The 72,089-nt window shown below is 43.7% G+C and overlaps 1 protein-coding gene and 1 pseudogene across 1 annotated transcript; one reads left to right on the forward strand and one right to left on the reverse strand.

Annotated features, from left to right (window-relative positions):
* Positions 1–9,057: 9,057 nt before the first annotated feature.
* On the reverse strand, positions 9,058–9,859 carry LOC104631283 (olfactory receptor 5V1-like; annotated as a pseudogene).
* Positions 9,860–29,019: 19,160 nt separating this feature from the next.
* On the forward strand, positions 29,020–29,955 carry LOC104640267 (olfactory receptor 6B1). Its single transcript, XM_010308580.2, has one exon. The coding sequence runs from the start codon at positions 29,020–29,022 to the stop codon at positions 29,953–29,955; it is 936 nt and encodes a 311-aa protein (XP_010306882.2).
* The last annotated feature ends 42,134 nt before the right edge of the window (positions 29,956–72,089 follow it).

Genomic DNA, 72,089 nt, shown 5'->3' on the forward strand with positions numbered 1-72,089 from the left:
ATGTGCCTGTGACAGATCACCACTCATTTGGTCAGCCCTGAAGCGGGGGGGACAGTGAGACCCCCAGGACCCCCACAACCCACTAACTCATTTCTAGAATGTTTATGAACATTCCTGAGCACATACTGTGCCTGCTCAGTGATGACAGACCCCCGCCTATGGGGTGGGCACATCAAGTTATAAAAAGGGGAAACAAGTTTCCGGCGCGTGCCCACCACCTGAAGACTACAACTACGAGCAGAGAACATCGCTGGATCCAAGGGTGGTGATATCTTTTCTCTTTCTCTCCCTCTCTCTCTCTTTCTTTTCCTCTCTATCACTCTCTTTAACTTCATTTTCAGCACATTAGGGTAATATCATCACAAGTTTTGCTAAACCATTACCTTTCGTAGTTCTGCTAAGTTTTAAGTATTGTTATGACTTTTGCCAAGCCTCTATCTTTTGTAGTTCTGCTGAGTTTTAAGTAAATCTGTGATTTGTTTGAACCTCTAGAGTAATTGTCGTTACTCCTGATTACCACGCAGAGAATTAAAAAGTTAACCTCACCCTCACCGCCTGAGTGGGACGGGACAGATATTTCCCTAACAAAGTGATTATCTGGCACTCAGATGTTTTGTTGGAAAGACCATGGCTTTTTAAACAGTGTCTAAATAGCCCAGTCAAGTTTGAGACCACCTGAGAAACCTGAAAATACCTAAGTCCATGGGACCCAATGACATGCATCTCAGGGTCCTGAGGGAATTGATTGATGTAGTTGCCAAGTTACTCCCCATGATATTTGAAAAGTCATGGCAGTCAGATGAAGTACCCAGTGACAGTAAAAAGAGAAACATTAGACCAAGGGTAAAAAGGAGGGCTCTGGGAACTAGCAACCAGTCAGCATCACCCCCATGCCCATTAAGATCATGGAACAGATCCTCCAAGAAGATATGTGAAAATGTATGGAAGTCAGGGAGGTGATTAGAGACAGCCAACATGGCTTCACCAAGGGCAAATCATGTGTGACTATTGTAGTGACGTTGTACGACAGAATGACTGCATCAGTGTACAAGGGAAGAGCTGTGGATGTCATCTACCTGGACATCTGCATTTGATACAGTCCCCCACAACATTCTTGCTGCTAAATTGGAGAGATATGGGTTTGATGGATGGGCTATTAGATAATAGAATCATAGAATATCTCAAGTTGGATGGGACCCATAAAGATTGTTGAGTCCTTATAGATAGGAATTGGCTGGATGGCCATATCTGAACAGTAACAGTCAATGGTTCAATGTCCAAGTGAAAACTATTAATGAGTGGTGTCCCTGAAGGGGCTGTACCTGGACCAATGCTATTCAATATCTTTACCACTGACATAGAGAGTGTGATTGAGTGCACCCTCAGCAAGTTTGCAGAGGACACTGAGCTGAGTAGTGCAGTTGATTCACTAGAGGGAAGGGACGACATCCAGAAGGATGTCTTGACAGGCTTGAGGAGTGAGCTTGGGAAGTTCAACACAAATCTTGTGAAGTTTAACACATCAAGGTGCAGGATCCTGCACCTGTGTTGGGGCAATCCCCACTTTCAGTACAGACTGGGGGTTGAATAGGTTGAGAGCTGCCCCATGGAGAAAGACTTATGGATACTGGTGGATGAAAAATAGGACATGAACCCGCAATGTGTGCTTACAGCCCAGAAAGCCAATTGTATCCTGCTCTGCATCAAGGGAAATGTGGCCAGCAGGTCAATGGAGGTGGTTCGTCCCCTCTGCTCTTGTGAGACCCCACCTGGAGTACTGCATCTAGCTCTGCAGTCCCCAGTATATGAAAGACATGGATCTGAAAGACCAGGTCCAGACAAGGCGATAGAAATGATACAAGGGCTGGAAAACCTCTCCTATAAAGAAAGTTTTGGGGTTGTTCAGCCTGGAGAAGAGAAGGCTTCAGGGTGACCTTATTGAAGCCTTTCAATTCTCTAAGGGGGCTTATAAGAAAGATGGAGAAAGACTTTTTAGCAAGGGCTATAGTGAGACAACAAGGGACAACAGTTTTAAACTGAAAGAGGGTAGATCTGGATCGGATATAAAGAAGATTTTTTTTCATGATGAAGGTGGTGAGACACTGGAAGAAGTTGCCCGAGAAGTTGTGGATGCTTGTGAGAATTGAACATAAGAGGTTAAAAATGCTGGTGTCTGCTTATCTCTTATGTAAACATTGTGGATGGAGATCTGCAAGGTTGACATGAGAAGCAACTGAAGGAAGGAGTCTTATGTCACCAGGACGGTCCTATTTTCACTAAAGAATGTGGAATAAGCAGATGGATGGTTTCAACACAGAATCTTGAAGGCCATGGTGCCCGGAGTGAGACCTTTTGCTTCATTATCCATGAAATGGATAGGCACACAGGGGGTTTTCCTGACTTTCCAGAGGCAGGGAAATGCCAGGGAGGTGGAAGAGACTCGCCATGAGCTGGCTGCTTTCGTGGGAACTGCTGACGAGACCTGGGCATTGCCAAACCAACAGCAGGAGATTTAAACGAGCTGTAACCAGACCCCAGCAGTCAGTTGCCGAAGAGTGCAGCTCCAGTGCCAGCCCAACCCGCAGCGGAGTGGCAGATGTAGGCGCACAGGGGATTTTCCTGACTTTCCAGAGACAGGGAAATGCCAGGGACGCGGAAGAGACCCGCCACGAGCTGGCTGCTCTCATGGGAACCGCTGACAAGACCTGGGCGTTGCCAAAGCAACGGTGCCCACCCCCAACGCCTGTAAAAAGCAGCCTAGGGAGCGCGGTGAACAGAGCAGGCAAACAGAGCATGGCGCATCAGCCAGGGCATGACACATCAGTTTGCACGGCAGTTTGCACAGGCAGGGCATGCAGGTAGGGCCTAGTCAGTTTACCTGCTCAAGAGGGGAGTCCATTGGTGGTCATCACCCTCTCATAGAAGGAGTTCAGCCATGCCACCCACCCAGCAGAAAGCTCTAACCTTGGTGCTCACCAGAGTGGATGTGGTGACCCAGACAGAGCTGCTGCAGAAACATTCAGCCACCCAGGTCTCAGTCTGCAGGGAGTGCCAGAACCTGTCACTCGGCATGGATGGTGGTAGTGAGATTGGCTGCGTGAGATGTGACCAGGTGGATGATCTGCTCGACCTGGTGGCAGAACTACATGAAGAAGTGGAGAGGTTAAGGAGCATCAGAGAGTCTGAGAAAGAGAGAGACTGGTGGAGCCAAGCTCTGCTCTCTGTTTCTGAGACAGAAACAGGGACAACTAACAGACCAAAACCAAGGTGAAGGGGACCCTGTGTCCTCCCCTTGCCAGGCAGAAGGCAGTAGCCTCAAAGGGAGAAGTGAATGGAAACAAGTCCATGCTCAGTGTGGCAGGCGAACCACCTTCTCCTTGCCCACCTTGCCTTCCCATGTACCCCTGTACAACAGGTACGAGGCTCTGGCTGTGGAAGGCCATTCAGTGGAGGATATGGATGATAGTCAAGCTACACCAGAGGTAGCACCTAGGCCCAAAAGGCCCATGCCTTGTGTCGTGACCACCCCCACAAAGAAGAAAAGGTGGGTTATAGTTGTAGAGGACTCCCTTCTGAGGGGTACAGAGGGCCCGATATGCAGGGCAGACCCTCCTCTTAGAGACATCTGCTGCCTCCCTGGGGCCCGTGTCAAGGACATCACTAGGAAACTCCCCAGCCTGCTACAGCCCTCTGACTGTTACCCACTGCTACTCCTCCATGTGGGCAGTGATGAAGCAAAGACACGTAATGCAAAAGTGATCAAAAGGGACTTCAGACTCTTGGGACAGTCACTGAAGGATTCAGGAGCACAGGTAATATTCTCCTCCCTCCTTGCAGTTGAGGGCAGCAACAGCGGGAGGAACAGGTGGACACAGACCATAAATGCATGGCTCCGTGTCTGGTGCCAACGCCACAACTTTGGGTTCTTTGACAATGGGACGGCCTACACAACACCAGGCCTGATGAACTCTTATGGGATTCACCTCTCTCAAAGGGGGAAGAGGATCTCTCCCCAGGAACTAGCGGGGCTCATCGACAGAGCTTTAAACTAGGCTTGAAGGGGGAGGGGGATATAACATCAGGCTTGTCTGCAACTTGTTGTGGGATGATGTGCCCAGGTTGGAGGGACGGGGTGCTGGTGAGGGCCTTCGGCCTACTGCTCAGAGATGTGCTGGACGCACTGCAGCATGCTTGAAGCCTAGAGGAGATGAGCCAGGGGCTCCAGATGCTACAGGAACCAACAGGGAAACACTGGGAAGATACATCAAAAGAATTCCAGCCACCCCAGTCAATAAGTCAGCCTCATCGGGGGCACAACTGAAATGCTTCTACGTGAACGCACGGAGCATGGGAAATAAACAAGAGGAGCTGAAGATGTCTGTGTGCCTGCAAGGCTATGACCTTACTGGCATTACAGAGACGTGGTGGGATAGCTCCTATGACTGGAGTGTTGGGATGGAAGGGTACAGGCTCTTTAGGAAGGACAGGCAGGGCAGACAAGGAGGGGGTGTCACTCTCTATGTCAATGACCAGCTGGAGTGCATGGAACTCCACCTGGGGATGGATGAGGACCCAGCCAAGAGCCTATGGGTCAGGATTAAAGGGAGTGCTGGAGCAGGGGACATCATAGCGGTGGTCTGCTACAGGCCACCTGACCAGGGAGACCAAGCAGATGAAGCCCTCTATAGGCAGATAGGAGCAGCCTCACGCTCACAAGCCCTGGTCCTTATGGGGGACTTCAACCACCCTGACATCTGTTGGAGGGACAATGCAGCTGAGCGCAAGCAATCCAGGAAATTCCTGGAATGTGTTGATGATAACTTTCTCCTCCAAGTGATAGAGGAGCCCATGAGGAGAGGTGCCATGCTGGACCTTGTTCTCACCAATAAGGAGGGCCTGGTAGGGGATGTGAAGCTCAAGCGCAGCCTTGGCTGCAGTGACCACGGAATGGTGGAATTCAAGATGCTCAGGGCACACAGCAAGCTCACTACCCTGGACTTCAGGAGAGCAGACTTTGGCCTCTTCAGGGACTTGCTTGGTATAATACCATGGGACAAAACCCTAGAGGGAAGAGGTGCCCAAGAAAGCTGGCTAATATTCAAGGGTCACCTCCTCCAAGCTCAGGAACGATGCATCCCAACAAAGAGGAAGTCAGGCAAAAACACCAAGAAGCCCCAATGGATGAACAATGAGCTCCTGGGCAAACTCAAACACAAAAAGGAAGCCTACAGAGGGTAGAAGCAAAGGCAGGTAGCCTGGGAGGAATACAGAGAAATTGTCCAAGCAGCCAGGGATCAGATTATGAAAGCCAAAGCCCTGGTAGAGTTAAATCTGACCAGGGACATCAAGGACAACAAGAAAAGTTTCTATAGGTATGTCACTGATAAAAGGAAGACAAGGGAAAATGGGGGCCCCCTCTGGAATGAAACAGGAGACCTGATAACCCAGGATATGGAGAAGGCTGAGGTACTCAATGAATTTTTTGCCTCAGTCTTCCCCAGCAAGGCCTCTAGCCACACTGCCCAGGTCACAGAAAGCAAAGGCAGGGACTGGGAGAATGAAGAACTGCCCACTGTAGGAGAAAATTGGGTCTGAGAATACCTAAGGAACCTGAAGGTGCACAAGTCCATGGGACCTGATGAGGTGCATCCATGGGTCCTGAGGGATGAAGGTGACAGCCAACATGGCTTCACTAAGGGCAAATCATGTCTAACAAATTTGGTGGCCTTCTATGATGGGGTCACAGTGTTGGTGGACAAGGGAAGAGTGACAGCTGTCATCTACCTGAATTTGTGCAAAACATTCGACACTGTCCCGCACGACATCCTTGTCTCTAAATTGGAGAGACATGGATTTGACGAATGGACTTTTCAGTGGAGAAGGAATTGGCTGAATGGTCGCACTCAGAGTTGTGGTCAACAGCTCAATGTCCAAGTGGAGATCAGTGACAAGTGGTGTTCCTCAGGGGTTGGTATTGGAACCGGCACTGTTTAACATCTTTGTCAGTGACATGGCTGGGTGGAGAATGGATTCAGAGTCCTGAGGAGAAGGACTTGGGGGTATTGATTGATGAAAAGTTCAACATGAGCTGACAGTGTGCAACTTGCAGCCCGGAAAGCCAACTGTATCTTGGGCTGCATCAAAAACAGCGTGACCAGCAGGTCGACAGAGGGGATTCTGCCCTCTGGTCTGCTAAGACCCCACCTGGAGTACTGCATCCAGCTCTGGGGTCTCCAGTACAAGAAAGACATTGAGCTGTTGGAGAGATCCCAGAGGAGGCCACAAAGATGATAAGAGGGCTGGAGCACCTCTCCTATGAGGACAGGCTGAGGGAGTTGGGGTTGTTCAGCCTGGAGAAAAGAAGACTCTGTCGACACCTAATTGCGGCCTTCCATTACCTGAAGGAGGCCTACAGGAAAGCTGGTGAGGGACTGTTTATGAGGGAGTGTAGTGACAGGACAAGGGGTAATAGGGTTAAACTGAAAGAGAATAGATTTACATTAGATATTAGGAAGAACTTCTCTACCATGAGGGTGGTGACGCACTGGCACAGGTTGCCCAGAGAGGTTGTGGATGCCCCATCCCTGGAAGTGTTCAAGACCAGGTTGGATGAGGCTTTGGGCAACCTGGTCTAGTGTAGGGTGTCCATGCCCATGTCAGGGGGGAAGTTGGAACTAGATGATCTTTGAGGTCCCTTCCAACCCTAACCATTCTATGATTCTATGATTCTATGACAGACTGAGCGACCTGAGTCTGTTTAGCCTGGAGAAGAGAAGACTGAGAGGGGATCTGATCAATATGTATAAATATCTAAAGGGTGGATGTCAAGAGGATGAGCCTAGACTATTTTCAATGGTGCCCAATGACAGGACAAGGGGCAATGGGCACAAACTGGAACACAGGAAGTTCCATCTCAATATGAGGAAAAAATTCTTCACTTTGTGGGTGGCAGAGAACTGGGACAGACTGCCCAGAGAGGTTGTGGAGTCTCCTTCTCTGGAGATATCCAAAACCCACCAGGACACGATCCTGTGCAACCTGCTGTAGGTGATCCTGCTTTAGCAGTGGAGCTGGATCTCTAGAGGTCCCTTCCAACGCCTACCATTCTGTGATTCTGTGATTTTTGTGATTTCACTGGTTTAGTTGGTCTGCCTCCATGTAAGCTCTATCATGTTCCAAGTGTGGAAGATGGAAATTCATGCCGGTTAGGCTGTTCAATGATTCACATCTTCCCTGTTGTCCCCATTTTGACTTGTTCCTCTCTTCTTTTTAACTGTATCCTGCTTTCTTTCAAAGTGTTTCTCCATGTTGCCATGTTAAAGTTAATAGCTGGTGGGGAGAGCAGAAAAGTCACACTGTTTGACATCACCAGACAAAAAATGTTCTGAATTCCATTTCTGGACTTTTTTTTTTTTTTCCCCTTTTTTTCCCTCAAGATCCCAGTATCATGGAGGAAGGATCAGGGTGAACAGCCTCAAGGAATGAGGTGAAAGAATTATTTAAGCCATAATTCCCATGTCCTGTGAGGGTCAGACATTTTGTCCCATGTATGGTTCTTGTAATTTCTCTCTGAGAAAGTCATTATTAAGGGATGATTCTGTCAGACTGAATTGTTTGTTGTCTGTACATAGGACTCAAGACAACAAACCAACCACATTGAACTACACTTTATTGAAAGAGAAATCAATTATCAACATAAACAAACTACCAGCTATTGTGAATACTCTGCTATGTTTTCTCAGTATATGTATAGGGCAAAATGAAATCAGTTTTAATGCTGTTTAAATTTGTATGCCAATTTCCTACAACTTTTATACACTCTTGAGAAGATTTGTCTCACCTAATCCTAGCTATATGAAGCAAAGCCCAGTTGTTAACATTGGGTTCTCTGTTTACTCAAACAAGAAAAATAGGTACTCTTGAGGCATGGTTAATCAAAGCTATTACTTCTTTTTTTAAGACACTTGTTTCCCACTACTGACTGTAGCATTGCCCTCCGGAAATGAATTTAAAAAGGAACAAATACATTGCAATCTAACTTTTCCTACATGTCATATAGAAATTGTCCTCAGATATGGTGCTCACTTGCACAACTGCACTCACTCCAGTTGGTAGCACTATAAACACATGGGTTGCCTGACCTCTGCTCCCAGTCCAGTTGCTGGCATCCAGACCACCCCTCATTGCAGTTGCTGGCACCACAGGCATAAAGGCCTCTGGCATGTGTCCCTCTCCAGTGGCTGGCACTTGATTTCACTAATTGTTGTGTGTCCAGTTGCCGGCATGCAGACACATGGGCCTTCTGGCCTGTTGTCTAACTCCATTTGCTGGCACTCAGACCCAAATACACGTGTGTACACAGAGAATGGACTCTGCCACCCAGGAAAAGAGTTAGAAATGGAATTTAGGAAGAAGATCGAACAGACTCACTGATCAGGTACAGGCCATGACCACACTAGTGTGGTCCCTTTTTATCGCCTTAACACTCTATTTTCCCACGTACGTTCCTCCCCAAATCACCTAGGTCCACCACTTTCTCTGCCTTTGGTTCCTCCCATAGAGATCCCGGAATAAGTCCTGTGCATTCCCAGAAAGCTTTTCCCCTGCATTCCATAACATGTCACATATCCCTAGGCAGTAACTACCATGGGTCCAAAAGGTGCTACAGCCTTGCCTCCCCTTCACTTGTTGTGATGGGTTTCATACCTGGAATGGGTCTGTTAAGTCTTCTGTGACAGCCCTGGGAGGAGCCTGGATAGACTGTTTCCTCTTCTGAGCCTGTAGTTTGGTTTCCCCTGATTTCTGTTTGACCTCTGTACTCCTCTATCCCTGTGGAGATGCACCACTGATGGGCTGATAGCTCTCCCTGTGACGGGCCTGGGAGCTGCTAGGGCAGGATTATTTGACATCCCCTTCCTGTCATTGTGCTCTTTTGTGTATATGTGGATGTGTTTTTTATCGCATAACCTAGAAAATGCAACCAGTGAACCCCAATAGATCATTTGTTCATAAGTCCATGTTTTAAAGGACATGTATTTGAAATATACAGCTCAGAGGTTACATAAATTGCAGTTTCTTTAGAATTCTATCTAAGGCTGTTTTCACATCTTTATTTTTCAGGCTGTAGATTATTGGATTCAGCATGGGGGTTAAGATGCTGTACTGGGTGGACAGCACTTGGTCTAGAATGATTGATGAGACTGATTTGGGTTTTGTGTATTGGAACAGAGCAGTTATGTAGAGTAACCCTACTACAATGAAGTGGGAGCTGCAAGTGGAGAAAGCTTTGTGCCTCCCTTCTGCAGACTGTATCTTCAAGACAGTGGTGATGATATAGATGTAGGAGATGAGGGTGAGCAAAAAGGAGCTGGACCCAAAGAGCACAGCAGAAGAAAGAATAATGAGTTTACTGAGAAAGGTCCTACTGCAAGCAGCAAACAGGAGAGCAGGCAGCTCACAGCTGAAATGTTTGATTTCTGTGTGCCTACAAAATTGAATATTTAACACAGGAATTGTGTTTAGAACTGAATATGAGACCCATTGCCCATGCACTCCCCACCAGCTGGTAACAGAAATATTTGCTCATAGTTTCTTGATACTTCAGTGGATTACAGATGGCCACATATCGGTCATATGCCATTACTGAAAGCATGAAAACTTCACACCCAGCTGAAAGGAAGATGAAGAACATTTGAGTCATACAAGCATTGATGGCAATGGTTATGCTTCCTTTCACAAGGAAATTCACCAGCATCTTTGGAACAACAGCGGTGGCATAACAGATGTCAATAAGGGCTAAATGAAAGAGGAAGAAGTACATAGGAGATTGAAGGTGGAGATCAGTCCTTATGACCATCATGATTACCATATTTCCTAATAAAATGATTAGGTAAATAATCAAAACCACAGTGAATAGGAGGCTTTGAAGGAGTGGATCTCCTGTAAGTCCCAAGAGAACAAACTCACTTCCACTTGTTTGGTTTTCCATTTACTCTATGTGACCTAAAGGGGAGAGAAATGCATGATGTTAGCACTGGAATTAGAACACATAAAATCGCACTAATTGACTCCCAGATAGCATGTGAATGTGAGGTTAAGAAAGGAGATTTCAATCCATATTGGGAAGCAGGGGGTTTGGAAGACATATGCAGAAAGTGTTTGAAATAGGCCTTTTCCTCACTGAGCCCAACTGGCGCCTCCTGTTCCTATTCATTTTGTCCTCTTACTAGGACCTTTCAGATTCAACACAGGACTGAAGTCTTGAAAGATGAGCCTGAGTCTGAAGATATGCTTCTCTGATTTGTGGTTTGTCTTCTTCCTGACAACCCAGAATTACAAATTAGGCTGCCTATCACCAAATATGGGGAGACCATATGAAATCCAGTAAGTCTGTGCACCTGGTCCCGGGCTTTGCTTCCTCACTTACAACCTCAGTTCTAAACAAATGATGAACTAAATGTTCCTTCAGTTCTCAGAAATTCTACTATTTAGCATTTTTCTTATGCCACTGAGGACCCAAATTCCCACAGCATATGGCTTCAGTATAAGCCCTGTGAACACAGAGGTCTGTGAGATATGTATATTGATGTGTTTGGATCCTGCATGTCAAACTATGGCAAGTGGAAGTTTGGGACTGAAATGTTTGGGTTTGGGGGTAAGGTGGGAGGGTTGATACATGTTTTTTATTTTGTTTTGGTTTTATGATGATTCTGTTCAAATATCAGATAGTTGCATCCCCTATTACCTTTTTCAGTAAAATGAAGAAACTTACGTAGGGAAAAAGCAGTAAGAATCCCAAACATAATACTCTCCGAGCCTGTGTGATTATTGTTAGTCACTCAACCTGAGACGTGTCTAACACAGATGTGATGCATCTCAAATACATAGGTGTTCGTAGTTCTGAATGGAGAACTAAGTTATCTCAGTTATGGAATGATACAGAATATCATCACAAAGTGTCTCCATGCACTTAGTAAGTATAGTGTCTCAGGAGGCAGAACTGTAGTTTGTGTCATTTCCCTATTTTTACTACTTCCACATTCGGCATGGGTTTCCCATGCTGAAAAGCTAGCTAACAAATGCCATAGTTTAGACAGAATCGGATCCAGCAGGTCACATGTATGGGCACCCACAGCAAGTAGGAGTAAGTGTGGACTTGATCTTAAAGGAATCAGAGGACTACAAAAAGTGAAGGCTACCACAGGGTGAGACACGATATCATACAACAGAGCAAAGACTTTTTTTCATTTAAATCAGTATCTAGTTCTTGGGGTCTTCTGCTTCCAGCACAGTAGTCTGCAACTAGGAAAATCATGAAGTCTTGTTACCTGCATGTTCTTAGTTATAAACAGTTTTTACTGTTTTGACTTGTTTAAAAGTTAGTCATAGAAATCTAGATTTAAGGAAGAATGATCACCTTCAGAAGATGATTCATGTCAGTTAGCATTTAAGATACTGGAAAGTAATAAACATCTGGAAATGTTTTTCTATCTCAATTTACAGTACGGTTACATTTAAACTTAACTGAATCCACCCATCTTTTAATTTCTGGGTAAAGTTGTTTTGTTTATTTTTCTTTAAATTGTGTTCTTAAGGGCTTAATTTAGTTATTTTTTAAAAACTAGATTAAGTTGTTCCATTAAGTTTAAAGAAAATATGTAGGATGCCGTCCACAAAGAAAAGTAGTCTGGCAAAAAGATAACATCTTTGGTTTAACTCTTTTAAACCAAGAGCGAGCCATGGAAATACCCTGGTGTGAGCTATGGAAATATGCTGGTGTTCATTTTAAAAGTACTAGAGTTAAATGGAATAGGATTTGGCTACATATACAATGCCAAAGCCTGCTCACCTTTGCTTTTTTCTATATATGTACAGGCATGATTCTGCACTGTCTTGTCCTGTCCCCCAGAAATCCACACCAATTTACAGTTCATATACATTCACTGACTCAATTTGTTTAGAAGTTGTGTACTCAACAAGGAAAGAATAGTTTCTTCTTCTTCTTAAGATATCATTAAGTATTTGCTATTCACCCTTCTCCCTACAAATCTGTACTGGAAAGTGTTGGGTGAGTTTATTAGTACGAAACATAGCATAATGAGATAACAAATGTGCATGCATATATATACTCCAAAATTACCTATAAATAATAAAATAACAGTGGAATTCGTCTACGTCCAACATGCATGTCTAGAACAGGCTGTAACTGAAATGCAGATAGTCTGATTAAATATGTCAACAGATAGATTGAAGGATAAATAAGGAAATTAATGATAGATATTTGAGTTTGAAACATGGACTACCTCCTTTCTGACTTCTCTTAATTGATCTGTTAAGACAAAAAAAAAAAAAAAAAGAAAAAAAAAAAAAAGTAAATGTTTCCAAAGTTATAACACTAAAATATTTAAAATATTTAAGGCTCCCTCTAGCTCTCTCCTTCTGCAAGCTATATCATCGTTCTTTTCTATCCTTCCTCTCAGTTCGTCTTTAAGCCAAAAATTGTACACAAAAACGTGCAGTTTACCACCAGGAAAAAAGGCTTCTCTGTTGCTGGTGGTCTTCTGGGGAGGAGGTCAACACACACTTCTCTCCTTATTCCTTATCTCTTTTAATATCCCTAACAGCCTTAATTTGGGAGCCTAAATATACTCTTACTGTTTCTGTGCCATGTGAAAGAAACTAAGAATATTAGGGAATGGGAAATAGTAAGCATTTTACAAAAGATAGGATAATAGGTTGCTATTTTGTTTCTTCTGTTCCCAGAGAGTTGTGCCTTAACCAAGAGTGCCTTTCACACACTCAAACCTTGAAGAATGCTGCATCTCCTAACTTTCAGTGATGCCCAAGGAATTACTCCAGGGATGCTGAGAAGAGCGACTTTTTATTACCTCATACTGAGAGTATCTACTGATACTTCAGCTGAAATTAAATTTAGAGGTTTATTTAAAGTCATTAAAATTAGTACTGAATTATTTTATTTGCTAAAACTTTTGAGATGAGCATAAAACTGAGAATTCATTTATGACTGATCTCTCATCTAAGATGTGATTTTTATTTTCCTAATGTTAAGTCGCTACCATGTAAATAACAGCAGCTGAGCTAGTTGGTTAATGTCCTTACATTACCAAAGAAGACAAAAAGGCGTTTGTAGAAAGTGATTTTCTGCCCTATCTGGGAACCATACCATTGAATATTGTTTTTCTTCATACTGAGTATGAAAGCAATTGGAACAAATACCTGAGCTGTTGTTATCCAAACCCAGTGATCCAAATAGGAAGAAAGAATTGCTGTGAAATGAGGTGACATATAGCTTTCTTATTTCTGTTCATGCTCTTCTTGTCTTTTATTAGAAGGCTATCCCATTGAAGTCTCTGGAGTGATGTGTTTTCTGCCTTGTGAGACCAAGGAAGCTACTACTAATCATTCTTCCTGTTGCAGAGACTTTGTAACTGTAGTCTGACAGAGGAAATTTTAACTGAGTGAGCAAGTTGCTTACTTAGATGGCGTTATGTTCAGGAGAAATAGTATTAATTGTTGAGCACTTTTTTCCCCCAGGTTTAGCACAGGAATCCATCTCACTTGATTTTAGGCATCTAACAATGAGCTGAATAAGAGTAGATTTGTTATCTCTTCTCTCTTATTAGTCAGAAGAGAGAGCTAAGCACCCAAAAAGATTAAAGACTCTATCACTATATTTGTATCACTATAGGTTTGTCCCATGCCATGCCTTTGCCTATGAAATAATTTTGGCCACTTTCAAAGACAGGGAACTGTGTTAGATAGTCCTTTGTCCTGAGTAAATATTACAGCTTCCAGTCTTATGGCACATCAGGAAATGAATTTCTATGTAATGCCTTTATTTCCTCAAAGAGTTAGGTTCAATTCCATCACATTTTATTCATGTGATAAGCTGTTACTCTTGCACATCGTAACACCATTAAGAATGTTTGTCATATTGTAACTACTCTGTAACTACTCTGGTATATTGGAGAAGTGGTAGAAGTCATATCTATTTTACCCTTAGTATGTTTATAACATTTTTCTTACAAGAAAGTATGGAAAGATTGTGTAGATGAACCTACTAGTAAAGGTTGGAAACCCATACAATACGAGAATTTACCAAGACTAACTATGCAAAATTTAGTGGAGTGAAGCAGATACCTAAACATAGGTGGACAGCTGAATTTAAGATACCTAGGGTATCCTTTCTCATCTCAAACTGCATTTTAGAAGCATGGAATTCTGTTGGTCCTGTGTTAGCTCTATGCAGTTATTTTGGATGCCTTTGGACATCTGAACATTAGGGCCAGTGTCATTAGATACCTATGCTGAGGTATGTGAATTAGTCCCCTAAAATTAGTAACCCTTCCTAAATATTTAATCTCCAAATAGAAGTTTATAAAGAGCAAGCATATACAGCACATTTCCTGGGAGTACTAGCATTCAGGATTTTCATTAATTACATAAATGATGGAATAAATACAGCATATGTTTTCATATACCAACAACATTGTAGGGTAGAATAGCAGAAAGCACCTGGGGCAAAACTTACCATTCTAATTACTTATAACCACATGGGGTGAAAAAAAAGTTCTGTATATACCAACAAGCAGTTCAAATAAGCGAAGCCATAGATAAGGGCAATTCAATACAGAAATATGGAAAAGGGAACAATAACTTAAGGAAAAGTTCTGAAGAAAATCTGAAGCTTGCCAAAATCTGAAGCCTGTGGCAAATATCGTCATGGGTGAATAAATCAGAGCGTAGTCTGCAAATTGTTCTTTTCTACTCACAAGATAGTTAGAAAGAGAATCCAGCAAAAAGCAACGTAGCTATTGGAGGATTTGAAAACATAACCTAAAATAGAAGATTAATGGACCGGTCATGTTTACTTTAGGAATATGAAGAGCAAACCAACAGTTTCTTATGTATATAAAAGGCAGTTGCAGAGATGAAAGTAATCCTCTGCTTCATGTTCCACAGGAAAAGAAATACAAGATAATGGATTGATTTCAGCAATAGAATTTGAGGTTAGATATTAAGAAAAACTTACTGAATATTAAAGTTCATTAAACAGTTGAGTATACTGCATAATTAGGCTGATAAGTAAGTTTCAATAATTTTTTTTTTTTCTTTTTTTTTAAATGTTACTTAGTCACATATCTAGCAAGAATTACAGGAATAAACTTCTACTGTGCATTAGGGACTATAGACCAAACATCTCAAAGTTCTCTTCCAGACTTAATTTCTTTGATTATGTAACTCTATTACTGACAGAAAAGTAATTGTCATGAGATTCCTCATCTTATTTCAAAAGTTATTAACTAAATATAAATCCTAAGAGGAAGCCCAGAAAAGTACTATGAAACAAAACACAGATTCCTAATGGATTACATATGTTTTTTATAACAAGTTTAACACTGTCCCAAGGAGCTTTGAAAGCTGTGCTGCTCACCTGTAAAAGTAAGGTATAAGGCACATTTTCAGCTGGCATAATTGTATTACTTCTGCTAACTTCTGCTGCGGTAAATTTCTTACATTATCAGTAAGCACTTGAGGCAGTATTCAGATTCTCATTTGGTATCAGATGCTTTTTGTACATCTGAACTAGCTTTCAATGCTCCCATTACATTGGTAGCAGGCTGACAAACTTGGTGAGGCAAGCTTTAAACTAAAGGACTTGAGGGGTGGGGTCCAAAGTGGCAATGCTCATGCCATTGCAACCAAGTGGGAAATAAGCCAGGCCAACCATAACAGTGACAAATATTCCTTAGCTGCCTCCTAAGATGAGAAGCAGAAGATCAACCATCTCAAGTGTATATATACCAGTGCACACCACAGCCTCCTCCTAGAGATACCCATGCATTGCAGTCTACACAAGTGGTCTGTGTGGTGAGTGGGGAACTGCCTGAGAGGCTGCACTGAGGGTGATGGTAAATAGCTCTTTTTCTGGCAACCTGTCATCCCAGGAATCAATATTGGGTCCAAAGCTGTTTAATATCTTCATGAGTGATCTGGATGATGGGATCAAGTGTACCCTGATGAAGTTTGCTGAGGATACCAAAGTGAGTGGGGAAGTAGACACTTTGGAAGGGAGAGCCACCCTGCAGGAAGACCTGGATAGGCTGGAAGAGTGGGCTAACAAGAACCTTATGAAATTCAGCAAGGACAAGTGTAAGGTCTTGCACCTGGGAAAACATAATCCAGGAGTGCAGCACAGGCTGGGATCTACCTGGCTGGGGAGCAGGTCTGTGGAAAGGGACCTGGGACAACAAGCTCAATATGAGGCAACAGTGTGCTGCTGCAGCAAAGAAAGCCAACAGGATGCTGGGTTGCATCAAGGGCATCACTAGCAGACATAAAGAAGTAATTATCCCAATCTGTTCAGCACTTGTCAGGCCACACCTGGAATGCTGTGTTCAGTTTTGGTCCCCGCTATACAAAAAAGGTGTGGACAGATGTAGACAGGAAATTCTAGCAGGAAAAAACCCGACATGTAAGTACCCATGGCTGTAATGAAGGTAGGCTTTAATGGGAACATGAGAATTCCCAAAGTCTCTTTCTTCCAGTGTTTCTTTCCTGTCATCTTGACTCTCTGTAAGCACTGTTCAGCAGTAACTAAAACATACCTGTATTATCAACACTGTTTTCAGAATAAATCCAAAGCAAATTCTCATACTAGCTACTAGGAAGAAAATTAACTCTCTTCTGGCCAAAACCAACATATATGGTAGAATAGTTGCAGCAAAAAAGGGTGAGTGTTTAGACGTTATGCCTGCCTTTTCCACCAGGAGAACAGAACCCTGGAGATCGACCTCCTGATGGCTTTTTTCATGTCAGTATTCCTCAAGCTATAGATCATTTGGTTTAGCACTGGGACTATGACAGTGAAAAAGAGGGAGGCTAGCTTGTCCAGGGCAAATTTCTTGACAGGTTGAGCATAGATGAATATCCCTGGAATGAATATGAAACTTATCAACATTATCTGGGCTATTGTCCTGATTTCAGCTGAGACAGAGTTAATTTTCTTTCTAGTAGCTGGTATAGTGCTGTGGTTTGGATTTAGTATGAGAATAACGTTGATAGCACACTGATGGTTTCAGTTGTTGCTTGGTAGCTGTAGTGCTTACACTAACTCAAGGACTTTTCAGCTTCTCACGCTCTGCCAGGTGCACAAGAAGCTGGGAGAGCACAGCCAGGACAGCTAACCCAGACTGGCCAAAGGGATATTCTCTGACATATAACGTCATGCTCCATATATGACAGGGGAAGCTAGCCAGGAGGCAAAATCGCTTCTCAGAAATAGACATTTTGTTTTTTCACATGTGGTGAGCAATTGCATTTGTGCATTGCTTGGAATTTATTGTTGTTGTTGTTATTATTATCATTATTATCACTCCTAGTCCTCCTACTATTATTCCTGGCTTTCGGCTAGGATTGAGTTCATTTTCACAAGAAACTGGAACAGGACACAGCCAGGAGAGGTGACCCAAATTAGAAAAAGGGGTATTCTATAGCATATGATGTCATGCTTAGCACAAAAGAGGGCTAGTCAGGGAGGAGCGGCAGCTCTGGGACAGTCTGAACGTGTGGTTGTTGGGTCATCAGTCGTGTAGTGAACAAATCGCATTATGTATCACCCATTTTGTATATTCTAAGTAAGTACTACTGTTATTTTTCTCTTCCTTTGCTGTCCCAGTAAACTGTCCTTATCCCAACCCACGAGTTTTGCCTTTGTCTTCCCATTCTCCTCCCCATCCCACTGGGGAGGGGTGAGCGAGTGGCTGCATGGTGCTCAGCTGCTGGCTGGGGCTAAACCATGACATTATCACTATTATAATCATAATTATTATTAGAATTACTATTATTAATATTATTAGTGGTCGTGGTGGTATTGGTATTACTATTACTATTGTTATTATTCTCTTTGCTTGTTATCCTACAAAAAAACCCACCTTGCTTTTACTTGGAGAGGTTTCCAATAAACTTGGAATCGACTGCCCCAGGGGTAGAAACACAGCCTGTGTTGGATTTGTGTGGCAAGGTTTTGGTAGCGGGGGGTGCTACAGGGGTGGCTTCTGTGAGAAGCTGCTAGAAGCTTCCCCTGTGTCTGATAGAGCCAATGCCAGCCGGCTCCAAGACAGACCCGCCGCTGGCCAAGGCCAAGCCACTCAGCGCCTCTGTGATAACATATTTAAGAAAGAGAAAAACAGTTAGAGAGGGCTTTTGCAGCCGGAGAGAGGAGTGAGAAGATGTAAGAAACTCTGCCGACACCAAGGTCAGTGAAGAAGGAGGGGGAGGACGTGCTCCAGGCACCGGAGCAGAGATCCCCCTGCAGCCCGTGGTGAAGACCATGGTGAAGCAGGCTGTCCCCCTGCAGCCCATGGCGGAAGGATGAGGGGGTGTAGAGATTCCACCTGCAGCCCGTGGAGGACCCCACGCTGGAGCAGGTGGAGGCACCCGAAGGAGGCTGTGACCCCGTGGGAAGGCCACGCTGGAGCAAGCTCCTGGCAGGACCTGTGGACGCATGGAGAGAGGAGCCCATGCCAGAGCAGGTTTGCTGGCAGGACTTGTGACCCTGTGGGGGACCCCACGCTGGAGCAGTTTGCTCCTGAAGGTCTGCACCCCGTGGGAGAGACCCACGCTGGAGCAGTTTGTGAAGGACTGTAGCCCGTGGGAGAGACTCACGTTGGAGAAGGTCGTGAAGGACTGTCTCCTGTGAGAGGGATTCCATGTTGGAGCAGGGGAACGATGAGAGGAGTCCTCCCCCTGAGGATGAAGAAGCGGCAGAAACATCATGTGATGAACTGACCGTAACCCCCATTCCCCGTCCCCCTGTGTCGCTGAGGGGGGAGGAGGTTGAAGCCGGGAGTGAAGTTGAGCCCAGGAAGATGGGAGGGGTGAGGGGAGGTGCTTTAAGGTTTGATTTTATTTCTCATTCCTCTACTCTGTTTTGCTTAGTAATAAATTAGATGAATTCCCTCTCTAAGTTCAGTCTGTTTTGCTCGTGATGATAATTAGTGAGTGATCTCTCCCTGTACTTATCTTGACCCACAAGCTTTTCATTGTGCCTTTTCTCCCCGGTCTAATGAAGGAGGGGAGTGATAGAGTGGCTGTGGTGGGCACCTGGCCCGCAGCCAGGGTCAACCCACCACACAGTCCCACCATTTGCCATGGACTGTTCCAGACTGCACTGGAACAGGGTGAAGCTCCAGAGCACCTGCAATACATTGGTGACATCATTGCATGGGGCAACTCAGCAGAGGAAGTCTCTAAGAAAGGGAAGAGAATAGTCCAAATGAAAGCTGGTTTTGCCATAAAACAAAAAGTAAGGTCAATGGACCTGCACAGGAGATCCAGTTTTTATGAGTGAAATGGCAACATAGATGCCATCAGATCGTAATGGATGTGATCAACAAAAGAGCAGCTACGTCTCCACCGACCAACAAAAAGGAAACACAAGCTTTCTTAGATGTTGTGAGTTTCTGGAGAATGCACATTCCGAATTACAGTCTGATAGTAAGCCCTCTCTACCACGTAACCCGTAAGAAGAATGATTTCAAATGGGGCCCTGAGCAACGACAAGCTTTTGAACACATTAAACCAGACATTGTCCATGCAGTAGCCCGGGCAGGACCAGATGTAAAGAATGTGTTCTACTCTGCAGCTGGGGAGAACGGCCCTACTTGGAGTCTCTGGCAGAAAGCACCAGAGGAGACTTGAGGTCGACCCCTGGGGTTTTGGAGTTGGGGATACAGAGGATCCGAGACCCACTACACTCCAACTGAAAAAAAGAGATATTGGGAGCATATGAAGGGTTCGATCTGCTTCAGAAGTGATTGGTACTGAAGCACAGCTCCTTTTAGCACCTTGACTGCTGGCACTGGGCTGAATGTTCATAGGGATGATCCTCTCCACATGCAACTAATGCTATGTGGAGTAAGTGGGTTGCACTGATCACACAATGGGCTTGAATAGGAAACCCCAATTGCCCAAGAATTCTAGAATTGATCATGGACTGGCCAGAAGGCAAAGATTTTGGAATATAGCCACAGGAGGAGGTGATGCGTGCTAAAGAGGCCCCACCGTATAATAAATGCCAGAAAATGAGAAACCATATGCCCGCTTCACTGATGGGTCCTGTCGCATCGTGGGAAAGCATTGGAAGTGGAAGGCTGCTGTGTGGAGTCCTACACAAGGAGTCACAGAAGCTGCTGAAGGAGAAGGTGAATCGAGCCAGTTTGCAGAGGTGAAAGCCATCCAGCTGGCTCTAGACATTGCTGAACGAGAAAAGTGGCCAATGCTCTACTTCTATACCGATTCATGGATGGTGACAAACACCCTGTGGGGGTGGTTACAGCAATGGAAGCAGGGCAACTGGCAACGCAGAGGCAGACCCATCTGGGCTGCCCCATTATGGCAAGATATTGCGGCCTGGCTAGACAAGCTGATTGTGAAAGTATGTCACTTAGATGCCCATGTACCCAAGAGTCAGGTCACTGGGGAACATCAGAACAACCAGCAGGCGGATTTGGCTGATAAGTTTGAAGTGGCTCAGCTGGATACGGACTGGCAGCTCTATCACTCCCCTCAACTCCACAAAGGAGAGAAAATATAACAAAAGGCTCAATGGTTGAGATAAGGACTGGGAGAGATCGTTCACCAATTATCATCATAGGCAAAACGGACTCAACTCGGGAAAATTAATTTTAATTTATTACCAATCAAATCAGAGTAGAGTAATGATAAATAAACCCAAATCTTAAAAACACCTTCCCCCCACCCCTCCCTTCTTTCTGGACGTAACTTCACTCCCATTTCTCTACTTCCTCCCCCCCAGTGGCACAGGGGGATGGGGAATGGGGGTTGTGGTCAGTTCATCACACATTGTCTCTGCTGCTCCTTCCTCCTCAGGGGGAGGACTCCTCACACTCTTCCTCTGCTCCAGTGTTGGGTTCCTCCCATGGGAGAGAGTCCTTCATGAACTTCTCCAACGTGAGTCCTCCCCACGGGCTACAGTTCTTCATGAATTACTCCAGCATGGGTCCCTTCCACAGGGTGTAGTCTTTCAGGACCAGACTGCTCCAGCATGAGTCCCCCATGGGGTCACAAGTCCTGCCAGCAAACCTGCTCCGGTGTGGATTCCCTTCTTCATGGGTCCACAGGTCCTACCAGGAGCTTGCTCTAGCACAGTCTTCCCATCAGGTCACAGCTTCCTTTGGGTGCCTCCACCTGCTCCAGTGTGCGGTCCTCCATGGGCAGCAGTTGGATATCTGCTCCACCATGGACCTCCACAGGCTGCAGGTGGAATCTCTGTCACCCATGATCCTCCATGGGCTGCAGGGGGACAGCCTGCCTCACCATGGCTGTCTCCAGGGGCTGCAGGGGAATCTCTGCTCTGGTGCCTGGAGAACTTCCTCCGCCTCCTTCTTCACTGACCTTGGTGTCTGCAGAGTTATTCCTCTCATATTCTCATTCTTCTCTTTGGTTGCAAATTGCTGCTGGTTTCCCCCCCCCCTTCGTGAATATGTTTTCACAGAGGCACTACCACTGTTGCTGATTGGCTTGGCCTTGCCTAGAGGTGGGTCTTTCTTGGAACCAGCAGGCATTGGCTCTATTGGACATGATGAAAGCTTCTAGCAGCTTCTCACAGAAGCCACCGCTGTAGCCTCCCCTGCCCCAGTACCAAAACCTTGCCACGCAAACCCTGTACACTACTCTCTACCCCATCATCCAGATCATTAATGAAGATGGTAAAGAGGACTGGACTCAGTATAGATCCCTGGGGTAGCATGCTGGTAACTGACCTCCATGCTGCTGATCACCACTATCTAGAGCCAGCCATTTAGCCAGATTTCAGTCCACCTCACTGTCTGCTCATCCAGCAGACATATATCATCCAGATCCATATATCAATAGTTTCTCTGTGAGGATCTTATGGGAGACAATGTTGAAAGCCTTACTGAATTACAGGTAGAGAATATCCACTGCTTTACCTTCCTGTGCCAGGGCAATCATTTAATTACAGAAGCTGTTTATTAAGCTGGTCAAGCATGACTTTCCCTTAGTGAAGCTCTGTGGACTACGTCTGATGATTTTCTTGTCATTCACGTGCCTGGAAATGGTTTCCAAAACTAGATACTCCATCTGCTCTCCATGGACTGAGGTGAGGCTTACCAGCCCATAGTTCTCTGGGTCCCTCTTCTTGCTCTTCTTGAAGATGGGGGTGACATTTGCTTTCCTCCAGTCTTTGGGCACATCTCCCAGTCACCATGATTGACCAAAGAATATTGAAAGTGTCCTTGCTGCCATCTGCCAGCTCCCTCAACACTTGTGGGTGCATCCCATCAGGCCCCATGGACTTATGTTAGTGCAGTTTGCATAAGTATTCCCTGACGTGATTCTCTTCCACCAAGGATTTCCTTGCTCCAATCTTTCCCCCTGGTCGCTGGGACCTGGTCTTCCTGAAAGCCAATCTTTCTAGTTAAGACTGAGGCAAAGAAAGCATTTGGTACTCAGCCTTTTCAGTGTTCTGTGTCGTCAGGTCCTGCATCTCATTAAGGAATGGAACCATATTTTCCCTAGCTTTCCTTTTGTCTCCTATGTACTTATAGGAACCCTTTTTCCTATCTTTGACATCCTTGGCCATATTCAAGTCCATTTGGACTTTAGCTTTCCTAACTTCATCCCTGAGTGCTTACACAATGTTTCTATATTCCTCCCAGGTGACCTGTCCTTGCTTCCACCCTCTGCATACTTCCTTTTTGCATTTGAATTTTGCCAAGAGCTCCTTGTTCATCCACACAGGCGTCCTGGCATTTTTGCCTGACTTTCTGCTCATTGAGATTAACTGCTCTTGAGCTTGGAGGAGGTCATCCCTGAACATTAACCAGTCTTCTTAGGCCCCCTCTTCCCTTTATGGCCTTATCCCAGGGAACTTTTCTGAGCAGATCTTTGGAGAGACCAAAGTCTGCTATACTGAAGCTCAGGGTTGTGAGCTTGCTTTTTACCCTCTCCCCCTCCCCTTAGGATCCTGAACTCCACCACCTCAGTATGTTCAGTTATGTTGGGTTTACATAGCAAGGTTTTGGTAGTGGGGGGTGAGGGGTGGGTTGGGCTACAGGGGTGGCTTCTGTGAGAAGATGCCAGAAGCTGTCCCCATGTCAGACCCAGTTAGTTCCAGCTGGCATCAAGACAGACCCACTGCTGGCAAAAGCTGAGACAATCAGCAACCTTGGTAGTGTCCCTGTGATAGCATGTTTGAAAAAGGGTAAAAAATGCTACATAACAGCAGCTGAGAGAAAGGAGTAAGAATATGTGAGAGAAACAAGTATGCAGCCAAGAAGGTCAGTGAAGAGGAAAAGGAGGAGGTGCTCCAGGCGCCATAGCAGAGAATCTCCTGCATTCTGTGGTGAAGACCATGTTGTCCCCCTGCAGCCCATGGAGGCCCACAGTAGAGCAGATATTCACCCTGCAACCTGTGGAGGACCTCATGCTGGAGCAGGTGGATGTGTCCTGAAGGAAGCTGTGACCCCCATGAAGCCCATGGTGGTGCAGGCTCCTGGTAGGACATGTGACCCCATTGCACACCCACACTGGAGCAGTCTGTTCCTGAAGGACTGCACCCTGTGGAAAGGACCCATGCTGGAGTAGTTCTTGAATAACTGCAGCCTGAGGGAAAGACCCACATTGTAAATTTCATGAAAGACTGTCTCCTGTGGGAGGGACTCCATGCTGGAGCAGGGGAAGAGTGTGAGAAGTAAAGAGTGTCAGGTAACTGCCATTCTCCATCTCCTTGTGCTGTTTTGGGGGGAGGAGGTAAAGTCAGTAGTGAAACTGAGCCCAGAAAGAAGGGAGGGTTAGGAGGAAGATGGGTTTTAGATTTGTTATTATTTCTCATTATCCTACTCTGATTTGATTAAAATAAATTAATTTCCCCAAGTCAAGTCTGTTTTGTCCCTAACAGTAATTAGTGAGTGATATCCCTGTCCTTATCTCGACCCATGAGCCTTTAGTCATATTTTCTCTCTCCTGTCTAGTGATAGAGTGAGAGACTGGCTTGGTGGGCACCTGACTGCTAACCAAGGTCAACCCACCACGTCAGTGAAGAAAACTTAGTTTTTTCAGGTCATGAATAAACTGATGATCTGATCATGCCTTCTATAGGATTGGATGACTAATCTAATCCTTAGATTAGACTTTTCTACTACCTTGAAAAGTCTCCTTTTCTTGATTGACAGCAAGAAACAGAAGACTCATTAGTTCAGATAGAGATACTTGTATTTTAGGTACGCAAACCTAGCTATGTTTATTCCATACTTGGATTCCTTTATATCTAATGGATATATATAGGCCTATATGAAATATTATATTCTATTGATATTTCAAAATGCAGCTTTGACATTACAAAACTGTTCTAAGCTTTAAGAGACAAGAACCAAAAGCAAAAATGGTCAGTTAATTAGGTCATTCCTCAATGCCTTGACAAGAACAGAGTTTTGTATAAAATGCCTTTTGAGTGATCAGTAAATCAGCCATTATAATCTGTACCCAAGACTAATCATTTAACAAGAAATCAGGCTAATCAGCGGGGCTGTGTATAGTACCTTTAACAGTTGCATTTCAGTTTGATTCCAGAGCCATCTCTGGAATTTAGACATCTAAATTTTAGCCCATTATTAAAGTTGAGATATTGCTTTGTGCAGCACAGAACTCCAGACCTGGGACACAATATCTCTGTGTGAGAAATGGAGATTTCATTAATCTGTCCACATGTAGACATTTACAATGTGTATCAGAAATGTGGGCAGGATTAGGTTATGTTTTCACTGGCACCTGCTTCTGTTTTAGTCTCCATGTGATAACCTTTCTTGCCATCACTTTTATTCCTAAAGTATGCAGTGAGAGTAAAGCCCCATCTGCCAATTCATTATAGATCCTAAAGTCATAAAATAGTTGAAGGATGTTGTGAGAAAATAGAGTAAGAAAGCTCATGGTTTGAGATGAAGACAGGGACATTGCTTACCAGTTACAATTGTGTGTAAAACAGACACAATTTATTGCCAATTAAAATAGATTTGGATAGTGAGAAATAAACTTTTAAACACCTTTTTATTTCCCCTCTTCCAATCTCAGTTTTACTCCTTCACTCCATACTCCTCTGCCTATCCCTGAGGCTGAGATGTGGGAGCTTATGGTCATAACATAGTGATTTCCCTCTGGTACTCCTTCCCTCTCATGCTTTTCCCCAGCTCCAGTATGGATGGTTCTCATGGGTTGCAGATTTTCAGGAAAAAATTATGCCCTGGTAAGAATTTTCAATGGGCCACTGTTTCCATCAGGAGAATTTGCTCCAGTGTGGGTTCTTCCACAGGCTGTGGTTCCTTTCAGAAAAACTCTGCTCCACATGGGTTCTTCACAGATTGGATATCTGCTCTGGCATCACAGAGCACCTTTTCCCTCCTCATTCTCTGACCTTGCTGTTTTCTCTGCTGTTTCTCACTCTTTCTTTTCCCTCCTCCCCTCCCTGTCTGGTGTTTCTTGCCCTTTACTAAACATTTTTTCACAGAGATGCCTCAGACATCACTGATGGGCTCAGCATTGGCCAGCAATGTGCATATCTTGGAGCCATTTGGACCTGGCTCTATCCTGCATGAGGAAGCCCCTGGAATCTTCTCACAGAGGCCACACCTACAGATTCTCTGCTAACAAAGTCTTGCTACCTTACATCCAACACACCTTTGTATTCCCGTATCTCTCTATTTTCCCATCCTTGTTCCTCTCTAAATAACCTTAATGTCTCCATTTCCCCTCTTTTGGTTCCTCCCATAAACATCCCATAATCAGTCTTGTACAATATGAAAGTGCTCTTCCCTGCATCACATGATAGCCTTTCTATTGAATCAACTTGATGAATTTTCCACCTGGACCATGGGACTGATTCCTGTCCTGTGATAGCAAGATGAAGAGCTTTTTCAGGTTATTCATACTCCTCCCAATTGTCATTCTTTACCTGTGCTCCTCTGTGTGTGTAGAGAGAAGCCCTTTATCACATAACCTATCGTTCAGTCTAGTCCTCTATTCTCAAACAGTGGCCAGAAAAGATTGCCCATAGGGACAAAGACTGGGCAAGCATATGTCATGTGAGTATACAATCAATCAGGCTACTTTTTGATTTTTCTGAACCTGATTTTTGCTGTCTGCTATGGACCATTCTCCAAAATATTTATTTAATCTCCCTTTAAACTAATGTGAAATTTTTGCATCTACAATGTTGTTGGAAAGGAGTTCTGCAGCTCCAGCTATCCTTTTGTCATGGTTTAAGACCAAATGACAGTGTGGCTCTAAATGGATTTGGATACCAGAGCAGTTTCATCACAGATATATGCAATTTTATGAATGATCCAACTTACCTATTTTTGGTGAGAGATGGCACAGAGAGAAAGACAAGCCAAGTAGTGATAGTGAATTTGTAATGCAGCCTCCCCATTGTGTGGGAGGGAGAGAGGCCAGACTTTTTTCAATGGTGCCCAGTGACGGGACAATGGGCAACGGGCACACACTGAAACACAGGAAGTTCCATCTCAACACGAGGAAAAACTTCTTCACTTTGAGGGTGACCAAGCACTAGAACAGGCTGCCCAGAGAGGTTGTGGAGTCTCCTTCTCTGGAGAGATTCTAAACCCGCCTGGGCATGATCCTGTGCAACCTGCTCTGGGTGATCCTGCTTTGTCAGAGAGTTGGACTAGATGATCTCCAGAGGGCCCTTCCAACCCCTAGCATTCTGTGGTTCTATGTGTAAACTGAAGGAGATTTTTTTTTAAAAAGAAAAAAAAAAATTTCAGAATGTCTCTTTTTATTCAAAATAAAACTGCAGAATTCCCAAACATTTCAGAAAATATAATTCCTACCTAGTCTTGTCTTCCTAATATATTTTAGAGCAACAACACTTGTTATTCTGTACAACACATGACAGGTGTAATTTCTGTTATGGTCTTTATTCCCCTGATCTCATTCCTGACTCTGTTTCTACTACATACAATTATACATATAAATTAGCAACTGGAGATAATTACTGCAGACAATTAGCGATAATAGGCTTCCTTTCCCCTTTCATTTCTTTAATTGGCAGAGGACTTTATTAGCTCAGGTGTTTTTTGTACAAGGGAAGCTCTCCCAGAAAAAGACACTGAGTCCTTTGAAGGACAACCTTGCAGGTATGTTAGAAAAAATATATCTGATCAACTGCTCATTGCAAGAATTTAAAGACCACGTGTATACCTGGAAATCCCAAAAAGGCAGGTAAGTCTTAATGCTTTCTTACAGTAACAGATGAATAAATCAGGAAATCACATCTCCATTATGGTGTAAATTATTGGGCTGAATGCTTCAAAAAGCAATTCTTCTTGATTATCCCATCTCATACATTTTCATTATGTAAACTGCCAGATGTATAATAAGAGAATATACCTACAAATCAAGAATAATAGGAATATGCATCAAGTCTTTCAATTAAATTTTCCCTCTTAATAATAAAGCAATCTCTTGAGCAATTTTTACTCTTCACTGAGCTTTAGACAGTTGCTGCTGTTCTCTATGGGGAATATTTTTTTTGATGCTTTCTATCATGAAACTTGTCCAGAACTTGTTCTATGGAAAAGGGATTTTTTTTTTTTTTTTAATCTTTTATATGGACAAAAGGTATTGAAAAAGTATCCTGCTTGCCATTTCCTAAAACTGTTCTATTTTCATATTTGGAGAAAGAAACTGCCAAAGCTTTGTTCCTTGTCTCCAGCCAAATTTGTCATTCCTTAATTAGTCGAAGGATCACACATGTTCAGCTGGGTGCTGAAACAAAATAGCTAAAGAATATGTTACTGTTCTGAATAGACCAATGCATCTTTTGTGTAGACATCTTTTTCTCTCACGCATACACAAACATGCATGTTTTAATGACCTGTAAAATCTAAAAGTAAATATGTTGGAATGAGGTATGTTTATATGTTCATTATCTGCTATCATTTCCATTAAAGGCAGTAAGAATAAACCTCATCTCCTCCATCTTAAACCATTTACAGTACAGACAACTACTTCAAGGTCAGTCAAGGATCATTAAAATGTCCATGAAGAGAAACAGGCATTTCTAGAGTACAAATATGTGATGTGTTTTGGAAGGAGATATGTCTAAAGACAATATTATACTCTAGGATACCAATGGTCAATATCTGCCTTAAGCAGATATCCATTGGTTATAAAGGGAATCTAGAGCAAAACAGTGAATAGAAACACACAATATCTACTTTAATTTACTGAAGTTAAACCATCGCCTAGATAGATATCTAAATCAGAGCTAAGTTCAAATTGAAAATGAGAAAGAATTATTCTTCTCTTTGAAAGACAGGTGTTTAATACAAGTTGGATGAATCACCCACTGCAGGAGCCAGTGCTTAAATTTCTTGCTTAAACTTAAACTCCTAAAATCTGTAGCTAAGAGAGCTGTAACCACTATAGCAGTCTTTTCTGACAAATGTCCCTGCTGTCACTGAAAAATACAGAGGTGGATAATTTCCTAGTAGGAAATTAAGAAATCCAACATTTTCAAAACTGTATGTTGAATTAGTATTACATCTATGTTTTTAGCCTTTTCTATCTATATACTACCTGAACTTTTGTGGTGCTGTTTTCAGCAATATGAACGTCAGAAGCCAGAGTCTCTGTGTTCTTCCATACTCCATCCTACAGAAAAATAGTGTGCATTACAGAGGTCTTCTGGAGCTTTTTTTTTTGCTAAGGTTTGGGTTGGTTTTGCAATGTTGCAATTGAAAGAAAACTAACAAGTCATTGGAAATAAAGACGTGTCCCTTTCACTTTCTTTCTTTCTTGTAAGAAATGTTGGTTTGACTTTGTAAAAAGTAAGGAAACAGTTTAGCAAGTGTCCTAATTCTTCACACAAACTTGTTTTTGTGGAACTCTTACATTTGCTTTTTCTTCTTCTTTTACACCTCCAGGGATAGCTTTGGAATGAAGAACCAAACTGCTATCAATGGGTTCATTCTTCTGGGATTTTCCTATGGGTTGCAGGTCCAGACCTTACTTTACCTAGTCTTTCTGGTCACCTACTTGGTAACAATCACTGAGAATGCAATCATCATCTTTGTGGTGAAAAGGAACCATCACCTCCAAAAGCCCATGTATTATTTTCTGGGGAACTTGTCCTTCCTGGAGATTTGGTATGTCTCAGTAACATTGCCTAGGCTTTTGTTTGGGTTCTGGTCACAGAGCATGACCATCTCATTCTCCAGCTGCATGACACAGTTATACTTCTTTATCTCCCTTATGTGTACTGAATGTGTCCTCTTGGCTGTAATGGCCTATGATCGCTATTTGGCTGTCTGCCATCCCCTGTGCTACCCAGCCATCATGACCAACAAGTTGTGCTTTCAGCTGTCAATTCTCTCATGGGCAGGAGGCTTTTCCATTTCCTTGGTCAAGGTGTCTTTTATTTCATGCCTCACATTTTGTGGTCCACAAGTCATAAACCACTTCTTTTGTGACATCTCTCCAGTTCTGAACCTTTCCTGCACTGACATGTCCCTTGCAGAGACAGTGGACTTTGTATTAGCTTTGGTGATCCTGCTGATACCTCTCTTGATCATTGTTTTCTCTTACTGCTGTATCTTGTCAACTATATTGCGTATGCCTTCAGCCCAGGGAAGGAGAAAAGCCTTTTCCACTTGCACCTCCCATTTCACTGTAGTCATTATCTTTTTCTCAGCCACTCTCTTCATGTATGCCAGGCCCAGGAGGATCCATCCATTCAACCTCAACAAAATAGTGTCTGTCTTTTATGCTGTATTCACACCAGCACTGAACCCTCTAATCTATTGTCTGAGGAACAGGGAGGTGAAAGAGATTCTGAGAAAGATCATAGGCACAAGCTGGTCTGCACACCAATGAGTTTCTAGGCTAAGGAGACAAAGGAATATGGATCGTAGTAAGAGGTTTCCTTCTTGAGATGTAATTGAATAAGACTACTACAGCTTGTTCATTGCTGACTCAGTCATCACTGTGTTGCTGCACTGAAGTCTGGCAAGGAAGAAATAGTATAATTGTTTTCATGTGGAAATGTCTCCTTCCCATTCATGAGGGTGCTTTGATGCCTGAACTACACCTGGCTATAAATTATTCTTCTACAATAGCAATAAAATAAGTCATCCTAAACCTTGGCTGATGGGTAATTTCCTTTTGAAAATCCTAAAATCTAGATTTATAATTTTCAAAACCATGTTCGATATCATTGAAAATCAGCTGGACAAATCCCTACAAATACAGTTAAAGAAGAGAGCTGAAACACCTGTCAAAAAAACAGGCTGACTTCCTTATTCTGCCACCATCTTACTGTATATAGAAAATGTTATTCTTGCTGTATCTATACTATTTGTATAGCCATACATTCACACAACCTCATGTTTGGTATGTGGTAGTGTGTAGTAAACCTGACTTGAAGACCATTCTACACTGAGGAATTAGGGATCCATACAACATTTAACCTAAGTAGGCCCAGGCATATGCTTTGCTGCATGTACAGCTTGACCTTCAGGCCTTTTTTGTGCTGTGCATATCCATTGGCTGCATGATAAACTTTGCCAGTTGAATTTAACCGTATAGCCTGCAATCACCTCCCACTTGGTACCTGTGAATACTCCACTTGTGTGTCTTTGCCTTACCTAGAAGTGCAGCAAGAACTTCTTATGTGAACATGCTTTCTGTTTGACAGCAGGAATGCTGGATACAGTTGTTCTCTATAATAGCTTGAGTCACCAAAAGTGGGTAAGACTTCCTCTAATCAGAGGTCTGTTTGATGCTACACAACACACCAGCATCTGAAAGGACATAGGATTATCTGTACCATCCTATTTTTCATTGTAGTGTTAGCTCCAATAAGTGGCATTTGAATAGAGAGTGTCAGTGCCTTTCTTACTGGTATTGTAATGAATCAGCACCTTCAGGTGCAAGACAGGTGGCAAAAGTATGATTAACAGAAATTGGCAACTCCAGAAGTTGAAGTTAACAATTTTTGACAGGAATTTAGTTTTCTGCATTAAATAATTTTCTGGATATTTTACCAGAGGAGGTGCTGACCTCTTCTCTCTGGGATCCAGTGACAGGATGTGTGGGAATCGTCCAAAGCTGTGTCAGGGGAGGTTTAGACTGAACATTAAGAAACATTTCCTTACCGAGAGGGTAGTCAAACACTGGAACAGGCTTCCTAGAGAGGCCATATATCATTACCTACCTGAGTGTAAGCCCAATTGCTCTGTAGGCATTGATTATATCTCTCTCTAGTGCAGGAGTTGAATGTACCATAGCAAATTTGCTGATGATACCAAACTGGGAGTAGCTATTGATGTCCTGGTTCTGGCAAGGATAGAGTTCATTTCACAAGGAGCCAGGACAGGTGACCCAAGCTGGCCGGGGGCTATTCTGTACCATGTGATGTCATGCTCACCATAAAAGGGGGGCTAGTCGGGTAGCAGAGGGGCGACACGGTTTCGGCATGGTTCCGGGACCAGCTGAGTGTCTGGTCGATCAGTCGTTGGATCGGTAAATTGTTCTCTGTTATCACCCATTGTTAATATCTGTTATCAGCACTGTTGTTGATTGTTTTCCCTCTCCCTTGTTGTCCCAGTAAACTGCCCTTATCCCAACCCTCGAGGCTTTGCCATTGTTTTTCCGTTCTCCTCCCCGTCCCGCTGGGGAAGGAGTGAGTGAGCAGCCGTGTGGCACTCAGCTGCCGTCTGGGCCTAAACCACATCAGTCCTTTTTGGCGCCCAACGTGGGGCTCAAGGGGGTGTGATAACGACAAGTCTGACCCAAGTGTGTTAAAACAAAGTTGTTATAAGCATTTATAATGTTATTGAAACAGTCGCTGGTCATAATGATGTTCTGTTTGGTCACAAGGCTCTGGTTTGTAAACCCGTGTTTACTCTATGTAATCCCTACGGTGCTGTTTATCACCTCTGGGAGAGGGGTTCCTGTTCTCATGTTATTGTATTGTGTGGTAATGACTTATGATGAGACATCATTGACAGTCATGAGTCTGAGCTGGTACTTGTAGGTAGCATTTTGGTCAGGCCCATACCTCGGTCAATATCTTTCCCAATCTATGGGGAAGACCGGGGGAGGATTCCTTCTCCCGCTCTTTCACCTCCCCTTTTCCTTTTTGGTTGGTTACAACAATTTTTGAGAATTTTGAATACCCTGGGAATGTTCAGGCCAGTATATTCCTATTGCTAGGTCTCCTGAATGTTTTCCAACTCCTGTTCAGGGTTAGCAAAAATTGTTTCAAGAGTACCACCCAGGGATATTCCCCAAGACTGAATGGTCAGGGCTGGCATGTAGGAGAGTATGGGTGGGTATCTAGAGACCTTTTCACCTCCAATAGTTTGGAGCTTCACTCCTGAACAATTGCGAGACCCTCATAAAATGGTAGAATATTTGAAAGGAGAAAGGAGATTCTAAGGAGACACAACTTACTGAGCTGTGCTGGGCCCCGGCCACAATCGATCAAACACTGCTTGATAGTAGACAGCACCATCCAGAGGGAGAGAGCGGACACACAGGCACTGCCCCTGCCCAAGCCCCCACAACAGGCACTGCAGCTACCCAAACCCCCGCAACAGGCACTGTAGTCGAGCCAAAAGATCAACCCATACCAGTACCAGTCGCCCCTATACACAAAAAGAAATACACAAAGAAATTGGTTCACTTAGTGAGAGATGATGATGAACCACGGCCATCATGAGAACAAGAAGAAGAGCCAGAACCAGAAGTGATCACCTGATCTCTGTCCCTGAGTGAGCTGCGAGATATGCGGAAAGACTTCAGCCGCCTTCCAGGGGAGCACATTATTACCTGGCTGCTCCGCTGCTGGGATAACGGGGCCAGTAGCCTGGAACTGGAGGGCAGGGAGGCCAAGCAGCTGGGATCCCAGTCCAGGTAAGGGGGCATTGACAAGACTGGAAGAGTGAAGAAGCACCCACAGTGGACGAAGTGGCTGGCAGACTCTGGCAGTATGAAGAGAGCCTTTCTTCCTCCCTCGTCTCGGCTGTGGAGAAACTGTCCCAGGACCTCCAGCAACTCAAAGAGGATATATCGTACTCCCCACCTGCACAGACCCGTATGTCAGCTGTTAGGAGAAAGCGTTTTTGTGCTCCAGAGAGGGGATATGGAGCATACACACCATGAGGTATCCTGTGGTTTTACCTGCGTGACCACGGAGAAGACATGAGGAAATGGGATGGGAAGCCTACCTCAACCCTGTGGGCACGCGTACATGAGCTACAAGGCAAGACAGCTGTACAAAGGGACTCTTCCAGAAAGGATGCTGCTCCACTTTCCACCGGGCAGCCCCCCAGATCAAGTGGAAGGCCTGATCGCACTTATGATCCTCTTGAAGGGACTTCTAAGTCCTTTCTGCAAGACATGAGTAGTGACTATGATGAGCAGGATTAGAGGGGCCCTGCCTCCAGCCAGGTGGAGGAGAGGGACCATAGGGTGTATTGGACTGTGTGGATCCGATGGCCTGGCACATTGGACCCACAGGAGTACAAGGCCCTAGTGGACACGGGTGCACAGTGTACCCTAATGCCATCCAGCTGTGAAGGGGTGGAACCGATCTCTATTTCTGGTGTGACGGGGGGATCCCAACAGTTGACTCTGTTGGAGGCTGAAGTAAGTCTAACGGGGAATGAGTGGCAAAAGCACCCCATTGTGACTGGGCCAGAGGCTCCGTGCATCCTGGGCATAGACTACCTCCGGAAAGGGTGTTTCAAAGACCCAAAAGGTTACTGGTGGGCTTTTGGAATAGCTGCCTTGGAAGCGGAGGAAATTGAACCATTGTCTAGTTTGCCTGGTCTCTCAGAGGACCCTTCTGTTGTAGGGTTGCTGAGGGTTGAAGAGCAACAGGTGCCAATTGCTACTACAACTGTGCACCGGCGGCAATACCGCACCAACAGAGACTCCCTGGTTCCCATCCACAAGCTAATTCATCAACTGGAGGGTCAGGGAGTGATCAGCAGAACCCACTCACCCTTTAACAGTCCCATATGGCCAGTGCAGAAGTGCAATGGCGAGTGGAGGCTGACGGTAGACTATCGTGGCCTGAATGAAGTCACATTGCTGCTGGGTGCTGCCGTGCCAGACATGCTGGAACTTCAATATGAACTGGAGTCAAAGGCAGCCAAATGGTATGCCACAAATGATATAGCTAATGCATTTTTCTCGATCCCTTTGGCAGCAGAGTGCGGGCCACAGTTTGCCTTCACTTGGAGGGGCGTCCAGTACACCTGCAATCAACTGCCCCAGGGGTGGAAACACAGCCCCACCATTTGCCATGGAGTGATCCAGACTGCACTGGAAAAGGGTGAAGCCCCAGAGCACCTGCAATACATTGATGACATCATTGTATGGGGCAACTCAGCAGAGGAAGTTTCTGAGAAAGGGAAGAAAATAATCCAAATCCTGCTGCAGGCTGGCTTTGCCATAAAACGAAGTAAGGTGAAGGGGCCTGCGCCGGAAATCCTATTTTTAGGAATAAGGTGGCATGATGGGTGGCGTCAAATCCCTATGGATATTATCAACAAAATAGCAGCCATGTCCCCACCAACCAACAAAAAGGAGACACAGGCCTTCTTAGGCGTTGTGGGTTTCTCACGAATGCACATTCCGAATTACAGTCTGATCGTAAGGCCTCTCTACCATGTAACCCGGAAGAAGAATGTTTTCAAATGGGCCCCTGAGCAACGACAAGCTTTTGAACAAATGAAACCAGAAATAGTTCATGCCGTAGCTCTTGGGCCAGTCCGCGCAGGACCAGATGTAAAAATGTGCTGTACACTGCAGCCAGGCAGAATGGCCCTACCCGGAGTCTCTGGCAGAAAGCACCAGGGGAGACTCGAGGTGGACCCCTGGGGGGTTTGGAGTCGGGGATACAGAGGATCCGAGGCCCGCTACACTCCAACAGAAAAGGAGATATTGGCAGCCTATGAAGGGGTTCGAGCTGCTTGAGAGGTGACTGGCACTGAACCACAGCTCCTCTTGGCACCCCGACTCCCAGTGCTGGGCTGTATGTTCAAAGAGAGGGCTCCTTCTACACGTTACGCAACCGACGCTACATGGCGTAAGTGGGTTGCACTGATCACACAACAGGTTAGAATAGGAAGCCCCAATCGTCCAGGGATTCTGGAAGTGATCACAGACTGGCCAGAAGGGAAAGATTTCGGAATGTTGCCAGAGGAGGAGGTGACACGTGCTGAAGAGATCCCACCATATAATAAACTAACAGAAGATGAGAAACCATATGCCCTCTTCACTGATGGGTCCTGTCGCATCGTGGGAAAGCATCGAAGGTGGAAGGCTGCTGTGTGGAGTCCTACACAGCGAGTTGCAGAAGCTGCTGCAGGAGAAGGTGAATCGAGCCAGTTTGCAGAGGTGAAAGCCATCCAGTTGGCTTTAGATATTGCTGAAAGAGAAAAGTGGCCAACACTGTACCTCTATACTGACTCATGGATGGTGGCCAATGCCCTGTGGGGGTGCTTACAGCAGTGGAAGCGGAGCAACTGGCAGTGTAGAGGCAGACCCATCTGGGCTACCCCATTGTGGCAAGATATTGCTGCCCGGCTAGAGAAGCTGGTTGTAAAGGTACGTCATGTAGATGCCCACGTACCTGATTTGGGCCACTGAGGAACATCAGAACAACCAGCAGGTGGATCAGGCTGCCAAGATTGAAGTGGCTCAGGTGGATTTGGACTGGCAGCGTAAGGGTGAATTATTTAGAGCTCGGTGGGCCCATGCCACCTCAGGCCATCAAGGAAGACATGCAACGTATAGATGGGCTCGTGATCAACGCGTGGACTTAACCATGGATGGTATTGCACAGGTCATCCATGAATGTGAAACATGTGCTGCAATCAAGCAAGCCAAGTGGGTAAAGCCTCTGCGGTATGGAAGACAATGGCTGAAATATAAATATGGGGAGGCCTGGCATATGAGTATCAGTGAGACCTGGACATGCTAGTAAGTTGAGTGGAGAGGAACCAAATGAAATTCAACAAGTGTAGGGTCCTGGACCTAGGGAGGAATAACCCCAAGCACCAGTACAGGTTAGGCATTGACCCACAGGGAAGCTGCTCTTTGGAGAAGGACCAGTGAGTCCTGGTGGACAACAAGCTCTCCATGAGCCAGCAATGTGCCCTTGAGGCCAAGAAGGCCTATGGTATCCTGGGGTGCATTAAGAAGAGTGTGGCCAGCAGGTTGAGGGAGGTTATCCACCCCCTCTACTCTGCCCTGGTGAGGTCACATCTGCAGTATTGTGTCCAGTTCTGGGTTCCCCAGTTTAAGACAGACAAGGAACTACTGGAGAGAGTAGCCCAGTGGAGGGCTACAAAGATGATTAGAGGACTGGAGTGTCTTTCTTATGAGAAAAGGCTGAGAGGGATGTGATTCTTTAACCTAGAAAGGAGAAGACTGAGAGGGGATCTGATTAATACTTATCAATATCTAAAGAGTGGATGTCTAGAGGAAGGGGCCAGACTCTTCTCAATGGTGCCCAACGACAAGACAAGGGGCAATGGGCACAAACTGGAACACAGGAAGTTCCACCTGAACATGAGGACAACCTTCTTTACTTTGAGAGTGACAGAGCACTGGAGCTGATTGCCCAGAGAGGTTGTGGAGTCTCCTTCTCTGGAGATATTCAAAACCCACCTGGACGTTATCCTGTGCAACCTCCTTTAGGTGATCCTGCTTTAGCACGAGGGGTTGGACCCAATGATTTCCAGAGGTCCCTTCCAACCACTACCATTCTGTGATTCTGTGAGGTTACACCAACGCTAAATACAGCAGGATTATCACCTCATAGGAATGATCTCTTCTCCCTGGTATCCAGTGTGGGAATGGTTCAAAGCTGCATCAGGGGAGGTTCAGACTGAACATTAGAAAACATTTCTTTACAGAAAGCATAGTCAAACACTGTAACAGCCTTCCTGGAGAGGTGGTCGATGCCCCAAGCCTGTCAATGTTTAAGAGGCTTTTGGACAATGCCCTTAACAACACGCATTGGTCAGCCCTGAAGTGATCAAGCAGTTGGACTAGATGATCATTGTGTGTCCCTTCCTATTCTATTCTGTTCTGTTCTGTTCTATTCTACTCTATTCTATTCACTATGCTATGCTACTGTAATATTATAGTATACATATTGTACATTGGCCTTTTTTGCTGCGAGAGTGAGTTGCTGGCTCATGGTCAGCTTGTTGTCACCCAGGACCCCCAGGTCCTTCCCTGCAGAGCTGCTTTCAAATTGGTCAGCCCTCAGTATGTATTGTATTCAGTTGTTGTACTCAGACCTCTTCTCATTACATATGCACGCAAACACACATGCATGCACACACACAGACAAATGGATAGCTGGGCCAGGACTATGGTTTCTCTAGTAGCAGGCTCTCAGACTGTCTCTTCAATATTTATCCTCAAGGCCTTGTAGCTGGCTTTCCCTAGTATCTGCCTCCCAGACATGTTCTACTATTTCCTGGATACTCCAGCTTGAACTTCACTGGTGTCAAACACATCAAAATAGAAATCAATCTCATTCAAGAAAATAATTAGGAATAAATTTAAGTAAGAAGATAGTGCAGACTGGTGATTAGGCTCAGAACTTGGCCAAACAAGCATGCTAACCAGTGATCTGTTTACACTCCACTGGCCCCTTTATCCCCTATTCCTTCTATTTTCCCACGCTCCTCCTGATTTCACCTTGGTTTCTCTTTCCCTGGCTTTGGACCTTCCCTTAAACATCATAAAATCCTCTTAAAACATCCCATAATAAATTTTCCACAATCCCAAAGTGCTCTTCCTCCTGATCCCATAGTCCTATACCCCTTTCAGTCTGCATGGAGTTCAGGGGAAGTTTCCATGGTTGATTCAGCTTGATGGATTTCAAATCAGGGACAACAGGCTCATCATACCACTTGTATAACTCTAGCAGTACTCAATTCAGTGTGCTCTGAGTTCACTGATTAAGTTACTAGGGTTTCTCTGTCTGTGATTCTTCTCCTGATCTTTAACTGGCCTTTGTGTTTGTGGTGAGTGGCTTTTAACCACGTAAATCTAGCACATCGCACCTGTTTTGTAACTGCAGCTCTGCAGGCAAAGGAACTTTAATTCTATTGTCAAATGTCTCATGTTTCTAGCCTCTTCCATTGTGGAAGTCTCCATTACCACTCAAACTTGTCTCTAGCTGTCCTCCTTTCACTACGTGATAGGGCTCAGGCTCTTGGTTCTTCAGGGTCTGAGAAAGTCCCTGTTGCTCTTCTGTTTCTCCTGACTGACAGTGCCATCTGTTCACCACTTTTCACAGCTCCTTCATCTGGTTACTCAACACGTCAACCGAAACACACATCCTCCATGTGAAGCTATCATCATTCCCAGCCCCAGGGAGAGACACATGGCGCTCCTTATAGCCAAGAGACCTGGATACTGCTTCCTCAAGAATTCTGTCTGGGTAAAGGTCTGTGACAAGTTAAGGAGAAGTGGTTCAGATGTTGCTAGTGATGGCGTCACTTGTTTCTCTAATCTGTTCATTCATATGCTCTGAATCCTGTACTGGTTAATACTTAGCCCAAGAGGAATCCCAGCAGAGACAGAGATGGTTGATTGACTTCCTTTCTTGCTCTACATGCTCACCATGTGGGCATGACTCCATAAGACAGTCCAATGTCTGCTAAGTTAATGTCAAAAAGAAAGCACACTGCCAAAATCATCAGAGGGAAGTTTCTTACCTTGTGATTAGTGCCCATGGTGTATTTTCTTTCTGATTGCAGATGAGTTCCACTGTCATATAGATTTATGTAATAGTGCAACTTTTGATTAATCAAAGGAAATTCTCAAATATGAATCTTCCTGCAGAGGTATGTATTGGACAGAAGAAAAAGAGTTTCATTCAAACCAAAATTAACCAGCCAATAATACCAACTAAAACTTTGTTTAACTGAGAATCAATTCATAAACATTATTTTGTGATCAATTCTTAGCTGATAAAGCTACTGCAATACTTTTTAATGTCACTGCAAATAACATAGTTGTTTGATGTTCCACACCCCCATTGCCTCTTACTGGATATGTCATGACAGAAACACACAGTCATAAAGTAACTTAAATATTATTAAGGAGTTTTAATATTCAAAAGCTTCATAAGACATTGAAAATAATGAGATGTTGGCTCACAGTTGTTGGCAGACACGCGTGCAGAAAGACGTGTCATAAAAAAGTGAAGAAGTTCAGTGCTGTTATTATAGTCAGAGGCCTTGCCTGGGTGAAAAGATTGAGTCCTTTGGTGGTGGTTTCAATATGGATTAGTGGAGTTCTGCCTTTACTAATCTAAAGACTTACGTGTTCTGATGTTTTCACCCAGAAAAAACTTTGTTGTTCCACTTCAGAAGAATCCCAGGAGTTATGTAGCCTGCATGCAGCTTAGATATTCCAGGAACAGAATGGGAAGTGAAAGGTAGAAAGATTCAGACTTTTCACTGTAGTCACTTTCAGTAGCCTTTCTAAACTATACTTCTTTAATCTTGGAGATCAATAGATTTTGGATCCCTTTGTAACTGCTTGTGAGAACTCATACTTTTTACTGTGTCTTAAAGAACCTGGATATCAGGTCAAAGTATGGTAGTGTGGATGATAGCAGAGGAGAGTGTTTATATGCTGGAGAGCAGAGCTGCTATTTATGAGGACCTCAACAGACTGAAGAAATGGGCTGCCAGGAACTTCATGGATTTCATCAAGGACAAATGCAAAGTCTGGCACCCACACAAGAGCAACTCTGTGTAACAGGACAGGTTGGGGCCTTGTAGAAAAGCATCTGGGGATGCAAACTGAACAGAAGGCAGAACATCCTTGCAGCAAAGGTAACTAAACAAATTCTCACCTCAATCAGTAAGACTGTAGCCAGCAGGGTGGTAGAAGTGATTTTTACCCTCTATTTGGCATTTGTGAGATCCCTGTTTGCAGTACCGTATCCAGTCTGGGATTGCCCAGGAAAAGAAAGACAGTGACCTACAAACTGTAGTTAAGACAGTGAAGGGCCATCACTGTCTTTTCTTATTACAAAAAGATAGCTGGAACACAAGGCATTGGAAGAGAAACTGAGAAGGGTGGGTATGCTAGGAAGAGAAGGCCAAGGGGAGATGTCATTGCTGTCTACATGTCCCAAATGGAAGACTGTAATGAATATGGATCTAGACAGGTGAGGAGCAAGGAACGCAGGTGGCAACCGAGGAAATTCCAGTGAGATGTAAGGAATTTTGTATTTATTTTTTTCTTTATCCTGAGGATTGTCAGTATTAGGTTTCATAATGAAAGTTTGTCTGCACATCCACAAAGCAGTACAGAACACAAAGGAGCACAAGAGCAGGTGAGGAGCACAAAAAATACCCTGCTGGGCTACTCCCAGGCTTATCACAGGGGCCATCAACCCATGAAAGACTTGTCTGCACAAGCCCAGAGGAGCACAGGAGCATGTGGGAACCGAAAACAAGGACTCTGTGAGGAACAAACACCTTGTCCAGGCCCCTCCCAAGGCTGTTCCAGCAGATTTATCAGCCCCAGTGTCCAAGTGTGACACCCATTAAGACGAGTCATCAGGACTTGCTCTCCAGATCACCTTTCAGGCTAAGAGGTGTCACAGCCTAGTGGTGTGAGACACACCAGGTTAAGCTATGGGGAGTCCTGGTGGACTCTGGGTGTGAGAACGTCAGTGTATCTCTAGGGGCAAGGGCATGGGGAGGTCAGCTATGGGACCAGAGGAGTCCTGGCCAGCTGCATGTGTGTGTTTGTGACAGTCTGTAACAGCAACTGGAGTAGGACTGTTGTGTCAGGGTCCCATATGTATAGATGCCAGCAACTGGGGAGAGAGGGACCCAGGGCCAGATACTGGGAAGATTCAGTATCTGAACCTGACTTCTGGAGGGATACACCTTGTGCATGCGTGCATATACAGGCACATATATATATATTCTCACTGATGGACTTCCATTCTTCTCAGCCAGAGAGTGGAGCAGGATCAGGCCATTGGTCCTATGTTTGTGTGGGTGCTCTGAGTGTCTGTGATCTGTGTGGCCAGCCATGTATATATATATGGATGGATGGATGTACATATATGGTGCATATGTGTGCTCTGTGTGCATGTGCCTGCTGGGAATACAACTTCAGCCTTGGGAACATGGAGTGGCAATAGCCTTGTCTCTCTCAGACTGTTATATCCAGTATGACATATTTTTCTCTAACACTGAAAATATTGGAACTTGTGCCTAGAGGGGCACACATCATTAGAGATATTAAAAACTTTACTGAACAGATCCCTGGGCAACCTGACCTAGTTTGCCCTGCTGTGAGCAGGAGATCAACCAGACAACCTCCAGAAATCCCTTCCAATCTAAATTATTGTATTATTCTAAAATTAATATGTTTGGGATCAACCAGAGATACTCTAGTCCCAGCATCCCCTCTGGGGTTCATGTTAACATTTGCTTTCTAACATGTAGGACATCAACTGTGATGTATGTCTAGCAGAATCTTTTACAGTTTTCTATAGAAATGTTCCTCTTATCAACCCCTTTATTAATGACTGGTCTCCAGTTTGGAGTGGGTGAGGACAGGGGAAAGATTTTTTTCAAGATCCCTTTTCTAGAGACTCTGTTGCCACTAAAAGTAGTTAGGAAATTAAAATCAGCTCTTATAATCCCTCTCTGATAAGTTACTTGATCATGCCTGCTAATAGTGAGCTGAAATTAGTGAGGGCACAGCACAAATTCCAGCAGATGGTGTCTGGGTGTGGATGGAGGTTTAGGACATTCCAGGACACATTAGTTATAGACAGCTTGAAGGTAGATATCTAATTTAGGAGTGTAAAATATTTTAGTTTTAGAGATGTGGTTCTTTGGTATGCCAGTTGGTCTTAAAGCTAGAAAATGGTCTTTGGTACATTTTATTTGCTTGTATAGACTGCTTAACATGTTGACATACTGGTGCATCACCACTAAAAAAACCCCGGAGTAATTCTTTCTGCTCCAGGAAAATGGAGTTCCCAAAAGGTTCTGTTTTCCAACTTCAGGCACTCTGCAGATGTCACAGATACCCTGAGGCATCTAAATGACTATAGGTGTCTTCCTGTAGGTACCTGGATCACTCTTGTATATCATTCACAGCATCCACTGTGGGGTGAGTCCTACCCAATGATAGTCTTACTCCTGCAACCTAGTATCCCATCATGAACAACCATTCAGATTTTGGTGTATGTACTGTCATGGAAAAATCCTCCTTCAAAAGAATCAGGTCTTTTGACAAAAGAAACTTAGTACTATTTTTCACCATTTTTGAGAGTCTAGTGCCAGGAAGCAGAGCCATTTCTGGTTTGTACAGGGGTGAGCAATAGACAACTTGTGTCTTACCATGATCCTTTCTCACACACACATAGTGTGTTTAATGGTTTTACTTCTGGTACATACTGCACTGAGTGAAAGGAGAACTGGTCTTTTTTGTTTGTGAGAAAGTATATAGAGATCATAAGTCCAAAATGGTCCTTTGTTTCTGGAGCACAGATGGTATGAATTATCTTATCTGCATATAGCATTCTCGTGCTAACAAGCAGATTATTTTGACTTTAAATGGGGACACATCAGGAACTAACCACAGCATGTCAGTGTTCACACAGATGGCTGAGTCTCAAGAAGACCTACACTGACAAACACTGATCAGCAGAATGCATTTTAGACACAGGGCAAATAACAGCAGGGTTTGGACCTCAGATTTCCCCATTGATATTAAAAATAGCTTCACTTTTCCTGTTTTGGTTTCTCCAGCTCTTCCCCTCTGCCTTCACTCACATCCCTTGCTTCTTGTCCCCTCTTCCCATGACAACGAAGTTTCTTTCCAAGATGCTGAGTGCATTCATCCCAAGGCACCAGAGCTTCACCAAGTTTTAACTAGGCCTTTGTGTTTAGCTGAGGCCCTCCCAGGGGAAGCACTGGGCTGTACAGAATTGAGGAGAGGGCCAGTAACCAGGAAAGTTTTTAATCTCAGGAGTGATGGTAATCCCAGAACTCTTTGTTAGCTCCAGTTAATTGCTCTTAGATTTTTACCGAAGACAAATATTTTATGGTCTGAAGGAAAGGCAGAATCGCATCAATCCAAAACTGATGAGATTGGGGAAACTGGTCTCTCTGATGTTACACCCTTGTAACATCAGAGCTGGAGAGAGTTAGGGGTTTTAAAAAAACATCTGAACAGCTCCAGGGGCTGTCAGGACATTGCATTGGGGTCACTGGGCCAATGTGCACCTGCATGCAAATAGGGCCTTGTTTAACCCTGGCCAGAGAAAGCATAACGTTATTTAACAACTCCCAGGTGCAAGGACCAAAGGCAGCAAAGATTGCTTCTCCACAAGGGACAGAGATCATAGGTAATAATCCTGGCTGGTGTAAATTGCTTTAACCAAAGCTAATGCATGCCTACTAAATCAGGCTCAAAAGTTCAAAGCCACATGCTCCAGTGTAAAACAAAAATATGTCCGCTAGAACCAGCAGGGCAGGATGTCCTCCTCTGTCTCCTAGTGTAAAACAGCAATAAGTGCCCTGGAAACCCTCAGACTAAAGTTCCTTTTTCTCACCGTTACCAGTACATAAGAAGGTATATTAAAAATTGCTCCTTTCCTATCAATGTGCTGACTCCCTTTTTTACACCGGAATCTACAAGTAAACATTAGGACAGTGCCTCAGAGTGAGAGGAGAATGGGGCCATACTGTTCTCAGTTACAGACTCCTTCCCCTTTCCAGTCCCAAAGCACTGCACTGTCAATGTATACCAAATGCATGGCATAGCAGGACCAGGTCTAAAAACCAGCCCTTTTCCTAGGCTACAACTTTCAGTCTAGGCCCCATTGAAGTGTCAAAGGAGACTGTCATCTGAAAGCAATTAGTGACCTTACATGGCATTTACTACTAGATCTCAACTGTGTTCCAATCAAACAGAAGCCCAGAGTTTTGAGCTTGACCATGCTGGTCTGACACACACCTGTACCCCAGTTCAGGGCTTGTTATTCAAGCCCTGAACCTTTTGCTTGAGTGTCCTATTCATCTCATTATTTGTTACAGCACATTTCATACATATTAAACTATTGTTCCTTCTTGGATTACCCATTCTATCCTTTATCCATGCTAACCATTTCTTAACCATGTCATCCACATTCCAGTCGGATGTTATCTCACTGCTATCTCCAACTCCTCATGACATCCCACTCCCTCACGTGGTCTGTTGTACCAGATGCAGTACTTAGTTGTCTGACTTGTGTTACCCAACTTTGGTGTCCCCTGCTCCAGCTGCTGTCTGAATTAATGTAATACCCTTGCCTAGCCTATTCATCATGCCCCATTGCCAATAACTTAGTCTGAACTAATCCATCCCCTATTGACTCTAACCATTTCCCTGGCCCACTCTTAATTTCATGTTATTTTATCCTACTGTCCCAGCATAGCCTGTTCATTGGCCTTGGACCTACTCCTCATCCTTCTGTCTTTGTACCATCCACACTAACTCTGCTCTGGCCTTATCCATTTTTAATTCCTTCACTACCTCAGTTCAGCATATCTGAGTTAATCTATTGATGTGGCCTTTTCCACTCCATCTAAACAGCTTTTTGTCTAATGAGCACATTTGATTCCTGTGTCATACCTGACCTTTGACTCTAAATCACTGCTCCAAAATTCCCCATGTGTTACTCTGTTGCCCTGATTTGACCTGTCCACTTTAAGGTATGCCTTTATCCTCCTCCAACTATATTTACCACCGCACTGACAGCTGCTACTTCATCATGCATCATCGCTTTTTGCATGAGACCTTCAGCATTCAAAGGCATCTCAACCATCTTCCCTTGTGCTGTACTTTCCCACTAGCCTTACTCCTGAAAGCCATGTCCATTTTTGCTACCCACTACTCCAGCTGAGTCCATCATAGTTCCATGGTGGACTGAAATACCTCTTCCATGCCTTGGTTCTTCCATTTCCTCCTACCTCTTAGAAAATCACACTGGATTAAAACTGACTGATATCAAGGTCTTGTTCAGCAAATGGAGCTATGACAGTCAGCATCAGCTGTGCTCTACTCTGCTGATAACCACACATGCAAAATCCTTTGAAGTTCTTTTCTTTATCCACAATGTTCAGTGTGCATCTACAGCGTGTTCCTCCTGATGTATTGTTGTGTGGAGAAAACTGTTACCAAACTGGGTAGGCACAGATTAGTAAAATGGCCTTGAACATACTCACAAGTAAGAGGTTACCAGGAAGATGAAAGAGGTATTAGTTGCCTGAACTGATGGTCTGGGGTAAGTGGAAGCACAATAGGAAGAAGTGTGTGTGTGTGGGAGTGTGTTCCTGCTGAAAGCCAGCAGTATCTGACTTGCAGAACTTGAAGTATCTCCAGATTTCCCTGGGAAGACAGCTGCAGCAAAAGATCTTTGATGAATTTGACTGTAGCAGGCTGTAAGATTCACCTTGGCATGTTCAGAATACCTACATTAAACCACTCTCCCAGGCTGGCCTTTGAGATGTAACTGACTTTCCTGATCAGGTTTATCAATATCAACCCACTGCTATCTTCTGACTTATCCACTATGTACTGCTGTTTGGTGTCATCCTCCTGTGTTTTGTCATAAGCATTGCCTCAGTCCTCAGTTGTGTATTATGTTCTGATGTGATCTCCTGAACATAAATCCCAGCCTTTCTTTAGCTTGCTTCATTGCTGTTTCAGCCTGCACGTTCTACATTACACCACTCTATAGACTAGCAGCATCTAAGCCATTGCCTGATCAAGCTCTTTCCTGCCACCTGCTACTCTGGTATGGTCTTTACTTGCTAAGCTACTGTTGGTCCTGATCATGACATGTTTGAACCATTTGAGCACGTAGCCAGGTGTCTGACCTGGACATTCTCCCTTCACCCAGATGCCTGGTATGCTACATTCATGCCAAGCCCATCCCTCAGGCTCGTTCAGTCACATTCTGTCATCAACAGTTTCCAGATGCCTGACAGCAATGCAACATCTTCTTTGGTCTAGTACATCGATAGTGACTCTCAGTTGCTTAAGTCCTCCTTTCTGATGAGTAATCCCGGTGCAGCAGGGCGAGGGGAAGATTACTTCAGGTTGCTGCTTTCTGCTGTTCATTCTGGATCACAGGCAAAAAGTAGCTTGCAATGAATGCTGATGGGCAGCAGATAGAAGTGGTAGCCTAAGTATGTGCTGCAGGCACCATCTCCAGAGACAAGAGTGCCAACTGCTAAAGCTGCTACAGCAGAAGGCAGTTGGGGCAAGGCAGGGGCTGGTGGTTCATCAGACTTGCAGAACCCACAAGCAGTGCTGGAGTTGTTTCTGAAGATGGCTTGGTGTATGGCTGGGAAAATCATTGGCAGTGGAGAATAGTGTGGCCACAAGATTGACCTTTGCCTCCTTCCTTAGCTTGGTTCACTTTTGCATCACAGTTAACCTGGTCTGGCTTCGTATTTTGCCCACTACCCCAGTCTTTATGAATGCTGCCCTGTTCTGGTACAATTTTTTTGACTCGTTGCCTAACCTGGTCCATATATATTTTCTTAGAAGCCTGGATATCCCGTGCCCTGGTCTTATCAAACCTGACCCACAGTCTAGTATCTCTGTTTAGAGTCCATACCTTCCATGTTAAGCCACTGATTTGTTATGCTACAGACTAGTCCATAGGTGACATCACACTGCTCTGTTCTGATTCATATTTGTCACTGAGTTCCTGGTCTGTTCCACATATCAGCCAGACACTTAGCTTCTTCCATCCACTGCAATTGCCTGACATAGGCAGTCCTTCTACATTCACCTGTTGGACTGGCCTGGTCTGTCAATATTCCACTGCCCTGGACAAGTTCAGCTACATGCCCTTTCCTCCCTTGTGTGCCAATGGAAATACAGATCCCCCTCTTCACTCAGTTTCCCTTCTGAGAAAACTGGCTCATGCCAGGGAATTCTTTTGGGTGCATCACATTGAATTTCCTTCAAACACATGGCTAACAGACTCTACCAAAGAGTGAGCCTGACCTCTGAAGGCAGCAAGCTGTGAGTCTTATGTTCCCTGCCTACAGATCCACCTGTGTTACAGATTGATGCAGCCAATGGGTAAAGAAGCTTGTAATGAACTTGTATGAGCACTAGGTGGAGCTCATTACCTAAGAGATGCAACAGGCAGCTAATGTGCTAGAGTGAGATTTATTTTTCCAGGAGGAGGAGTTTACATAGGTGTCTTCGTTCTCCTTCAAAAAGTCCTGAGGTTTCATGATCCTTTGTCTTACAGGGCCAACCCTCCCGTAGTGTCAGGGGTTAAAAGCCAAAGATTTCTGTAGGTGGTACAATTTAATAAGAGATAATTGATTCCTGCTGGGAGTATGGACCATAACTTACACTGTTGCCTTTCCCTGGTCCATTCAGTTTAACAAAATGACAGAACTGGCCTACAATAGCCTCTTGATTTGGTGTGTTGAACCCTAATGCATTTCATGACTTTAACAGATCTTACTAAGACATGGTTCAAAAAATCAATCAACTGCCTGACCTCATACAAAAAGGAAAAAAAAAAGGGGGGGGGGGGGGGGGAAGAAATTACTGTTATATCTTTGGCCACTTCTAATAATGTAGCACCTTGGCCCACTACATGGAACTTATTGTGATGATCTGAGTTAGCCCGCTCAGGGTACGCTAGTCCGTAGCTTGTCTATGTGTCATCAACATATTTCTCTATGGGAAGTTGATTAAGATAGAGGATGGATTGATTAGGTAGTTAATTAAAAGAGTACGAAGCAGGTCTCTGTTGTCCATTATTACAATCTGGGACTTCTTTGATCTGAATTTTTACCCTTGCCTTTCCAGAAATGGGGGTAGCTTGTTGGCCTTAAGACAGATTGAACTTGGATCCACTCCTGAAGACTAATCTGTCTAGTCATGATTGAAAGTCCTCCAAGTTAATGATTGGTGACCTGGGACAAAGGTTTTCTAAGAAAGAGCTCTTAGTCAAGATATTCTAGCCCTATACCAATCTAATTACAGGCAGGGTGAAAATCATAGTACTGTTATTTTACATCAGTAATAGATATGAGTGCACAGAAAGGAGTGGAGCTATCTTGATTACATTAACTTGACATTTTCGGTCATTAAAAACAATTAATGGGATCTGGATATCTGGTGCCCACTCTCTGCCTTGAAATCAAAATTATTTGCTCCTTATTTGAGTCCTGATGGAAGCAAGAACTGTGAGATTATCTTAAAACTATGTCCTGGCCTTATCTACAAATTCTACCTTTCTACTCTGGCCTGGTCCTATTTGTTACTGTTTCTGCTCAATTTTAATCCATTAATCCGAGGGTTAGTTCTATGGCCAAATTTGAACACCTGAGCTGAATCCACTATTATTATGTGTCAGTCAACTATCCTACTAATTTCTTGCCCAGATCCAGCACCCTTAGTTCATTAGTTTAGTTTGTTCTTTCCATTTTACACCCACTGTTTCAATCTGGTTAAAACCTGTTGTTTCACTGATATCTGTCAGCCCCAACAAAACAAAATACAGTCTCCCCTGGGATCACTTACCCATGCTCAATTCCTATCCACTCTTTCAGAAAACAAGTAGAGCAAGATTTAGTGTGGATGGAGAACAAAAGTAAGTGTTGTGATAGCAGTAGATTATCCATATTATCTCAACCTGAGATTTAATAAGAACCTCTTAACATTGTAACATGGGCACCCTGCTCTCATTCACTCAAGTGAAATCATCTATTTTCCTCTTACAGGGACCAGCAACTTTGTCACCCATTGAGGTATGCTGAGTCACACCAGTAAGATCTTACCCACTCGTGCTAAAGAAGTAGTAATAATACGCCTCAGAGATATCACTAATGTATTTCAAGAGACCTACTCAATTTATATTACAGGAGAACTTAAGTACAAAGACACTAAGGGAGTGATAGCAATCTACTCTAGCTCTCAGTTTGGGCCATAATATCCTGACATATATTCAAGTTTGGTGGAAATCTGGACACAAGTTTTCGTTTGCAAATTGAATGTGGACAAGCACTTGGAGCTAGAAAGACCCCAGACATTTGTTCTAGACAGATGGGGCTACTAAGGAACCTAAAGAAAAGAGGAAATTGGTCTCATTATCCCTCTTTAATTCTTTTATAAGTCCTGAAAGGCATCCTGGTTGAGCCTTACTCCTAGGCTAGGAGCAATGAAGACTTTCTGCACTGCTGTAACCTATTCATTTTAACTTTCTGTCCTCTCTCCTACATTATCTCAATGTAACTCACTGGCATATCACAACTCACTGTATGGCCTGATACAGACATGTCAGTTCCTTATTATTGCCTAACCTCCAAGCAAAACTACTTTATCTGGTCTGTATATATCCTCATTACTAAGTTCTTATAGCTCTTACTGTGTAAGAGATGGAATAGACCACAGGAGTGGGTTGCAATATCTATAACCTGTTCCTTCTCTGATAATGGAAGACCTTGGTCTTGTCAACATACTATGACCTCTTAACGTGTCTCAGATTGCCCAAGAGGCTACACTATTTTTTAGCCTTTAGAGATTGACTTCTTATTCCCATTGGTGCTAGATTTAGGAAGCTAGTGAGGATAAATGTCACAAGAAATCTTTATACTGCCTTAAAAGTTGGATTGCAACTCAGCACAGGCACCGTATTAAACCTTACCTTTCAGCCAGGTAAGGTTGACTGAATGGAAATCATTGTAAATTATATTTACTATGTCTCTTTGCTATCTGGCCTACCTTCACTCTCAGAGGGTTAAATAATTTAATTTAATTTAATGATTTACAAATAATAGGAGAAAATTGCACAGATGTGTAAAGCTAAGCTACAGCATTTTGCAGTGTCTGAGATAAGTTGTATCCATCAATGCCTAGGAATTGATTAATCTGTATCCCATAGATATGACTAATTCACTCTATTAGTCTACGACTCTGCATCATATGAAGAGTTGGCCACAATGGCTGCAATTATGTTAGCAAACTCAGCAGTGCTAGTGTCATGGATGAAAGTGTTTGACATGGTTATGATTTAGTCAATTCAAAATTTATTAATAGTATGAGGTAAATCAAAGGTTAAATTTTAGCAGCACTTAATGATTTAAAGATTTACAAGTAATTCAGTAAAATATATTATTATCAAATCAGCAACTTAATTAGAGACTCAAAGATGTCAAGATTCACACAACTTACTATAAGGTATCTGAAATCAAAGTGTTTATATATATATATATAAACATAAAACATAAGACAAACAGATACATACAGACAGACAGAAATACTTGAGCCCACTGATATATGCCACCCACACTCATAAAGGCAAATGTGTGTATTTAAAGACATATATAAGTATGGAGCTAGATGAAGGAATTTAGCTTACAGTTAGAATTTCCCTCTTTGATTTTGGAGTAAATACTCACAATGTATCGGCATTCCGCAATGGGTGATAGTTGACACTCAGGAAGGCTGGCTTCACCCTGGCCTTCCACTGGCAGAGGATTCTTGCAAAGTTTGTGCCTGAGAGGTATCTCAGTTCAGAGGAGATGCTTGTCACAGCCTGCTGTGATCCAGGAGAGCTCAAAGGGTCTCACTTAGAATCACTATTTATAGGGTCTGAGATAATTGACTTTTGTCAGGTACTTTTCCATTTCAGCCCAGCTCAGATGGCGAAATATTCTGGTACTTTCCACCAGTTGTGCAGACTCAGAACTTTTGGGGCATCTGCCTCTTTTGGGCCATGGCCCACGTACAGGTGCACCAGGTTGTCAGGAGGTGATCGATTGTCGTTATTGTTCTGAAGCGATAAGGGAGCAAGAACGCCACACTCCAAGTACAGATGTACCAGGCCATCATTGTTGCCAAGTGAAGCAAGAACCAGGCACATTAAGGGGGTGCCTTAACACTCTGGTCTGCTGCTCAGGTATGGGGCCTAGAAAAGGGGGGGGGGGGGGGAATTGCACCAAGTACCGAGCGGCTCAAGAGGGAGGGTTACACCACCACAGCTAACCACTGGAATGCAATCATCCATGAAGTTACAAGCGTAGGTGAGAGGGCTAGTGCCAGGACCGTAAGTGCGCTAATAGGCCTTAATTGCCTTGACCAGCTCTACCTTGGGCTTCCACTCCCACCCTCTGACCAGGGGCTCTGTATGCCTGTTCCAGCTCTCTTCCTGAGCTGCTGTCTGGATTTCCTGAGCTGACCTTTGACATGGTTTGTACCTTGTCTTTGCCTGAGGATCACTGGCTGTCAGCTGTTCTTGTCAGCACCTCGCTCTGCTCACCTGTCTCTAGGTTCATAAGACTGCATCCTGTCATTGGGCTTGTGTTGTAGCCACTCTCAGATCATGGGTGCCTGCCTTTAGGGAGCAGAACTACTCTTGCTGCTCCCTGACATGAAGAATAGGTAATACCACCCTGCTGACTAGAGTCTTGCTAATACAACTGAGGATACAGTTGATTGCCCTTGTTGTAAGGGAGAACTGCTGGCTTCTGCTCAGCTTGCTGCCCACAAGGACCTCCAGATACTTTTCTACAAGACTCTTTTCTAGTCAGTCAGATCCTAGCCAGTCCCGTTGCATGGGTTTACTCTGACCCGGGTGCAGGACTCTCATATTTGTCTTTGATGAACTTCATGAGGTTTCTATAAACCCATTTCTCCAGGTTGTTGATACCCTCTGAATAGTAGGTCTGCCCTCCAGCATATCAACCCTCTCCTCAATTTGGTATCAACCACAAATTTGCTGCATGTACTCCAACTAATTCTCCAGGTCTTTATTAAAGACATGAAGCAGTATTGGCCCCAGTACCAGTTCCTGAAGGACTCCACCAGTAACCAGCTACAGTTTATAGCAATTATCACAATATTTTAAATCTAGTTCTCCAATAGTTTTCCACCCACTGTATTGTCCAGTGATCCAGTTCATGCCCCATGAATTTGACTACACTGCTGGAGACTGTTTCAAAGGCCTAACTGAAATCAATGTACACAACATCCAGTGATCTCCCCTTAGGCCCAGAGCCAATTATCCCATTACAGAAAGCAATCAGGTTAGTCAGACATGATTTCCCTTTGGTGAATCCATGCTTGCTCTTCCCAGTCATCAACTTCATATGGCTTGAAATGCCTTTGAGGATTTATTCCATCCATAACCTTAGTGATGAGGCTGCTTATTCACTGGATTCTTTTTGTTGTTCTTTCAGATGGGAGTAACATTTGCCTTTTCCAGTTGTAGGGAACCTCTTCCAGCTGCCACAACTTTTCCAAGATGAGAGCAGTCTCACAACATTGACCAGCTCCCACAGTACCCCAAAAGAGACCCATGCAGTGCTGTGGACTAACTATCTTAAGTGCTCCTGAATGCTATCTTTCTCTCCTCTGGCTAATGCTTCACAGTTTCTGCTAGTAAGCTGGAGGACCATGGAGGCATGAAGGCAGACCTTACTAATGAAAAGATAGGAGGCATAATCAGAATTTACTTTTTGCTGACAGTGTCATTTTAGAAGCTCTTCCTGTTGCTTTTCATGACCCTTGCTAGTTTCGATTGGGTTTATTTTGGCTTTTCATCTGTCCTGGGTTCCTTTGATGAATTATCCAGGGCTATCTCCTTTGAGATCCTGCCAGCAACATCCTGAACAAGCACATATCTGCTCTCCTGAAGTGCAGGACTGATCCTATTACCTGCTTTGCTCAATTGCTCTCAGGATTTTAAACTCCATAGTGTCATGGACTCTGCAGCCAAAGTTGTCGTCAACTTCCAAATCCAGTTCTTCTTTCTTTGTAAGCAATGAGCACATGAGTAGAGCAGAGCATGTCCCAAGGTAGTTTTTCATCACCTGCAACAACAAATTGGTTTAAACACAGCAGTTAATAATACAGTTATAATGTAGACATAGTTCTATTTGTGAATTGTATAGTTAATATAGGTTTCTATACTGAATCATGTAATCACAGAATCTTTTGGGTTTGGAACCCTCTTAAGACCATCTAGTACAGCCCCCCTGCTCAAGCAGGTTGCCTAGAATGATGTCCAGTCAAGTTTTGAGTATATTCAAGGTCAGAGATTCCACAATGTCTCTGGGCAACCTGTTCCAGGCTTTGACCACCCTCACAATAGAAAAGTGTTTTCCTGTGTTCAGATGGAATTACACATGTTCCATTTTGCACCTTTTGCCTCTTGTCCCATCAGTGGACCCTATTCATGGATAAGATCCCCTGAACCTTCTTTTCTCCAGGTTAAACAATGTCAGCTCTCTCAGTCTCTCCTGATATGAAAGTTGCTGCAGTCCCTTAACCATCTCTGTGTCCATGTGTTGAACTCAGCCCAATAGCTACACATCTTTCTTGCACCGGGGAGCCCAGAACTGAACACAGCGTCCCATATGTGGCCTGAAAAGTGCTGAGTAGAGGGGAAGAATCACTTTCCCTGATCTGCTAGCAATGGTCTTCCTAGTGCAGCCCAGGATGCTGTTGATCTTTTTTTGCTGTGAGGGCGCATTGATGACTCATGGTCAGCTTCTTGCCCAGGTCCCCCAGGTCCTTCCCTAATGACTTGCTTTCCAGTTGTTCGACACACAACCTGTACTGGTGGCTGAGGTTACTTCTCCCCAAATGCAGGACTTGGTATTTCCTCTTGTTCCCCTTGTTGAGGAATCCCCTTGAGATTCCTCTATACAGAGTATGTATATAATATATACACACATATAATTATTATATATCCATATATCCATATTTAGTCTCTGGTGACTCCAGAACAGTACCATTTATTTATTTCAGTTGAAGATATGCTCCTATAAATTTCTAAGGTATTATTGGTACTATATCCTAAGCATTATGTGTGTCTCTAAGACACACTGAATTTGGATCACCTGTTGCACCTGAAATCCACATAGGAAAGCACATGTATGTAGTGAAGGGCTGACATTGCCAAAAGTGTCTGGGAAGTAAGCAGACTGAAATCAATAGCCTGCATTCCAGTAGTGTCACAGCCATTTGTGCATGCTGAGGATCAGCTTAATTGGCCTCAGATAAGCTATGTGACCTTATGCCACCTGAATTTTTTACTTTCATTTTGTTGGAGAAGTGATAACAATATATCCTTGGCATAGACACTGCTAGTTCATTCCAAAGAGTGGTATTCACTTATGTGGTGATTTGCCCATGACTCTAAAGGGATAGCACCAATTTACCTCTGTTAAAACCTTGGTCCATTCTGCTCATATGTGGGCTCACTACAAATCTCCTCAAAGATACCCATTCACTAACACTGTATTTGTCTCTTTCCTCCTAAATTTCATGAATTCAGTCAAAATGGCATTTGTTTTGAAAGACTGAGAAACCCTCTCTGAAAGACTGTCATAGACTATACCCAGATGACATGGAAGATAACTAAGGCCTCTATATATCTGCATCCTGGGAATTACTGTGCTATTCTATGTGAAGAAATTTTCTTACCAAAATGTAAACGTAGAGTTGGTTGGTTGTCTAGACTGTGTTACAGGCTGTTCCTATGGAGATAAACATTATGGCAACTGCTATCATTAGGAATTTATGAATCTGACAAGGTAATTCTGCAAAAGGTCACTCCTAAGCATCTGGGACAAGTGACCTGCAGAGTGGCTGTCAGGGAGCAACAAGTGATGGCCGCTCCCTAAGGAGGGGCAGCTGTGGCGTAAACATGATAATATGGCTAGCAGGGCAGTTTCCTCACCAGTAAGGACTCAGTGCTACAGTACCTAGGTGAGACAAGCAAGGCAGGCCCAGGGATGGTAGCCAGGTTCAGCTGCTGGTCACTCACTCCCCGTCAATGGGATGGGGAAAGAGAATCAGAAGACTGCAAATGAAAAAACTGGTGGGGTGAGTTCATCCTGTTGCTACTTGTCTGGAAATAAATTTTCTCACCATCCTTCTGGGAGCAGGGTCAGCTGAAGGCCTAGACATGTTACACTGAGTGACTATAGAGACAGAAATTGTGCTACCTCTTGTCTCCGCCATCTCAAAGACAGTGTTTAAAGCTAGGATAGATGGATTTATGTCTTCTCTCAACCACAAATAGTTACAGTAAAGAGTGACCTCAGTCTTTGCTAGCAAATTCTGCCTTCAGGAATCCCAGGTCCCAGAGACAAGGGGGAAAGGCTTGGGCAAGAAAGATGTACCCTTGGTGGAAGAAGATCAGGTCAAGCAAAGGTAAATTGCACATACTTAAGTCCATGAGACTTGATGGGATGCACCTAGAAGTGCTGAAGGGGCTGGCAGATGTCATCACAAGGCTGCTCTCAATAATTGATCAATCACAGATATCAGGAGAAGCACCTGAGAACTAGAGGAAAGCAAATGTCACTGCTACCTTTAAGAAGGACAAACAGGACTCAGGGAACTGCAGCCCAGGCAGCTTCATCTAAGGACCTGGGAAGGTGATGGAGCAGCTAATACAGGAAACCATTTCCAGGCACCTGAATGACAAGAAAATCATCAGACATAGTCAGCACAGCTTCACTAAGTCATGCTTGACCAACTAGATAAAATTCTATAATGAAATGACTTGTCTGATAGATGAGGGGAGACGAGTGGATATTGTCTACTTGGGCTTCAGTAAGGCTTTCAGTACGGTCTTATAGAATCATAGAATGGTTTGGGTTGAAAGGGACCTCAAAGATCATCTAGTTCCAACCCACTCACCATGGGCGCGGACACCTTCTACTAGACCACATTGCCCAACGTCTCATCCAACCTGGCCATGAACACTTCCAGGGATGGGGCATCCACAACCTCTCTGGGCAACCTGTGCCAGTGCCTCACCACTCTCACAGTAGAGAATTTCCTTCTAACATCTAATCCAAATCGACCCTCCTTCAGCTTAACCCCATTACCCCTTGTCCTGTCACTACACTCCCTCATAAACAGTCCCTCACCAGCTTTTCTGTAGGCCCCCTTCAGATACTGGTAAGCCACAATTAGATCTCCCCAGAGCCGCCTTTTCTCCAGGCTGAAAAATCCCAACTCTCTCAGCCTGTCCTCATAGGAAAGGTGCTCCATCCCTCTGATCATCTTCATGGCCTCCTCTGGACTCTGTCCAACAGCTCAATGTCTCTCATGTACTGGGGACCCCCCAGAGCTGGATGCAGTACTCCAGGTGGGGTCTCACAAGAGTGGAGTAGAGAGGCAGAATCACCTCCCTCGACCTGCTGGTCACACCTCTTTTGATGCAGCCCAGGACATGGTTGGCTTTCTGGGCTGCAAGCACACACTGCTGGCTAGCCTTGAGCTTCTCATCAATCAATACCCCCAAGTCCTTCTCCTCAGGACTACTCTGAATCTGTTCTCCACCCAGCCTGAATTGCACTAGTGAAGAAGATGGTGATGAACTCATGTTCACTCTGAATCCCCCAGTCTTTTCCTGACTTTGAAGACAGAAGGGCATCTCATGGCATGAGCCTGGTCAGTAAGGACAATTGCCCTGGATTTTTTTGGGACCTAAAGCAACATTAAACACCTATCTCTGGGCAATTACTTACGTTTAGTCTGTTATGCATTTGGGACAACATGGTACTGGTGCAGGGGGGAGGAGCAATTTTTCTCACCAGCCCTGTGCAGTCTGGGCTGGCTGACAGCCAATATTGTGTTATAGTAGGTTACTGTCAATACAGCAGTCTGCTTGTGCCCCTGTCACAAAGGGGTAATGTTTCAGGAAGAGAAATAGTCGTTCCTTGACAAAGACCATCTTACATATCAGTGAGTTATCCAAAAGGCTGAGCTTTATCTGTATCAAAGAAAATAATTTTAAAGGAAGTACAGAGTATTACAAATATTCAGCCAGATTCCCTTATGAATAATACAAAATCTACCTTATGAGAGGATAACTGGTGAAGAATGGAGAGGTGATGTCCCTTAAAGATGGGATTTAAAAGTCCTTGTCCAGGTATGAGATCAGCGCTAGGAAAGATCATCTGTGACTCCCTCTCCCTCTTTCTTCTTGAATTGCTGTGCTACACATTTCAAACACTATCCTGCTTGCTTGTAGGGAGGCTTTTCTCTCCATCTCTGGTATATAAAGAGCAGAGACATCACCTTTAATGTGCTCTAATGATATTACCATTTGCCTCAGAGGTGCAGATATTCCTCAGGTTTAAGTGGCCTTCATTCCAAGAAATGATTATCATAGGACTGCCTTTTCTCGGAAAAATAGTGAATATGTATATTTTGATTCTATATAACCTGCGCGTTGGTAATCATCTGTATGCATGTTTGGTGGAGCTGTCCCCCATGCATCCAGCACTGCAATAAAGCAAACCTAGGGTAACTCACGTCTGGTAGATTTCTTTTACATATAGTGTGGAGTACAGTAAAACTTCTTTGAATTTCCAGATGAAAGACCTTGATCTGTGGAAATACCAGTCCATGGGAGTATGATTTCTAAGTAAATTCAGAGTCCTCCTGTCATCTATCCACAGATGAAGTGAGAAATTTCTAGTGCCAGCAGTAAATAATGTGCATGTTGCTTGATATATGTTGCAGCTGATTCTTCTTCCTACTGGTCTAGGAAGCACCATAGTTGTTGTTCTTGAAAGGAGACAGGAAGTTAATTATTAGCCCTCCTACTAAGCCCTCTGCTATGCTCTTTAAGTGAGTTACTTCTCCATCTTATCACTGACTAACAGAGGAATGGATAAACTCTTTTCACGTGATTTGGCCACAATACTTCTACAGGAGTGATGGATTGATATTTCAACCACCAATCTGGTACATGAGCTTCTCACAAATTTTCTTATTCCTGCAAATTCCTTGAGCTATTATGCCCTTGTTCACACTTCAGATTGAACTTTTCCAATTCAGACAGATGGGACAAAGCAGTTTCAGTCAGTACGACCCTATGTCTGATTTTTAGTGTTCCAGAGAAAATACTTGCATAGGTATAAGCTGTGTCCTAGAATAGAAGCCTTCTTTGGATGTAATTTGGTATTTGCCACTGTGGTGTTGAAACTAGTGGTACTGGTGAGGGAAGAACTCTTCCAGCTATCCCAAGATAAAGGAAAGATAGAGCTCCATCTGCTGCCATTGATGCAATAGAATACAGATGTCATAGGGACAGGCCCCTGCTAAGTCACAGAGTTAACAGGCCATTGAACCCTCTCTGGTGCTAGCTAATACTGAAAGAATAGATTTGAAGTTCATATGCAGCCTGGCCTTGAAAAGAGCTGGGAGCAAATGCCTGAATTGTGGAGGGAAACAATGGTATCAGAATTTCTTAATTCACTGTTACAACAAGTTTGTATTACCTTGCACCCTAGCTTGATGTGTTGAACCTTCATCAGAGTATTTTAATTTAATGTTCTGTCTCTGTGTCTTCTGTGTTATCCCGCTACCAGTAGTCTAGCCTGATTCACTCAAGTTCACACATTGCCCTGGTTTGACTTATCAGGCTGACTTAGCACAGGTAGACCACATACTGCTAAAATCCATTTTACTCTTGATAACCTATCATCTTAGCCTGCTCAATACACTGAAACCAGTTGATTTAGACTAAGCCACCTAAAGGTAACTGTTCTTCTGATTTGGCTCCTTTTTCTCCAGGACATTGGTCTGTATTGATCTCTACCTCTGTTTTGATAGACTTTCCTCCAGAAATCTGGAGATTTAAATAAATCTAAAAAATTATAATACTGCATTCAGCTCAGCCACTTTCACCTCGCTTGATGAATGTTGGAAACAGCTGGGATTTTGCACAATGCCACCAGAAGTCCAAGCTCTGGTTGAGCCTGACTCACAGAAAAGGTGAGGAGAGGAAAACTTTAGATCCTTTGGTTTTTCAGTCCAGACCTTATCTTCTGATATTTCAGGGAGAAAAATTCTCACCAGCCGCATGGGATTTGCGCTGGCTGGCAGCCCAGATTCTGTGACAGTTGATTATGAATGGAAACAAGAGCTCTGTAAACTGAGTTCAGCATCGATAAACAAATCATGACTTTAACAATCTTACTAATTGTCAGATACCTCTTTATTCCCTTTCCTCAGAATTCAGTGCAGCAACTGTGTTCAAACTCTCTGTTAATTGACATTGTCTATCCAAAACAGAGGTGCCACTATGGATTGTATCAAGACAGGCTATTCCATATTTACTGAAGGCAAAGTACATCCACACCTGTAACAGTCTAGTTTTATAGAATTAAGAGGTATGATTTTACTTAGAGCAAAGGAATTCTTTGCATTAAAGCAAACATTGAAGTTCATAGAAAGTGTGAAAATGTGTAAATTTATAGCATATAGGTACCTTGCCCTTGCTTGCTCTCATCGTGCTATGCTCATGTACTCCTGAAATTGAATCATAAAATCAAAGAATAATAAATTTACAAGGTGGAGGGAAGAGTGTATGTAAGATCCTGTTCAGTCCTTAATAGGGCTAAGAGTCCCAGGGAATCTTAAATACAAAAAAAAAAAGGTTTTACGGTGACGATGCTCAAACACTACAACAGCTTGTCCAGAAAGGAGTGAAGTCTCCATCCTTGGAGACCCAGCTGGATATGGTCCTGAGCGACCTTCCCTAGCTGACCCACTTTCAGCAGAGTGAACCAGATGTTGAAAGGTCCCATCCAACTCTACCCATTCTGTGATTCTATGATAGCCTTTGAAGACGTTTTCAAGGCCATGATCACTTCACATGAATAATGTTCATATAATAGCACATACACTCTGCTCAACTGATCCACTTTTGTGAAAACTCTGACATTTCCCTGTACAATGAAAGGCAGGGACTAGAAAAGATAATGATGATCAAGCAACTTGAAAAGCTAAGCAGAAATGCCTGACTTGGAGTCAATGTAATCCCTATCCAAAGGTATTTAGGGTTCCCTTCCAAAATCACTTGTACATACCTCTTTTTTTCTCATATTAAGTCTGAAACATCTTTCACTGGTTACGGGGAATTTCATCTCCAGCCGCTGCTACTGCAGTTTGCAGGCACAGCTTGTGAATGATTACAAATAGCTATCATTGAGCCATGATCTGTGGTGACCAAACACCCACCCACCCCCTTCCCTTCGAACTCCTGGTACAGGATGTGCACCAACAGGATGCACAGTGGTACACGACGGTGCAAGAAGTGCTCATCAGCCAAAAAGTAGAAAAAGCACCTTACATGTGGTTTGTTATTCGATGTTGGAGCACAAGCTGCAAGTCTGAACTTACGGTCTGATTTCGGATCATAGGTGACAAGTAATTGCATGTGGGTAATACAACTCTATAAAATCTGGCCTTAGAGCAGAGCTAGCTGAGGATCTCACTAGCGCAGTGACATCCTCCTGGTCAGGGATGCTTGACTGCGTGGCACTATCAGCCACCTTAATTGCAATTATGAATGTTTTTTGTGTTATTATTGTTCTTATTACCATTAAGATTTTATATACTTTTATCTGTGAATTTCTGGATAAGGTTATATCTAACATAGTGACTATTTAGACGCTTAATAAACATACATTTATTGGCAATCCTGATGTTTGACTGGTTTAATTCCTTACCTACTGGTGCCCAGTGGGTACTATTATCTCCTTTCAAACACTGTTGTATGGACATTAGTTTGGTATTCTAGGTATACCTACTTTTCACAGTTGGGCAGAAGTAGGACAGTCGGAGAGGAATCTGGATATTGCACTGAGTATGTGATAACCCTACTAGAAGGCAGCCCAGATTTTTACCAATGCATAACCCCTCATAGCAGTCGGGTTATGACATGACCTGCAGCTGTCAGAGGTGTTGAAATAGAGTGGGGGTCTTTATAGAATCAAAGGTGTCTGTTGCTTTCTTTAGGAATGCTTTGAGTTAAGTCCCAGGAGTAACTAACTTGCAGACTGGGCCTGTTGAGGTTCATACATTTGCCCAGTGTTCTGGCCTCATCCATGCATAGTAACTTGTTGCTTGGAACCTTTTTCACCAGGGTTCATCATAGAGTGATATATTAGTATCCAGAGCTACCACTCCAAAATAGGAGTTTCATAGGGGAAAGAGGTGATCGTTGCTCTCTAACAAAGGCTACCGCAAGCTCCAAGAGGTGAGTGATCTGGCTGTCACTCAGGCTGCAGTCAGTTCTCTTCAATATGAAAAAAAACCAGCAGTTGGCAGAAAAAGGTGGGGATTGCAAACTCCTACTGAATCCTACCTTACTGCTGCTGCTTTATTCTAGATATGTGGTCTCAGTGAAAGCAGCTGAGCTAATACTTAGCACTTCATCCTGGCATCTCAGTTCATAGGAACAATGATAACTAATAGACCGTGGCCTTCTAGCCGTCTTTTCCTTCCTGAGACTACAGTGATTTATTCATACCACATGTTGATTTAGCTACACTGTGTTCATTTATGTAATAGGTTCACTACAACAAAATTGTCTACTTTTAAAGCGTTGCCATATCCTTGACACATGATTGTTTTCCAAATATAGCTAGACACAGGTAGTCCTCCCAATTCTTGAGTATTTTGCAGAACCTAGCACTGGCCAGGAACCATTTTCAATAGCTCACCTGCATGTAGTGAATTATTTTTAGAAAGTAAAACAAAGCAATGAGTCATGACTGACCTGTACTGTCTTTGGCTGAGGAAGTCTGCCATTCTTTAGTTGTAAATAATTGACAGCCTCTCAGCAGCGTGAGTCCTCTTTCTCTTTGAATTTAGGATGCTATTGCCAATTTTCAGGGCTACAAATAAGTGTTTATTGCTATTGAATAGTCTCCAAAAGTGATTAGAGAAAAAGGGCTATCAAAGTCAGATTGGTTTTCTGAGTGCACTTTGAAACGTGGGCTGAGAAGGCTTACCCTGCTTAAGTCCAGCACTAAGGATAGTTTATCTCTTTCTCCTCTCACAGCTTGGGTATGATACTGCTAACTCTGGTAAAAAAAAATATTTTTCTCCTCCATCCCTGCAAGCAGCCTGTGTTGCAGTGGTTGCCGTGGAGGTAACAGATTTGCTCAAGCTATACCCTCAGTACTAGATAATACAATGAAATACAGTTCTTTTCACTGTGCATGAGGCCACTGCTAAGCACAATAGCTGACAGATTCAAAACTGCATTAGCATCATTTGTCAGCAGGGAAAAACCAAACATGTTTCAAGGTGGTAGAGGTAACAACACTGATCTGCTAAACAAGATAGAGTCCTTTGAAAATCAGCAGCCTTATTTAGCAGAAAAGAGAAGGAATGTGCCTTATACCTGATAACATGTTCCTCATATTAGTTCTCATGTTAATAAAGACAATCTAGAACACTGATACACAGAACTGTGCATTTGTACAGGAAGGCAGGAATTTCTAAGAGAGACTAGGGGAATGAGAACACGCTTTCAGCTTGGATCTGGCATCCATCTCCTTGAACAATACTTAGGCCTTTCCATGGTACCTCTGTAAGGCCCTGATAACAAGTGAATGTTGCAAACACCCGTCTTCACATGGGCAGGGATGGGCTGATGACGAGGGAGCGTTGACCAAGAATGGAACCTGCGGAGGCAGGATAGCGTCTTGCGAGCCCACTCTCTATTCCTGAAACATGTAGATGAAGACCATCTGTGTCCTGTGTGCCATGTGCCTGTGAAAGATCACCACTCACTTGGTCAGCCCTGAAGCAGGGAGACAGTGAGACCTCCAAGACCCCCACAACGCACTGACTCATTTCTAGAATATTTCTGAACATTCCTGAGCACATACTGCGCCTGCTCAGTGATGACAGACCCCCGCCTATGGGGTGGGCACATCAAGTTATAAAAAGGGGAAACAAGTTTCCGGTGCGCTCCCACCACCTGAATACTACAACTACGTGCAGAGAACATCGCTGGATCCAAGGGTGGTGATATCTTTTCTCTTTCTCTCCCTCTCTCTCTCTCTTTCTTTTCCTCTCTATCACTCTCTTTATCTCTAACTTCATTTTCAGCACATTAGGGTAATATCATCACAAGTTTTGCTAAACCATTACCTTTCGTAGTTCTGCTAAGTTTTAAGTATTGTTATGACTTTTGCCAAGCCTCTATCTTTTGTAGTTCTGCTGAGTTTTAAGTAAATCTGTGATTTGTTTGAACCTCTAGAGTAATTGTCGTTACTCCTGATTACCACACAGAGAATTAAAAAGTTAATCTCACCCTAACCCACCCAGTGGGATGGGACAACCTCCATCAGTATCTTCCATGTCCCTTAAGTCACGGATTTCATGTCTCACTTCATGATAAACCACTTCTGCTGACCTCACCTGGTGGAACAGATAGTTATAGCCCAAGATATTGTGTGGAACCACTGGCCAAAGGATAGAAAACCACTCTGATAGAGGAGATAATTGTGAACTGAGCACAGCAAAAAGGTTGTTTTCTCTTCAAAGTTATACTGCCTGGACTCTTATCCCAGACTGAACTTACTGTCTACACTTCAGCACATACTTTGCTCTACTTTCATAGTATCACAGTGACAGAGATTTGCAATTTTCAGGGTCTTCATTCCAGTAAAAGCTTCAAAGCACTAACCCCGCTATACTGGGCCTGGCTAGAATAGAATTAATTTTCTTCATAGGAGCTCATACAGTGCTGTGGTTTAGAATTTTGAACAAAACAGTACTACTAATACATTAATGTTTTAGTTTTTGCTGAACAGTGTTTGCACAGCCTTCTCTGTTTCTCATTCTGCCCTCTACACCCCATGAATAGGGGGTACGCAATAGGCTGGGAGTGGACACAACTGAGCAGATAATCCAAAGTAACCGAAGATATATTCCATACCATATAATGTTATGCTCAGACAGAAAAGGGAAAAGAGAGGGGTTTAGGGAGTGTTAGCCATCTTTTGCTCTGGAATTGGATGGGCATCAGTCTACTCACCAGACTGATGTGAGTGATTGCCTTTCCATCACTTGTTTTGTTTTGTTTTCTTCCCCCTTCTTCCAGTCATCATTCACTTATTAAACAATTATTATGTTGTTTGTTTATTTGTTTGTGTTTTATCTTGACCTTCAAGTTTTCTTGAGTTTCTTCTTCCTTTCCTCTGTATAGATTTACCTAGCTAGTAATGGGCCCCCCCATGCATTCAGATTTGGTATTGTGGTATTGTGATATTCATTATAGGATGATCTGGGGAATTATTAAAAATAGAGAGGTCAAAACAAAAAAATCACCAAGTTGAGATGAATCAAGGAGAAAAACTGTGTGAAGATGAAGAGAATTAAGAGAAGGGTGGCTAGAAAGGGCTAATAGTGTCTAAGTAGGCTGCTGGTCAGTGTGCTTGGCCAGCCCTTTCCCCAGTCACTACAATCTATTCTGTCTTCTTTATTTCTAAGTACTTCCTATATGTGTGTTTGTGAGTTTGCACTCTAGCTTGTCTGTGTGCATGTGTTTGTGTGTGTAAATGCCTGTTCTGACAGTGATTTTTTTAGCTGGACTAACTGGGAGGTTGGAAACCTGAATGTGAAAAGACCCAGGGCCCGGGCTGGAGACTGACTAACAGTCCCAGAGTCTGGGAAAGATACTTCAGGGACTTGAAGTCTCGGCCAGAGATCAAGAGATACCCATAAATAGAAGTATATGTGTAAGTTGAGTGAATTAGCATGTATGTATACTCCAGTAGCGTATTTTAGGCTTGATTAGCAGGAAGAAGATCAGGCTTTCTCTGTTATTCATGTTTGTATGAGTGCTGCCTGTATTTGCGTGGGTGCCAGTAAAGGTGCTGTCCTCAATGTTTTGATCAATGTGGTAGCCATGCCTGTACTCAGTTTTCCTGAGCCAATGCTCACGTTTCCCATATGTGCTCTGTTGCTACTGGTGGGACTTATGAGTGGGGAAAAGCAGCAGCCTTCCTTCTAGCAGGATGGCATGAGAGGATTTCTGAGTCCTTCAATCCACTAGATAAGAATATGCTTAACAGAAGTGATGTGTGCAGTGAGAGGAGGATCATTGTCCACCAAAATCTCCTCATGAGCTTCAGGAGTGTGTGACTTCTGATACTAAGACTCCTCTTGCGTTAGCTTTCATAGTTTTAAAAGGTTTGAAAATTACTTGAAACCACATGGTCAGCAGGAGAAAGCAGGGGGTGGATCCCTTATCCCACTTCGATGGCATGGCCAGTCTAGTTAGATCCGTGACCTCACTGCTCATTCCTATCTCATGCACTGCTCTATCTCCCTTCACCAAAGTCTACTGCTTGTTCACTGCCATCTTCTGGCTCACACAGCTTTGCCAGTGCTTTTCTCAGTCACCTGAACTGTTTCATTCACACAGCATTTCCTGGTTTTTTCCCTGTTAAAATCACAGTCCTAAATGCGATGGACCTCTGTCGTGGTTTAAGCCCCAGTCAGCAGCTGAGCATCAGACAGCTGCTCGCTCACTCCCCCCTCCCCCCCTCCCCCCCCACCATGGGATGAGGAGGAGAATGGGAAGGAAAAGGCAAGACCTCATGGGTTGTTATAAGGAGAGTTTACTGGGACAGCAAAGGGAGAGGGGAAAAAAACCAAACCAAACCAAACCAGTACTTAACAAAATATACAAAACTGGTGATACACAACGCAGTTTCTCACCCAAGGACCATACAACTCAGACCGCATGCTCAGACCTGTCCTGAAACCGGACCATCCGCAAGCCACGAGTCCCGGAGCTGCTGCCACCCCCCCCCCCCACTAGCCCCCCTTTTATACTGAGCATGATGTCACATGGTATGGAATACCCCCTTTGGCTAGTTTGGGTCAGCTGTCCTGTCTGTGTCCCCTCCCAACTTCTTGTGCACCCCCAGCCATTGCACTGGCAGGGTGGTATAAGAAGCAGAAAAGGCCTTGGCTCTGTGTAAGCACTGCTCAACAACAGGTCCACATAACAAAAACATCTCTATATTATCAACGTTGTTTCCAGCACAGATCCAAACCATATCCCCACACTAGCTACTATGAAGAAAATGAACCCTCTCAGCTGAAACCAGGACAACCTCACTCAGCCAGTCTATCCATCTTAGCTGTACCCCAGCCCCTGTATTCCCAGTAAGCCTCAGCCCAGGCAGCAAGTTCAAATCTGTCTGGTTTTTGCTACCTCACCCTAGCCCACCCCATTATTAATTCCTCTGTTTTATTAAATTTTTGATCAAACATTTTTCTGGCCCCATTTTATTCATGCTAAAACTATACCTGAAACCAGTTCGACTTCACCCTCACACCATCATCAGCCAGCCAGGACAGTGAAATGGAGAGGGGTTTGGTCTAATCGCCTCATACATGCTCTCTAGTCACTACTGTGAGCAAATTAAATCACACAGGCAGAGAGCTTGTGCTTATTTTAGTTTTCTTTTAACATCCAGCTGGAAAGATTAATTTTGCTGTGATCCCAGATAATTTACATGGATCGCAGGGAGAACTGCAGAAGACTTCTTGCCCATCCACAGTACTATACTGTCCATATTGTGTCCAATCCATCTCCCATTAGGGGAAGAAATTTTATCTTTACTTTCCAGAGACAGCAGCTGAAGATGCTAACTACAGGTAGAGCAGGGAGAAGAGGCTGCTACCAGAGCAGCTGCTCTAGTTTAGGGGGGGGATGATGACATGACACATAGGAGGGTAGCGGGGAGAGGGCACAGTAAAAGTTGAATTGTATGGCTCTCCTGAAATAAAGGCCCATTCTCAATAGCAGGATGAGAAGCTCCCACTGCTGTGGCTTCTGTGGTGGCTGTCATAAGACAAGACTGAATCTGATGCAGATTGAATGACTGAAAGTTCAAATGGCAAAAATGGGCTGAGTACTGCAGGGAGGAGATGCCATACAAGTCACTCTTTATTACTGCTTTTTTCTAGAATAGGCATGTTTACCTACTCTCTGTTGCTAGTTCACCAATGCTGACCCATGAACATAATCTGTTCCACATCTGTTAACCTATTGAATTTTGCTACAGTATTATCATTACTTTCATCTCTCTGTATTAAGTCCCTGCTTTGGACTGGTTCTGCTACATTGCTTTGACAATCTCTCCCAACCTTCTGAAAGAAACAAGCAAGGCATGATTACTCTTTCCCACATGGGCAGAGTATTTCAGGAAAGTAGGTTAGTGTGAATGGTTCACACCAGCTATCCCAAGAACCTTGTTTCAAAGGTATCTCCCTGGTACGAGCTGAGATTTCAGAGTGCTGGAGTTTCCTTTACTGTTGGTGGCTCCTATATCATCTTACCTACAAAATGAAATGCAGGCCACAGAACTTAGTTTCTCCTGTTAAACACCAGAGCAGAATGACTGGCCATGATGAACCTCCTATAATAACAAATATTAAAAGCTACCAGATTTGAAAGTGGTGCAGTGTATGCCCAGGAGTTCAGATGTCAAGGAGTGAAAGAGTCCTGCAGGGAGCAGAAACCATAAGATTAACCTAATCTCAATAGCCTTATTTAGCCCATGCCCATTTATGTCAGTCTTGAGTTTCAGAGCCCAAAATGTGCTACAGACTGTTACCGTGAAGGAGACCTGCCACTACAGGAATAAGAATTTACACAAATATACATGGCCCATACAGAACCCCCACTAGGTTCTAGAAATGAGTCAGAAGCCACTCCAAGCTTTCTTTTGACCTGGATGTCATGAGCTAACAATGCCTGAAGGTGGGCCTGAATCTTGAAGACAGCTGGCAATGAGTAATGGTAAACATTAAGCTCCTCTTACTCCATCACCCTGATGTGGTCCACCCATATTAAACCCCTTCTTCTACTGAGTTAATTCTAATCTAATATCCATCATGATGACCAGCATGAAGCCCATGTGATACCTGCCCTGGCTCAGTGCCTGAGCTATCCCACCATGCTTTCTCTCTTGCCTGGTCTGTTCCACCCAAGCTATCCTAGTATGCCAACCTGTTCAATCCACCTTCATTTACTAATCCTGCCTGCTCTGAATTTATACTGTATCCCAGCATTCTCCATTCATGCTGGTCTGATGCCTAAGACCGATTTAGTCCCATCGCAGTAATGTATAAGTCTATTCTGTTCATACAGACACAATCCATTTTGCCATGACCCATCCCCATGAACCCTCTATCCTGGCCAGGTTTAACCTTAGCACAAGGAAGTAATTTGGATGGAGCTCTGATTTTTAAACATCAGCCAAATTTTCTTACCTTAATATGATGCAGGCTGCAAAGGCAGAGCATTTAGTAGTTCTTATTCATAGTTAGCAACTCAGCTCTTTGTGTGTTGGATGTTCAATACTGCCCCTGAGGGTGGTGGAAAACATGTCTCCAGTCTCCAGAGGCATTGGGCAGGGAAGCTCCATGTAGTGAGCAGGCATGGACAAGAGACATCTTCCAGCCCTCAGATAGGATGTTCCAAGAGAGTGGGACTGTAGAACCCATGGGGGTCTTTGTTCTTCACTGAAAAGTGGGAGTGAGACACTTGCAGTGCCATGCCTTCTAATGTGTCAGGTTTCATGTGTAAAACCGGTTTGGCAGTGGCTGAGAAATCAGACAGCAGGAGAGGATTGCAGGGGGGAAGTGCTGCAAAAAGAATATCACATCACTCCCCTCACCTAGTTCAACACTGTTATTTCATTGTACCGTCCTGGTCTATGCTTTCTAAAGTGATTCAAAGGGGTCAGGTCATACTGAGACTGAGTGTCTCTGACTCTTATATCTCAATCTGTGGCCTGTTCTGTTCACCTTAAATGATTTGATTACTTTGGCCTAACTATACTAACTTGATTCACCAGAATGCTTCAGACTCACATCCCCACTAATCTTTGTCAGGAAGCTGTCAGCGTCACACAGATTTGTCTTGTCTGGCCTGTCTTCAGTAACCTTTTACTGCCCACCCCTTGAGCAAACCAGGTTTGAGAATGGTGTTATTTTCTTGCTCTGTTTTCAAATCTGGGAAATCACTCTCAAGGAACACAGTTGCAATAAAATGGGTAACAGCGTTAGAAGACTGGGATTACCAAACCAGACTTACAGAGCAAAGAGCAACACCACCATAACAGATATTAGGAAAACCCAGACAAACGGACCTTTGAGAGACACTGCCCCATCCACCTAAACCTTCTGCATAGTCTGGCCTATTCATGTGTCCTAAGTATATGGGTCAGATCTAGCTGTGCTATCTCATGTTCTGACTTTTGTTATTCAGCTGAGTGCAGAGGATGGATTGTCATTCAGCAAGAGGCTTATTCCCGGGGCAGAGCATATGGGACTTCTTTCCACAGACCTCTTTCCCTCGTTCCCTCAAAACTTGTACAACTGGCATCCTGGAACAAATAAAGTGAGACACTGTAGGGAGGGCTGATGGACTAGCCTCAAGACCTACAGCCTTGGGAGAAAGATCAGAGAGTGTTTTCTAATTCTGCAGCAAAGTTTCCCATAACTCAGAATGATCTAGGGAATTGTGACCCCTCTGAGATTTCACCCTTCAGCTGGGTTTGAAAATGATCATGAAAATGGTTGAGTTTTAAAGTGACCCAATAAGCAGTGAAAGACAATACTTCCATAGACAGACAACTGAGTTCTCCCTAATTCCGTGTTTCCTTTCCACCTTTGTTAAACTACTTCCCTTGACAAGCCTATTTTTGACACTGTGCTGTTCTACTTTCATATATCAGTGTTAACTCTCAATTTCAATTTGATCCTTCAAGCCTAACCAGCCTAGAATAAATTAAGTCACTATCCTAATCTGGTCTTAACCTTCAGGCTTTGCCCGGATCTATTTCAGCCATGATGTTCCATACTCTGTCTTAATTGGGAAATTTGACTGATCCACAGTGCCAAACTGATGGATCAGTTGTAAAACATTGCTGCAGTTTCTTTTTATCTTAATAGCCATATGTTCCTCCTCTGTCATGGCTAGCAATTAATCCTCCAGTGGACAGATTAAGCCCTAAAAGATGCAGAAAATTCAAGATACACATTAACCTACTGACTTCCTGTTGTCCATGTATGTTTATGTCCAGCTCTGGTCCACCCATCTTCACTTAGATACACACAGTGCTTCAGTTATACTCACACATTAATTTCACTCAGCCCTCACAGAATATTTTATAGATTGCCTTGGGTGGAGACATGTAAACAAAGTGACTAACTCCTGCTATTGCAGCCCAGCCAATTTGGAGCTGCCAATGCCAGTAATGGCCTCAGGCATACAAAAATAATATGTATCATGAGTCAGAATTTCTCAGGTCTTGTCTGGATCTGAACTTATTTCGCTTTACTTTCAGTTTTACATCCGAAGTCATTTAAGAAACTGGTTCTGCCTGCAACTTGCTTTTGGATCAGAGTTGTCCCTGCTGTAACAGCAGAAATACTTAATGATCTTGTATTTATGACCAGCCAGAGGTTCTGTGCGTTTTTTATAGCAAATCATCTGTCTACTAATGACCATATTTTTATATTTTTTTTTTACTTATTTTTTTCTTAGCTTTGTACATTTGCATGTTTTCAGTTCAAAAGATATAAAACTATCACTGGAGAAGGACTAGCAGACTGAAGTAATCACATAACTAAATTTATGAGCCAAATAGAAATAAGTGCTAGCAAAAAGGTTATTTGAAATGTAAAATAACCCTGAGTGTACACAAACAAAGGAGGAAGAAACCCTCCCACTGGTGACACCATGCTCCTTCTTGAGGATGGACTAAAGGATGGAGTAATTCAATATTCCTTGTGTCAGGTGTTACTTGATTCAAGAACCAGCAATGTGCCATTGCCCAATAGAAGGCTAACAGTATCCTGGGCTGCATTAGGAAGAGTATTGGTAGCAGGTCAAGGGTGGTGATCCTTCCCCTCTATTCACTACTGGTGAGGTCACACCTGGAGTCCTGCATCCAGTGCTGGACTCCCCAGTACAAGAGAGACTTACACTCTTGTACTTGATGGTGAAAGGCGGTCAATGTGGGGGGAAAGGACTGAGATCACATTCAGACTCTCCCCCCTGACAGAGAGCCAAGCTTGTTCACCACAGCAGTTGGAACTTTATTTTAAATGTTTCAGTTCATAATGAATGTGGTCTAAATTAAATACTCAACCACCATTGATTGAGACTAGGTATCTAAGGGGGAAGAAGGCGGGGTCCATCAACTGAAAGTGAGACACGTCCTAAGCCCATAAAACTGAGGGGGAGTTGCTTAAGTTCCTGTGGTGTGCCCAGGCACTTCTCCCTGGGAGATATTTCTGAGAAGATAGTAAAGGAGAGATAGGTAGACTCTCCTATTGCTTGAAAAACTTCTCTCCCACCCCAGTTTCAGACAATTGATCACTTAACATTAATTATACTAGAACTACACAAGAGGCAAGAAATACCCTGCAGTGAACCTGTCTGGAGTGATTTACAGCTCCCTGATAATTGCAAGAAAAATGGCTTTGGGAGTTGTGATGAATGCACTCAACTCTTTAACCAAACTAGCAGTACTTTGGTACAGGCTCCAATGGAGGTAAAGGCCTAAGCTGTAACTGGACCAAGAACTCCTCTAGTTCCAGGCTGTTCTCTAAAAGCCCACAAAGGAACAGAGTGACACAGTGAGCATGATGCATATGAGATTGGATGATGAGATTAACACATAAATAGCTAGTTACTTTTCCACGAGTTGTTTACCAAGAAAAAAGTAAGTCGTGGGTACAAGAAGTCTTATGCATACCTTTACCACATGTAATTTGACTGCAAGCCAACCACTTTATTCCATAAATATGACAGCCTAAGTGAGCCTTCTTTGAACTCTCTCTGCAAACAGTTGACTGCATGGCAGTGCTCTCCCCTTGAGATGGGACACCTCTCAAGGTTGTTCCTGAAGCCAGAGAGACCTTTCACAAACAGCAGATCTTCGGTAAGCGATCAGTAAAACACATAGCCTTGTATTATGGTAACTATAATTTGTGTCTTGGTGGCTTTGATTCTATCTCAGTAGTTTTGTGCAGTAACAGTGAACCTTGCCATCGAACTTTGTTAGGTTACACTTTTATAACATATTTAAATA

The sequence above is a fragment of the Balearica regulorum genome, chromosome 24 (genome assembly GCF_011004875.1).
Source record: "Balearica regulorum gibbericeps isolate bBalReg1 chromosome 24, bBalReg1.pri, whole genome shotgun sequence".
NCBI classification, from domain to species: Eukaryota; Metazoa; Chordata; class Aves; order Gruiformes; family Gruidae; genus Balearica; species Balearica regulorum.

Excerpts from the sequence above, each read along its gene's own strand:
- LOC104640267 (XM_010308580.2), top strand. The coding sequence starts at position 29,020 with ATGAAGAACCAAACTGCTATCAATGGGTTCATTCTTCTGGGATTTTCC.